Here is a 60,948-nt window from a genome sequence, read left to right as displayed (position 1 = left end):
CGAAGGTCTCTCTCTCTAAAGTGAATATTTCAGAGGTTTATTAAAACAGAAATATGCTTCACAGATCAACTGAAAATCAAAGTTTTGAGTGATGATTTAGTTGTGCCCGAACAAAATTTCATGTATGCAGTCCGAGAATTTCATGGCATAAAAGAAATAAATTTGTTTAAGCCTACTGGGTTCACACACACACACAAATACTTAACTACCATGAAGGGACAGCCGAAAATTTCATGAATGTCGAGAAGAGAAACAAGAAGATGTTGCATATGTAGTTATTTTAACGGAAATTACAGGCTCTACCAGGACCTGAATCAGGGCTCTGGCACACCATGCCATTGCTCTACCAACTGATCCACGAGCCACCCTTGACTTCGACTGAGCTTGCGCTAAAATGTATAGGCTACATAGTACATGTTCTGTGTATGTCAAATTGTAAGATGTTACCTGTTTTATTAACAAGCACAGAAAATAAAGGAGAAAGAAGAAAACTGATGGGCATTCCCACCGGTTGAGGAGACATTTTTCTTCGGTGGTCAACACGAGCTGCTGCTCGTGGCCTATTGATGGAGTTTTCACACTGTGTTGCCCGAGGATTTCACAAGTCGAACGTTGGTTTGTGAGGCCTTTTGTGTCGCTACGGTGTGAAACGTTTTGTTCATTGTCTCATTCCATACGTCATGTATCGCGTATCACTTCGGTCTGAAATCTACTTAAGTTTTGAAGATCCAAGTCACAAGGGTGGAAAATTAGGGCTTTGTTAAGGTTAGGTGCGAAGGCAGGCGAAAGCACTCTAAAGGATAAAATCCAAACCTGCAGGAAGACTTTACTTAAGTCTCGAATACGAAATGATAAAAACTTCTGGTGAGTTGATTTTTAAAAAAAATGTGTCCGAGATAAAGAATGGCGTTCCCAGGATTATCGGTAGGGAGAAGGGTTACGAATACTATTTTTGGTAGTCAGTCCTCATTTTGCCATCCTTTCCTGTCTTTGAAGTTTTTTTTTTGTTTTAAGGAATACTGGATCAAATGGAGTTATGACCCCACCAATGCTCCCTTCGGCACGTCAATAGAAATAAATAAGTAAGCATTTGATCATATTGGGAGACGAAACATTAGATGTGTTGGGAACGGAAGGTTTTTTAGAGGCCTGAATATGAACAATTTAGTGGGGTTCGGCTTTTATAAGAGCTGCAAACATGGGAGGACAAGACACAGTAGTGGTGTTCAGGCTCGAATCAGAGAGAAATGTTCGAGAACTGTCTGCGTCCAACTCGCAGCCCACAGTTTCAATCTTGCATTGTCGAGTGGATTGTCCATCCCGTGCATGTGTAACGGCTTCTTAAAAACACTCAGGCACCATAGATGTGTTGATGCCTGATGAGAAGAACTGGACAAACACACACACTCAGATGGTACTGGTACACAATGTTAATGCATGGAAAGAGGGGAGTCGAGTGATAAAAAACGTTCCGATTTCACGTTGATTAAAATGGCAGCCTTAAACAGTGGCAACAATTTACTTTATAGTTGCTCCCCATTTTTTTGCCTCTTATTCCTAGGCCTTGTCTACCAAGAGAAAGTAAACTTTCCTTGCACCCCCCCCCCCCTCCGTTTTGGAACCCAATCGCCACCACAGGCCTTAAACATACAATTGTGAGGTTCTATCTATATATCTTAAAGAGATGATGTTCAGCCCCCCCCCCCCCCCCCCCCCGAAAGGAATTCCTGGATACGTGCCTGCTGGTGGAGGCACATAGTGATTCGGATCCCACTTTAAACTATCGTTTGATTGACTTGTTATTGATTTTTAGTTTTGGTTATTATGTATAGTTTTTCTACCTACCTGTGGGTGATCGCGGCGATAGGGTTGAAATAAAACATTATCTCTTATGCCGTTAGAATCGGTTTGGATGGAAGGGGGAAGGGTGCGTGGTATTTGCATTAACACAAGGTTAGTCGAGCAACTGTGCAGAATAAGGTTGACTAACAATGGCAGTGAGCCTAAAGTATCCAAAGTAAACATATATTGCTTAAATATGTCTGCATTATACAGTGACTCAACTACAGGGGGGACAGGGGCTAATGCGAGCAATTACCCCTTCGATTTCAAATTTTATGCAAATAAAAATTCATTTTGTAAAATTGTCTTCCTTGTTTCGCTCGCAATATCTGCTATTCTTGTTTTCATCAAGTTCAGAGGGGCGGCGGGAGCCAGCCATTGGGCACGAATGATCTAAAAAAAGTTGTAAAAGAGAGAATGCCATGGCGTCCAGGGAAATTAATTGCGCACTAATAAATCAATATTGTTTTCAATTGCACAAATTGGATCTAAAAATTTTTGAGGTATCTATCTGCATTTTTACGGACCTTCTCATCGGACTAAAATGTATGATATAAAGTAATCCCCTCACATTAGCCTTCTAATACTAATAGTAACTAATGTATTCAACAATGTGCTCATTTCTGTTTTGGGGGTTGAACTGGACCTCTAGATTTCTAGTGTTAACCCAGCATCACAAGTTCAATTGAAATCTAGTAGAAGGAAATATGGCGGAACTCCAGCCTTGAAAGACGGGTAATAGGGCGGTGATGGGACTTCATTCACTGAAAATTCGTCACTCAATGAAAGTCGATCGGAAAGACTGAATTCCGAAAAGGATTTCAATTTTAATAATAGTGGACATTATTAATAATAATTTCAACAATAGCATTTCTTTTCGATATATTTCATGAAACAAGACCTTTTTATATTAATAATAGATCGTCAGTGCTGGAGTTGTGGGTGTGGAGAAGGAGTGCAGAGGGGTGCTTTTCCCCCAGTTATGTACATTTCCATTAACCATCGCCTCCTGCTAGGATAATTTGCATAAGCATCCCCCACTTCTTCATTGTCTCCATGCTGATCTACACAAAGACCCTCCTCGACCAAGAGGCCTCCCTGATGGCGCAGTGGTAGCGTCGTCGCCTTGTAATCAAGGGGTCCCGGGTTCGATACCAGGTGGAGGCACAAGTGGTTCGGATCCCACTTTAAACTGTAGGTCCACTCCCGATTAGCCTTACTGTGCATAAAGTGGACTTAAAACACCAAATCAATCCAATCCTCCTCGACCAAGCATACCAGCTATAGGAGTATCCACTTCGAGCACTGTAGATCATAAAATAAAAACACACTGGAAAGAAGGAAATGTCCACAGAATTTCAATATGGAAGAAAAATGAACTTCACAAAATGCCCCCAAATAATGGTAACATTTAACCCATACGCTGTGAACCCTTAGGGCAAAGGGATAATTCGACTCCACATCAAACTGAGTTTTGGGACCACTTTGAAGTAACATGGAACAGGTGTAAACTATTTTAGAGTTTTTTTCAGCTCTTATTTGAATATAAAAAGGCTTAGAGCCATCTTGAAAATATTTGATGTGAAGTTACATTCAAATACCACACGTAAAATTAAAATTAGTGATAAAACTTCATGATTTATCAAATTTAATTCTTTATATTGTGCAGCAACAAAGCAACGACTGGTTGAGTAACTGGATCTTTCTATACTGGATTCATGCAAGAAATAATAAGTTATGTCAGCGTTTCGTTAAAAAACGCAACAAAAGTTTTTTAGTGCCTAAAAACCTATTTTGCTTGTTAGAACCTATTTTAGGTTACACTGTGACCTGTGCAATACAAAGTGGTCTGATCTGTGTGGTCTTGCTCACTTTGGCGTCACTTCCATGCTTTGTGGCATTCACACCTTGCAAACTAACATTTCAGCATTGAAGTTTGTACCACTCACTATATTTTTGTTGTAAGATTTTCAGAATATAAGATGATCTTCACAGACAAAATTGCGGAGTTTTACTGTGGATAACATGAAAACAGATTGGTGCCTAACTATACGGCGATGAGTGGATTTTAATAGCAAATTTCCAATGTTGAGTTCTGCCATCGCCGTAGGGTTAGGCAACACACATAACGTTATGCAAGATAGTGCATATTTCAGGATATATGTGTCCCATTTTCATTGCCGGTGACTATACCTAATCAGCAGTATTCAGAAATTTTGAACTATTTTAAGTTGTTTTTTTAACCTACTTCAGGATTTTTCGAGTCTAACTTAAGATTTTTAGGACCTATTTCAGGATTTTTAGCAGTGACGTGCACTGAGGAGTAGCTAGTCTAGCAGAGATAGATCAATCAATCTCAAATCTCTAATTATTTTCAAATCACAATATTTATTGTTTTGTTGAAGCCACAGTTTATATGCAATACTTTTTTCACGCGCTTCTCGTCCCTCGGTGCGTTCAGCGGCCTAGCTCGCTCTTTTTCCGCCTCACAGTTCCAGGTAGAAACGGGTTTTCGAAAGGGAAGATTTCTGCCTCTACCTCCCTTGCCCCCTCGCCCCCGCTGCAATGGTTGAAAGCCTGTGCTTTCAGGTCCTCCAGTCTATCTCCTATAGGACAGATAGGGGATTGGTTTCCCTTCGATTTCTTTGAAATCCTCTAAAGAACTAAGGGGAATTTTTCCTGCAGTACTTCTGTCTTCTGTATTTACACTACTTTTTACACGTTGTACAATATGTATGTATACTATGGGATGTGCTTTTATCATTTATGCAATTGGAACGTCTTCTGTGCAGACAAAATTTTATGCTTTTTTTTAAAATATGGAATATATAATGGTTAAATAACAAATATGTGCTCACACTCTCTCTTGATCTCGTTTTAGTAGTGTTTTATTAAAATATACAAATCTCTTGGCCTCCAATAAAAAAATGGATAAGCTAAACAATCATAAATACGGATTTATTTATTTGGGAAAGTGAACGCTCGTTCTAATTCTTGTTGTTGGTTTATTTTACTTCGCTTTTCTGTCACATTTGGTTATAGCGAAAATGAGGATGAGTGATGATATAATGAAATTGATGAAGGGACCTCGCAAAGAACAATTCAGGCCGGGATTCGTGACGAGCGTGCATTCTTGTTCTTATGTGTTGTACTCTGCCTGCAGTGGATAATGAGAAAATTAGAAATGAAAAATGTATCCCAGAACTCAAAAAGCCAAATGAATATCATTGAAGAAAGTAGAAAAATGGTTTGTTTAAAGTTGTGTTTTGTTACCCATCACTTTTTATAGCTGTATAGATTTAATCGGAATAAGTAGCTAAGAGCTTGGAAAGTCGTGAGGGACAATCGTAAACAGAGAATTCTAGGCTCCTGATTTCACAGTACCCTGCAGATGCACTGGGAGGAAATTATTTGTATTTTCTTCTCTCTTCCATTGCTTTTCCTAATTTCTGCCATGACGATGAACGTTGATTAAATTAAACGGATGAAGAGTGGTTGCAAATAAACACTCATGCACAGGCCAGGGCTCGAGCCCGGATCCTTCAGTAACGAGATCGTGAGAAATTATGGAAATCAAGCAATGCAAAATTTTTTAAAAAACGAAAGATGGTATTTCAAACATTCAACTGAAAATTACTACTCAGGAAAAATGCAGTTTGCTTTACCGATACCCACGTATCCGAATGGTTAGCGCCTTCCTCACATGTTTGTTGTCGGCCGACCGGATCTGTACCCGATGGAGGCCTATAGTGGTTCGTATCCCACATTAAACTATAGGTCTAGTCCCGATTAGCCTTTCTGTGTGTAAAATGGACTTAAAACGTCAAATCAACCATCAAATCAACCAACCGTGGGGGAGTGGTTACCACAGCGCGCTACAACACCAGGAGTTCCTGGTTCGAACCCCTACCTGGACATGGGTGTCATTAATTTTGTCGCATCATCTTCGCGATTAAACAAATGTATAAAAAAGCGAATCAAATCAAATCATTGATTGATTGATTGTTTGATTTAGTTTATTTTACTTCGCTTTCCGCCATATTTGGCTAATCGCGAAGACGATATGATAAAATTGATGAAGGGCAAGGGACACGCAAAGATCACCCATTGCCAAGCCAAGATTCAAACCCGGCATCTCTGGCTCAGTAGTCAAATCAAATCGTTTTTGATTTTCGAAAGTGGGTGGAAGTTATGTGTACAATTTTTTGTAGTCATTCCTAACTTTGCAATTTTTCCTGTATTTGACGTTCTTCTTTTAGGAATACCGGGCCCTAAAAAAGGGGGGGGGGAGATTATGACCCGTTGGGCACGCCACTCATTGCTACCCCAAGTGTCGACGTCACTGCACGTCACTGATTTTTAGAACCTATTTTAGGGTTTTTCGAACCTATTTTAGGAATTTTCGAGTCTAACTTAAGATTTTTAGGACCTATTTCAGGATTTTTAGAATCTAAAAATCCGAGGTCTAGTTATGAGATATGGGATTTTTCCTATAGATGTCCACCTGCGAGCAAGGAAGTTAATTCTGCATTTCGGAGGAGGACATATGTTAAGTTAGCCGGGCCCCTTTGGCCGAACCAGAACGCCCCTGCTTATTATCGAAGATGTCGTATCATATGTTACTGGAAACCAGATTTCTGTCTTGTAAATTAAATTATTTCATAAGCGACACTTCCTGTTGAATTTCTAAGCTATATAAAATTTCAGAAGCAGAGAGAGAGAAAGAATATTGCGGGGCTGGTTCTACACCTCGCCACACCCTGCATTGCCGCTAATTATCATGATCAATTGAGCTTTCGTGGCTGCCTTCAGTAGCTGTTATGTCAATCTTCGCAGGTTTCAGATTCAAATCTTCTGTGGAAAAATAGCGACGCATTGGCTTCGAGGAGGAGAGGGGGGGGTAACCTTGAGTTAGGACTCACTCACTGTCGTAATGTTCCCAAGTTTACGACCGCAACCATTACCCCCCCGATGCCCAAACTGCTCGCGGATCTGATTCAGGTTTGGCCCGCTTTTGAAGGTCCTACAGGCATTTTCTTCCCCCAACTCTCGTGTTTACAATCCCGCCAGAGCCAGTTTCTCTGTGACGCAGGCCCGTAGCCAGGAATTTTTAGTAGGGGGGCGAAGTCAATCCTAGAGGGAGCAAATTTTTAATATATTGTGTTGCATTGGAAGATGCCCCCCTCCCCCTCCTCCAAAAGTGATAAGTAACAGGAAAGGGATGATATCTTGAAACTCCAACGAACAAAAAAAGTTCGAGCAACATCAAATAACAATATTTCGATAATGACATTTTCGGACTACCAAAGAATACAAAGATAAAGTTTAACATAAATAGGCTAATCGGGACTGTATCTACGTTACATTTACAGGTCAATAATGTTAATACACGATTAATATGTACCAACAGCTTTGGGCTTCTCTGCAGAACTGATTAAGGAAGACGTTTATAAATCGTGCTTCATAATGTTTTCCTCTAGTTTCCAGTATGCAAGATTTTTACGCTCATAGGAATCTAACGAGAATCCAAGAACACCATTGTGTTGTGTTAGGCAAGAAAAATAGAATTAATTAAATAATAATGGTTACATATTATCTACACTTTGATGAATTGTTTAAACATTTACATTTTTTTAAGGCCTACTTGCTAAAACATTAAAATGGGTCCCTTAGTCCACCATGGATTCTATTTGCTTCAAATGAAAGACTCTTGCATCACTTCAGACAATCTTTGCCTACGTTAACCATTTTGCAAAATATTGTGTTGACACCTGACAAACAAATAGGAATCCCTTGATTGATCAGCGACTTCTTGGATTACACTGTCATCATTAATATTTCATATTTTTATCAAGTTTTATCGAGGGAAATGCTGTATCCTCTTTACATTTTGAAAAATACCTTCCTTAATGACTATGGTACGAAACCGAAAGATATAAGGGGCCTCCTTCGCTTTACCCCATTTCCGCGGCACGAAGTCTCTGAGCAGCTTATCGTCACCACTTTTTGAGCAGAAGAGTACAAACCCCAAATATCAGGGATTTTTATTCTGATACTAATTTTTACCAGTCACACAATGTGTTGGAGATTTATCTATAAAAGTAACCATGTTTATTCTTTCTTTATATATTTTATATTGCATATAGCTTCAATTGTTTATTTGTGTATTTCAAATGCCTTAAGTAACCTGCACTCCCATTGGCTAATTCAATCTTAGCGCGGTGTCTAGTTGCCGCCATTTTAGCGCGGTAGTTACTTCCAGCCAGTGTGCGTAGAGAGGCCACTCGGGACACAGCCAGAAACCATCGCTGACAATTATGGACATCGTAAGCCCAACGTGGCTACGTTTCATTAGTGGCGCGTTGTTGTAACACCAGATGCAACTTCGTGTAAACAGTTTTCCCTAGACAGGAGTGCATGGGAAGTGTAATCAAGTGTTATGTGCATATACCTTATAATACATAGTTATAGTTATCAGTGTGTGTGCCTTTGTTTTCTTTACAACTCCCAAGAGGATCGCGGTGAACTTTGCCCTGTAGCGACACAATCCATACCAGAGAGATGTAAGTGGTACCTACAATTTCACTTACATTTAGATCCTACCGGTTTGGATCATCATTCATTTCTGGTCCTTCACAGCCGGACAGGTTCTACATTCAGTTTTGGTCCTGTACGGTCCGGAAAGCAAACATTTTTGGTCCTCCGCAGGCCGCGATCTCCTTTGTATTGAACATGAGGTACGTTATCATCAGTGATTTTAGTGACATTGTGTTGTGCAAACTTTATTTTCAAGTACAGTAACTGCAAGTTATTGCAAGCATTACGTCATTCGTTGTAGCGCGCGAGATATTTTCCACGTGGCTGAAGGACACGCCCGGGAATTCCCCGACCGAGAACGCTCTCGCTGTTCGCTTGTCAGTGACGTTTCACACTCCTCTCCCTTCTCCCCTCCCGCTGTGTGAGGAACAGTCGGCGACCAGTGACATGACGTCATACACCGCTGGTGTGTCGCTGAATTATTTTTAGACTGCAGTTTTCTGTTCCCCCGCGGGACTGGCTTTTTCGTTCGTTTCGTGCGGGAAACTCGTAGCGAGGAAAAACGTATCGCGGAGAGGTGCATAGCAGCCCACGCGTGCAGACGTGACATCACTATAGCAACCGTGCATCAGCTGTTCGAGTACCCGCAGTGTTGCAGCCTAACCAGGACTTCAGATGCCCAGATGGTCCAGTGAATGCCAGATCGGTGAGTACAACAGTGTTTGGTTCAATATTTCCTCATTTTTTCCTTTCATTTCAATACGCATTGCTTGTCCCTCCCACCTTGAGGCATGGCAGACTTAGCACATCTTCTAAAGCAACGTGCCGCCTACAGGGGGCAAATAACGAGATTGCAGTCGTATATTAGCAGTGTTGATCCAGAGGCGCCGAACGTTCAACAGATCAAGGTTCGGCTGGAGCAACTGAACACATTATGGCCCAAGATAGAAGAAATTCAGGATTGCATTGAATTTGAAGCCACAGACGATGAACACACGGCAGTTCGAGAGACAATCGAACTTTCATATTTCGATCTCAAGTCGCAGATGCTAACATTAATTGAGGGAAATCATTCAAATACAGACGGAGCGGAAAATGAACACAGGGCTTCGTGCAAGTCTCAAGTCAAGTTGCCGTTAATAGAGCTTCCACATTTCAGTGGAAATTACACCCAATGGGTATCATTCAAAGACACATTTTCTTCGCTCATACATGATAATTCGGATATTTCAGATATTCAGAAATTCCAGTATTTACGTGTCGCACTGAGGGGTGAGGCATTGCAAATTATTGAAAGCATACCAATTACAGCATCCAACTACGGTGTAGCGTGGAAACAACTCCAAGAGCGTTTTGACAACAAGCGTCTCATAGCTGCTTCACACGTCAATGATATTTTGCATATAAAACCAGTGTCGAAAGAAAACGCAGAGGAATTGCGATCGTTCACAAACACAGCTATTAGCTCCATCTCGGCGTTAAAATTATTAGCAGGAGATAGTTCACTATCAGATATAGTGTTAGTTCAACATCTTATCTCTCAGCTTGATGCCACCACACGAAAAGCTTTTGAATTAGAAGTGAATGATTCTGAATTCACCACTCTTGACAGTTTGTTTCAATTTCTAGAGCACAGAACCAAGGCTTTAGAGAAATTCAAACCAATTTCCAATGAAAGATCAACATTCAAACCACAGTTTAGTGGCAACACCAAACAACAAAGTCACAAACCTGCGCATCCTTCTCCTTCAAGATCGTATGTTTCTACTGTATCTCCTTCATGCCTGTATTGCAAGGATACTATGAAGAATAATAAGCATCCGCTGTTTGCGTGCAGTTCTTTCAAAGCAGCTACTATAGCTCAAAAGTACAAATTTCTTCGAGAAAACCAGATCTGTTTCAATTGTCTTGGACAGTCAGATCACCAGGGATTTAGGTCAGGATGCAAGGCAGGATCTTGCAAGTATTGCGGCGAGAAACATAATTCCCTTCTTCATGAAGATAAGAACAACAGAGAACGTCAAACACAGAAGCAGCCCAGTAAATCCAGAAGAAAATCGGCAGTAGGCGATGATACTCGTTTTCAGGATAATGATGCCCAGACTAAAGCAACATATTGTTCTGTCAAGAACAGAGAAACTTCGCAAGTTCTCCTAGCCACAGCAGTCATAAAAATCAAGAACGCATACGGCGAGTGGCTCCCATGTCGTGCACTTTTGGATGGAGCGTCGCAGAGTAATATTATGACAGAGCATCTTGCTCAGCAGCTACGCATCAAGAAACAAAAACGCCGAATTCCAATCCAAGGGATAAATGAAGCTACAGTGCAAGCCTTTCACACCGTGGAGACGCAGATTAAATCCAGCATAAGTGGATTCACCATGGATGTATCTTGTTCCATCTTGCCAAACATCACAGGTTCGATGCCAGCGCAGAGGCTCGAAACTTCCACATGGGGAATTCCGAGTGACATACATTTAGCAGATCCTAGCTTCCATACACCTGGCAACATTGACCTACTTTTGTCTGCAGATGTGTTCTACACGATTCTCAAGCCAGAAAAACTTTCAAGAACAGGAAACTATCCAGCGTTGCAAAACACTGAATTTGGGTGGATTGTAGCAGGAAGGATTCCCAATGCACCATCTACGAACGGACCTTCGAAGTCATTCTTTGTTCGCACAGAAGATACAGTCAATTTCCATTTACAGAGATTTTGGGAATTGGAGGACTTCCATGATAAGTTGCCTTCGCCAGAAGAAATCACCTGTGAAAAACATTTCCAGGAAACTACATCTCGTGATCGAGAAGGTCGATACACAGTCAAGCTACCCTTGAAGAAGGACAGATCCGTTCTTGGGGATTCTCTGCAAACAGCGATTTCACGATTTAACCAATTAGAAAGAAGACTTGATCGGAACATGGAATTGAAAAGAGAGTACACAGAATTCATGGTCGAGTACCAACAACTGAAACACATGCAACCAATTGGCACATTGGAAGATGTATCCAGAGACAAGGAGACAAGGTACTACATTCCACATCACTGTGTGATCAAGGAATCAAGCAAAACTACACGTTTAAGAGTGGTTTTTGATGGAAGCTCGCCCACAACTACGGGGGAATCGTTGAACAGTATACAAATGATTGGTCCCACGATACAAGAAGAATTGTTTTCAATCCTGCTCAGATTTCGTAGTCACAAAATCGCACTGACTGCAGACACGGCTAAAATGTATAGGCAAATTAACATGCATTCAGAAGACAGACCACTTCAATGCATCTTATGGAGAGCATCACGTGACGAACCGATCCATGTTTACAGTTTGAACACAGTCACTTATGGATTAACTTCAAGTTCATTCTTGGCCACAAGATGCCTCAAGCAGTTGGCAGAAGATGAATCATCAAATTTCACAGTAGCCACTCATGTCTTGACACATGACTTCTACGTTGACGATTTTCTGGGAGGAAATCATTGCATTGAAGGTGCAATAAAGCTGCGTGAAAGTCTCACAGAATTACTCCGGGAGGGAGGATTCAATCTACGTAAATGGTGCTCCAATAGCAAGGCAGTGTTGCAATCTATTCCAGAAGAATTGAAGGCAGTACAGGATCTAGTGCAATTCGACACAGAAGGCACAAAAACATTGGGAATTTCATGGCGCCCATCCACGGACGAATTTCTCATGGACAGCAAGGTCGCCACAACAGTGGATGTAGGCTCGTTGAAGATCTTCTCAAAGCGCCAAGTTGCCAGCATAATTGCACAAGTGTTCGATCCAATCGGACTAATATCGCCAGTGGTGATAACATACAAGTCGTTCCTGCAGCAGTTATGGCTCCACAATGTAGGATGGGATGATCCGCTTCCTATAGATTTGCAGAAAACATGGCGTCGTCTTCATTCGCAGCTCACATGTATTAACGAAGTAAAAGTACCACGATTCAGTTTGGCTCCAGGAGACATCCATAAAGTTCAAATTCACGGTTTCTCTGATGCATCAGAGAGAAACTATGGCAGTGTTCTCTTCGTAAGATCAATTGATTCAGAGGGTCACATAAGTGTGAACTTATTGTGTTCAAAGTCCAAGGTGGCTCCGGTGAAGAGAACCACTCTTCCGCGTTTGGAATTATGTGCGGCAGTTCTACTAGCCAAACTGGTACACAAAGCATTGCCCATACTGCGTCTATGTATAGACACCATTCACCTATGGACCGACTCAAAAATCGTCCTAGCTTGGCTGGCGTCATCAGCCAGTAAATGGAAACCTTTTGTTGCCAACCGAGTTGCTATTGTACAGGAATTCACACAGGTCAGTGATTGGAAGCACGTTCCGTCAAAAGACAATCCTGCAGATCTGATCTCACGAGGAGTTGATGCAAAAACTATCAGATCACTTCAGCTTTGGTGGCACGGACCCACCTGGCTTCAAGAAGACGAGACACAGTGGCCATCCTCGAGTTTAGCATTCAGTCCAGACGACAACACTATTCCAGAGCAGCGTAAGGTAGCAGCTACCACATTGATCACTCATGTAACAACTGAAGAAGAAATCATATCTAGATATTCAAGTTTATCCAAGCTACTGAGAGTAGTGTCACTCTGTAAAAGGTTCAGCAGCAATTGCAGAAACTCAAGAGACAAAAGTAGTGAAGACCTTACCACCTTTGAAATTCAAGGCGCCACACTTGCCTGCATCAAGATAACAGAACGCGCATTCTTCTCTCAGGAAATCAAAGATTTGTCTGACAAGCAGCAAGTACACAACAAAAGCATTTTGAGGAACCTTCATCCATTTCTCGACAATGAAAAAGTAATTCGTGTCGGAGGAAGATTGGAAAACAGTGAATTGGAGTTTCAAAGCAAACATCAAATTATTCTTCATCCGAAGAGTCATTTCGCGAAAATTCTGATAGCATCAGAACACAAGAGACTTATGCATGCTGGTCCACAGCTTCTCATATCATCACTTCGTGAGAAATACTGGATACCTCGCATACGACAGGTGGTCAAACAGATCATTCATCAGTGCAACATATGCTATCGTTTGAAGGCTTCGGCCGCCCAGCAGCTGATGGGGCAGTTACCCTCCAGTAGAGTGAGACCCAGCAAGGCATTCCATCACGTAGGCGTTGATTACGCAGGGCCATACCACATCAAGACGGGAGCCGCAAGAAGCAGATCCACAAGAAAATGCTACATTGCAGTTTTCACTTGTCTTGCCACGAGGGCAATTCATCTAGAGATTGTCTCAGAATTGACATCACAAGCCTTCATCGCAGCTCTACTACGCTTCACCGCGAGAAGAGGAAAGTGTGCAAGTATTTTTAGCGACAATGCTACAACGTTCCATGGTGCTAAAAATGAATTGCAGGAATTACGTAAACTCTTTCAATCACAAGAGTTCAACAAGGACATCAACAGATTTGCAGCAGAAGAGAATTTCCAATGGAAGTATTCTCCACCACGCAGTCCATCATTCGGCGGGATTTTTGAAAGTGCAGTGAAGTCTATGAAATACCATCTCCGCAGAGTAACAGGAAACGCCGTGCTAACATACGAAGAACTAGTAACTCTGCTATGCCAAATAGAGGCCTGCCTCAACTCCCGTCCTCTTTCCACACTCCCTGATTCTCATGATGAATTCAGCTACATTACCCCTGGTCATTTTCTTATTGGAGGTCCTCTAACCTCATTTCCTGAACCAAACATTACAGATCTGGCTGCCAACAGATTATCCAGATGGCAGCGCATACAGCAGTTCCAGCAGCGAGTGTGGAGGAAGTGGTCTCAGGACTATCTGCATAGTCTGCAGCAGCGACAGAAATGGACAGCCGTTCAGTCGAATTTGAAGCCTGGCACACCAGTGCTATTGAAGGAGGACAATCTTCCTCCACTCTCGTGGAGAGTCGGCGTCATCCAAGAAGTGTTTCCGGGAAGGGATAACCTAGTGCGCGTAGTCACCGTTCGTACTAGAGACGGAGTCTACAAGAGAGCATTAAGCAAAATTGTGCCTTTACCACATTGGGAAGAAGACGCTCCATGAGCTAAAACATTGACAATGTATCCCCTAGTGTTAGGTTGGATGTGAACATTCCAACGGGGGGGAGTATGTTGGAGATTTATCTATAAAAGTAACCATGTTTATTCTTTCTTTATATATTTTATATTGCATATAGCTTCAATTGTTTATTTGTGTATTTCAAATGCCTTAAGTAACCTGCACTCCCATTGGCTAATTCAATCTTAGCGCGGTGTCTAGTTGCCGCCATTTTAGCGCGGTAGTTACTTCCAGCCAGTGTGCGTAGAGAGGCCACTCGGGACACAGCCAGAAACCATCGCTGACAATTATGGACATCGTAAGCCCAACGTGGCTACGTTTCATTAGTGGCGCGTTGTTGTAACACCAGATGCAACTTCGTGTAAACAGTTTTCCCTAGACAGGAGTGCATGGGAAGTGTAATCAAGTGTTATGTGCATATACCTTATAATACATAGTTATAGTTATCAGTGTGTGTGCCTTTGTTTTCTTTACAACTCCCAAGAGGATCGCGGTGAACTTTGCCCTGTAGCGACACAATCCATACCAGAGAGATGTAAGTGGTACCTACAATTTCACTTACATTTAGATCCTACCGGTTTGGATCATCATTCATTTCTGGTCCTTCACAGCCGGACAGGTTCTACATTCAGTTTTGGTCCTGTACGGTCCGGAAAGCAAACACAATGGCTTAAGATATATGAATAAAATTAGGAGAATCCACTACATAGCAGAAGAGTTGACATAATTATTTGTCAAAAAATTAGGTTGTGCCTGAGGTAGGTTTAACAGACAACTTCTGCTACAGACACAATTTATTATTATAAATATAAGAAAATAAATAGAATGTAATTTGAGAGATTTTCAATCGTATTTATTTCACTGCAGCTTTTTTCTACTTGTCATTTTCTTGAACCTATATTCATAAGGTGCCGCCTGATAACATCGACAACTTTCACAGTGTGTGCAGGACATCAATGCAAGCAACTTTTCTCAGTCACTATTTGCGCCTCTAATTCAACTTTCGATGTTACAAGGAATCAAAATAGGCATCTTCTGTCCTTAATGAATGCAATCCCATTGTAAGCTTCGTAGTTGCAAATGTCATTTATTTTTACTGCCGTTTAAAATTCTGAGAGCAATATATAACATGCTATTGAAACGATATCATGCAAACAGTCAGGGTTAAAACTTAACTTTTCCTTTATAAAATGGATATCATAACACACACCTATGTTGCTTACCATATTTGATGCGTTTGCATAGAGAAATGATTCATAAGATTTGAAATTGATATTTACACTCCATAAGATGCTTAGTGTAACCCTATCGAACTACAAATTTTATCGCTTTCTAACCGAAATAATAATTGTGAAACACTATCACATTTTCATCGTGTTTGATAATAATTTGAGCCAGTAAGCTGTCCTACATCTTTCACTAGCCGACCTACATGGTAGGATGGTTACATAACACACTGCGAAGCCAGGGGTTCCAGGTTCGAGCCTGGGCATGAGTCTTCTTTGTGAGCAGAGGCGAAACCACAATTTTTTATCTGGAGAGGGGGGGGTCAAGTACCAGGACAAACGTGCTAATAATAATAATAGTAATATAGTGGTGGTAATGGTAGTAATAATAGTAGCATTACAAGACGTTATTATCGTCGTAAATCATGCAAAAGGGGATAGAAGTCGGTGTTAAAGCATTTGTGTTTGAACAAATTATTTGAAATATTTTTCCAACACGTTCAATTTCATATTAGCTAATAATGGAAAACAAGCACACAAACCGTATTTTTCAAGGACAGAATAATTACGAACATTATTATTTTGTACATATGACAAGTATAACTTTCATGTATACAACATATATTTTAAACATATGTAACATAGAGCGACATAAAATAAGAAAACACATATGCAACATGTTAACGCTAAATTGTGTACGTATTCAAAGTTTCCTTAATATATATATATATATATATATATATATATATATATAAAATTTAAATACATTACATTGTCAATTCATCCGCCAAATTGTCTCTCAAATGTGAACGCTCCATTTCCTCAAAAGAATTGTTCATGCATTTAAGCAGCAACAGTCTGAAGTATATATATCTGGCCTTACCTCTCTCTCGGGTAATTTAGAATGCATTACAGAAAATAATCATATTGGGATCGAAGCGAGCAGGAAAATCTTTAGTATCAAATATTTGCAAACTGAAAACAATATTTATTTAATAGGGCGCAACAAATTTCACGGCGAACATGGCATTCTCTTTAACATTTTTTTATTTAGATCGTTTTGGCTCCCAGGGCTGACTCCCGCCGTCCCCTAGCTATAGCTCTGAACGTGGGACTATAAGAATAGTAGATATCGAAAATTTTACGAAATGTACTTTTATTTGTAAACAAAAATTGAAATCGAGGGAGCAATTGCCCCTCTTTGTCCCCTGCAAGTGCCCTTGGCCGTCTGGAGGAAAATAGCAAGAAACACTTGAAAACTAATTCCAACTTGAGTATCCATTTTGTTCTACTATACTTAGATTCTGCTAGTCATGTTTCTTTACTTCAATGTTTGCCCCCTCCCAGATTGGACTTCCGTTCAAGATTGGGGGGGGGGACAATGCCCCTACCCCCTGTGGTTGCAGCACTGTTTGTGAGTGTCTCTTCATCAATTTCACGTCACTCCCTCTCTCTATCACATGAATCGCTATTACCAAAAGGTAGACTTGGGAAACAAAAAATTATGCTGTTCAAACTTCTTAGCAACACATCCAAGAAAAACTTCCAAATACATTAGGCACTTTTAATACAAGACTACTCAAAATATCACAACTGTTCTACATACAGAAAATTGATAAATCATTTCCCGAAGTTTGAATCTGGAAGAGATTTTATTCCCCAAATCCTGATCCGACATTATACGGAATCCCACACACCTTCATAAATCACAAAATCAATAAATGTCTTTGTTATGTTGCTAGAGTAATACAGGATCAAATTGTAAAGATTGGTGAGAATTCCAGGTAGATATGTATTCTGTATTTTTACAGGGGGGGCAGTTGCCCCTCTGCTCCGTATAGCTACAGGCCTGCTGTGACGTCACCTACGTAGGTGAAACTTCTTCCGAGGGTCGCCATTTCAGCAACGAAAACATGTTGATTTGAAGAAGATTTATGTCAGGCTCACACAAAGCATTTGTGGGGGGGGGGGGGGGGGCAGATTCGAAAGTGTTGAATGCTCAATTGATTGAATTAGGTTATTTACGTCGTTTTCTGCCACTTTGGCTAATCACGGCGATGAGGATGAGTGATGATATGATGAAATTCATATGAGAAAGCTTATGAAAAGTCTGTATTGCGAAAGCGGGAACGGCTATGATCAAGGGCATTATTGCTAAAGCACGGCGTGCTATGTGTTTATTTATTCTTGCAAAATTAAATTTAAAAAGTAAAATACAAAAAAGTAAAACTATTTGCCTCCGATTTGTGTTAGCATTTATGTAAATAATTAAATAAAACTGTTAAATATTGTAAATATTCGCTATTTTTATGGGTACGTCAACACTAAGGTTCTTTGCACCCGTCACATGTCCTTTCTTTACAAGTCTGTTGCGGACATTAAAACACACCCATGCCCTCGCCGGGACTCGAATCCGACACCTCCGGATCAAAGCGAGTTGAGCCGACCACCCAACACGCTCGGCTACCGAGGCCGGCATAAAACTGTTATGTTGGCCTCTTAATTTAAATACATAGCCTACTTTTAAATAAAAATGTTAACTGTTATCTAAAAAACAAATGAGCAGACACACATTTTTCATGTTACATTTCATTTGCATGAGGAATATAATAGCTGCTTAAATCTGCTATACGAAGACGTAATTTTTATTTTTAAAAAAGGGAGGGAGTGAGTCATTCATTCATTTATTTCAGTGATCAGAGCCACCCCAATAATTTTGACAAGTCGGCGCCCCTGGGCACCCAGGGCACGGTGTTATATGCACGGAAAAATTTACATTACCTCTACCTATGGAACTCACCAGAATACATGTTGCTAAATTCCACTGAGTCTATTTTTGCGTTCAAAAGTAAATTTTAAAAAATTGCAACGCATTAATCACTTCTAGGCTATTCAGAAAGCACTTCATCAACATTATTTACTGATGTAGATGTAGATTCAGTACCACTTGAGAGTTCACAAGGGGATACGTAATCAATACCGGGAAGAACGTTCGCAATAACGACGACCCAATGCGACGAGGCAAGGAATTTTCACAATTCTGGCAAGAGTCACCGCGTGACTTTTTTGGGGGGGCGGGGAGCGGGAATGCAAAATTGAATTTTGCGGTGGCGGTAGCTTACATGGTTTAGACATATCAAAAGTTCTCAAACGACACTGTAAAGATTTGTGATAAACCTCCAATACCGCTCTCCAAATTTTCCATTATATAATCAAAGCTCAAGAATGGGTTTAAACTAGGGATGGCCAAACGGATCCGGATCCGAAAAATCCGGATCCATTCGGATCCGGATCCAAAAGTTACGGATCTGAATCCGGATCTGAAAATTCCGGATCCGGGTCTGAAAGTTTCGGATCTGGATCCGGATCCGAGGGTTTCGTATCTCAATCCCATTATAATATTACCACACCTTAAAAGGTATTATGATCTTCGATTACAAAGAAATTTTTCATTAGTCCTACAAGAATTTTTTTCAAGTGTTGTTCCTAAAATACTTTGCTACGCATCGGCTAACACACTCGTGCAGAAAAATAATCTTACTTGTTTAACATAAAATGTCAGAGGTGATTTTGTAAATGCCATTGAAAAGAATATGTATTCATTCGAATGTATTGGAAATGAAAACACACATAAATGTGAGACATTCCATTCCAGGATGAAACCTTTAACACATATAACAAGATAGAAATGTTATACAAAAATTATACAATTGTTCTACAGTTACAGTTTTACAAATTAAAATAAAACATTATAATATCTACAGTGTTATATAATTACGAAGTGTAAGACTAACAAGGGAGGTTATCTAAGTGTCCCCCTCCGATTTCCATGAAACTAGGCAGGCGTATAGTGGGGCCCAAATGAAGAAATACGTGTTTTTTTGTATCGGCTAAAAATCTGTTCTAGGGGGCAACCTCACCTCAAATGTCAAGATGAGGACAAATTGAAGTGGGGATATGACCCCTGTGTTCCCCTCCGATTTCCATGAAACGTGGTAGGTGTATAGAGGTTCCCAAAGGAAGAAATACGTGTTTTTTTTGTTTCAGCTAAAAACTGTTTTAGGGGGCAAAATCCCCTCAAATGTCAATTGATTGATTTATTTTTTTATTTTACTTCAAGTTTTGTGCCTCTTGGCGTTTTTGCGAAGATGGGGATGAGTGATGATATGATGAAAGTGATGAATGGACATTCACAAACAACCGTGCCCGAGCGGGATTCGAACCCGGGGCGCCTGAGGTTGCAGCGCGATTTGCTAACCACTCAGCCACAGGGTCCGGCCCTCAAATGTCAAGATGAGGACAAATTGACGTGGGGATCATCTGACCCGTGTGTTCCCCTCCGATTTCCATGAAATTTGGCAGGTGTATAGAGAGGCCCTATGCACCCTGTTTCTTCCTATGTCATATTTACGTGGTTTCAGGGTCAGATCCCCACTTCAATTTCTCCTCATCTTGACATTTGAGGGTGGGTGCCTCTATACACCTGCCAAGTTTCATGGAAATCGGAGGGAGATACTTAGACCTCCCTTGTAAGTGTATTAATTAATTACAAATCGCGCACGCGCGCACACACACTATATATATGTGTATGTATGTATATTATATATATATGTATATTAGCAGGTAACAATATGTTATAAGCACATTCTTACTTTCCAAAGAAGCGCATGTGGGATGGCAAAACGGATCCGGATCCGAAAAATTTTAAGATCCGGATCCTAAGGATCCGGAACCAACCGGATCCGGATTTCGGATCCGCCAGGATCCGGATCTGGCCATCCCTAGTTTAAACTCGGTACACTCAGTACACTCCACTGATGTTTTTATTTCTATACGCTTCCACGTGAACACATCACAGGAAGGCAAGTTCTTCAAGCCGATGTGACGATGACGTCACAGAATTTTCAGACCGCGAGGGTTGACAAAATCCCATTCATTCTCTTTGCAAAAGGGGATGAGGCCTTGCTCGAAAAAGGTTTTATATCCCTGCAAAAGGAGACCTTCAGGCAGTTTGCAGAGAACACAACGTAACTTGACTGCGGGACAGAAGGGATGCCTTCTTGCGAGGCATAGAGGACCAGTCGTCCTTGAGCGAGGGAAGGTTGGGGGAGAGACGGATCCATTGACCATAGTTTGATGTCGTGCGTCAACGATTTCTTTAAAAACAACCCGCAAACTCCGTGCTGTGACTTCCTGCGTGATGTAGGCTTTGTCTTGGTTGGGACCAGAGGCGCAAACACGAATTTTTGTCTGGGGGGGAGGCAAGTACCAGGATAATCGTACCAATAATAATAATAATAATGTTAATAAAATAATGTTAATAATAATGTTGCTAATAATGTTATTGTAACATTATTATTATTATTATTATTGATTTACTTTATTTTACTTCTCTTCTTGTGCCGATCACCACTACTAGTTAGCAGTCTTAAAAATATTCCCGAATCAAACGATAGTATTATATATATTGTAATATTGGGCAATGTTTGTTAGAAGTTTTAATTTAAATTTTAGATTAACTGAATACTTAAGAAGAAATGATGCCTCTCGCTCAGGGTTGGCAAATTTTTTTTTTTTGTAAAGAACAAAACAAACTGTTTTTTTTGTTTAAAATATGTTTTTTTTGTTTTAAACATAGTTTTAAACATGAGTTTTAAAAAACAAGTTTTAAACATGTGTTTTAAACAAAAGAAAGTCAACTTTTTCCAGTAAATTATAGTTAAAGTCGTTAAAGAAAAAATAGGGGTGTGCGGAATCCCGAAGAGTCGGGACCAGGATCTGGAAAAAAATTTCCCGACTTTTCGGGTTCCCGAGCAGTTAGTTTTTGTACCAGAAGTGCAAAACAAGTACTTAAGATGAAAATTACGTGTAGAATTCGAGATTTTTAGAGCTTCGGGAAATTTCGATCATTTCCCGTCCCGAAAATTTCCTGACTTTGTCGGGAAATGGCAAATATTTCCCGTCCCGAATGTCGGGATTTAAAAAAAATTTCCTGTCCCGATCCCGTCCCGACCAAAAACATTCTGTCTCGCACACCTATAGAAAAAATACTCATTTTTATGAATCTATATTACTGAAGTACAGTGGCTGCAAGGACAGTTTATATCCCTTTGCAGATAAGGTTTACCATACTGTAGGATAGGGGTGTGCGGGACAGAATTTTTAGGTCGGGACGGGAAATTCTTTAAATCCCGACATTCGGGACGGGATATGTTCGAAATTTCCCGAAGCTCTTGTAATCGCGAATTCTACACGTAATTTTCATCTTAAGTGTTTGTTTTTGCACTTCTGGAACAAAAACTAACAATTTCCGATACGTTCCAGACATACATTTACATTGAAGAAAATGTTCAGAATTGGCGACTTTTTAAAATGACCATTCTGTATTTCTCTACTGCTTGGAACCTCAAAAAGTGGGGATTCGGACGGGAATTTCTTTTCCCGATCCCGGTGCCGACTCTTCGGGATCACGCACACCTCTACTGAGGGACAAAAGTAGGGAGTAATACCCCCATTTTCCGCCACTGCTGAAGTAGATTAGGATTCATATTCATCTAAATCTCAAGAAACTAAATATTATAGAATTACTATCTTCGTCGTGGAAAAATCAGTGTGAAATAGTTCCTGCTGCCTGAACAGTTTATATAGGAGAAAACAACCTGCAGTGTCATAATAGATTCTCCAGGTCAATTTATCTATCCAAAGTACAAAATTGTGTTACCAAAAGTAAGCGTCTGCGCTTTATTCAGTTATACAAACGAATGAATCCTATCGCAAGAGAAAAAAGTCACATCATCATCAAAATCACGCATTGTGTATTCAGATACTTCCACCAGTCTCAAACTTACAGGACGGTACGAAACAAAGAACTGAGAAGTTTCCATTTCTACAGTAAAGTACGGGCCCTTCTTGTCGCAAAACAGTTTTTCTACCTTGTGCATACATAGCTAGCCTGCCTAACCAACGTAGCCCGTGATGTCAGAACATGAGGTTGGTCAAGTGTTGTGCGATAAGTGAGACCCGTAAAGCACGGATTAATTGACACTGATTCAATGAAAAGACAGGGTTGCCAAACAAAAAAATTATCACAGACTATAAAATATCAAGTACCAAAATGTGTTTTAAACACTTCTAAAAAAACATGTTTAAAACACATTGTTTTAAACGTTTAAAACATTTGTAAAAAACAAAGCCGTGTGTTTTAAACGTTTAAAACAAAGTGTTTTAAACACTTTTGTTTTAAACATGCCAACCCTGCTCTCGCTCGAGCGCGTTCGTCTCCCGAGTTTTCCCCGTTTACTTCTGAAAGAAGTAATCAATTCCACTTCTCCGTAACTATTGGACTTATGACCTTCAAATTTTTATGGGACACTTTTCAAAGGTTTATTTCATAATCCATTCATTCAAATTTTCATTCTCACAAATGGTTTGATATTTGGTTTTATTTACATTAAATTTGGCAATGTTCATTCCAAATGCCATAAACAGGCGAAGTCAAAATCGACCCTTTACACGGAACGGGGTCTTTCCCGGCGGTTGGAGTTTTTTCCCCCTCATTTCGGCAGGACCGCGAAGGAAGGGAGGGGTGCTGCTAATGAGTGCCAAACCTTCGTTGGAAGAGTAAACCTTCAAGAAATAGAAGATCGAAGAGAGAAAAGGCGCAGAATACCACATTCAAAGGTTCCAAAGAAGAAATCTCGGCAGGGTGCTCTTCTTCGGAATTAATGGAAAAATCACAATTAATCTCTTTTCATTTAGATCGTTCGGCGCCCAAGGCCGACTCTCGCCACCCCCAGCTACGGTTCGGAACTTGATAATACTAAGAAAATCAGGTACTGCTAGCGAAGCGAGGAAGAAAATTTTACGAAAAGTATTTTGATTTACATAAAATTTCACAATATTTTTTATTAGCTTTATTTTTACTTCAACTTTTGTTCACTTTTTGGCTAATTTGCGAAGACGGGGATGAGTGATTATATGACGAAATTGATGAATGGACACTCACAAATATCCATGCCCAGGCCGGGAACCCGAGACCCCTGGCGTTGGAATGCAATGTGCTAACCACTCCGCCACGGGAGCCGGCTGAGTTCACAATGAAAATTGTTTGCATGTCCGGGTAAAAACAAATATTTAATTTCGATTTTGTGGTTTGATTGAATTGGTTTATTTTATTTGCTTTTCTGCCACTTTTAGCTAATCGTGAAGATGAGGATGATTGATGTTCTGATGAACCGACACTCACAAAGAACAACCATGCAAAGCCCTGGCTTCGAACCTTGAATCCCTGGCATTGTTGCGCACAGTGCTAACCACAGCGTCACGTAGGTCGGCGATTTGGTGTATTAAAAATAAACAGAGAATCCTTGTGTATTAAATCATTCTTAAGCGAAGTGATAGCAAGGGACACCAGATCACCAAAAATAAAAAAAAAATAAAGACAAAATGAAATAAAAATAAAGAATACTGCTTCGGTAGTCTACTCGGTAGGGCGTCTGACTGCCACGTGGGAGACACAGTTTCGATTCTGGAGGTGGGCCTTGTCCCCTCATAAAGCGGCTCTGAGGCTCACCTAGCCTCTAATCAATGTGTATCTGGGGGCAACCCTTGGGATAAAGGCGGCCGGATCGTGGTGCTGATCACATGACCGAGACCGAGAATGTGTGGGGCCCTACCTCACATCCCCTAAATGTGTGTTATGGCACGGTGAACTTTGCTTTACCTTACCTGTGAAAATAATGACGTCCTATACAGAAATTTATCCACGCACCCCTAACGACTACAAAATTTCTCAACTCTCACCAAAAATTTTTCACTGAAGTCAAATTTATGATTATTTCGGCTCTAAATTTACCCTTACACTTCTGTAAAATTCTAGGTTGACCCCTGGTCATATAAAATCAGTATCGTTCGGCTTGCAATTGCAAAACAGTGAATGACTTTTTGCTAGCTTCCTAGTAATACAAACTTTCTAGTAGAACCATATCAAATTCTTACTTATTATACTTGGAAAATATTTCTACTTAGTAACAACTTTTCTCCCGAAAATTTTGGCCAGGGTATGAGGCCGGAGGGCACTCACCATCATGAGCAAATTGGGGAGCTACGAACGATTAGTGTAATCAGGTCGTGGAAACCTATAACAACAACTGAGGGTTCGTCGTGCTAATCACACGTCATCCCGTAACTGGTAGCATGACAGAGGCGGAACCACGAATTTTTTAAATTTTTGTCTTGGGGCGGGGCAAGTACCATAATAAACGTACCAATAATAATAATAATAATGTTATTATTATTATTGATTTTCTTTATTTTACTTTGCTTCTTGTGCCACTTTTGACTTATTTGCGAAGATGGGGATGAATGATATGATGAAATTGATGAATTGACACTCAAGCCGGGATTCGAACCCGGGACCAACATTATTATTATTATTATTATTGGTAGTAGTAGTAGTAGCGGTAGTAGTAGTAGTATCAAAGACGTTATTACCCTCGTAAATTATGCAAAAAGGGGTAGAAGTTGGTGCTAAAGTATTTGTTTTCGAACAAACGATCTAAATTATTTTTCAAGACGTTCAATTTCACATTAATAACGGAAAACAAGTACTCAAACTATTTTTGAAAGATAGTAATGCTTGATAAATGCATTCCAAATATAATTCCCTTTTACATTAACATGTATAACTCATGCACGATATATGTTTCGCACATATGCAACACTAAATTGTGTACGTATTCAAAGTTTCTTTAATGCATATTATATACAATATAATATATTATTTAAATACATTACACAATAAATTCATCCATCTCACAATAAACCAACAGCAAAAATTACATAAATTGTGCACGCTCCTTTTCCTCAACAATTGCTCATACATTTAAAACAAAATCAATTAATAAAAGTGTTACTCTCTCTCTGGTAATTTACAATGCATTACAGAAAACAACCTGCGAGCAAGAATATTTTTAGATCCATTTTTTTTTAAATTTAATAGGGGGCAAATAATTTCACGGGACGCCAACGCATTCTCTCTTTTACAACTTTTTAGCTTCCCCGATGGCGTAGTGGTAACGTCGTCACCTTTTGATGGAGTCCCGGGCTCGATACCCGGCGGAGGCACATGACAGTGCTTCGGATCCCACTTTAAACTGTATGTCCAGTCCCTATTAGCCTTTCTGTGCATAAAGTGGACTTAAAACCACAATTCATCTCTTTTCATTCAGATCGTTCGGCGCCCAAGGCCGACTTTCGCCATTCCCAGATATGTTTCGGGACTTGATAATACTAAGAAAAGCAGGTACTGCAAGCGAACCGAGGAAGAAAATTTTACGAAAAGCATTTTTATTTACATAAAATTTGAAGTTGTGGGCGGTAATTGCCCCTTGCAGATGCACTTGGCCGTCAATGTTCCCCCCCCCCAGAACTCATTTCCGTCCAAGGTTGGGGTGGGGGGCAATGCCCCCCTGTAGTTGCGCCACTGTTGCATGATCTCCCTCTGCTGAGGCATGTGGGAGTGATGCCGGCAGTATCTTGACCTGCTTGGACCTTTGCGCCATGGGTTATAATTATAATTATTGTTTACACGGAGAGAGAAATTGTATTGTATACGCTTCATCATCCTCATACTCGCGATTAAGCTAAGAATTATAAAAGCAACGAAAATAATAAATACAGTCAGTTTATGTGAATTATAAGACTGTGTTTTCCATAAAGACCTCGTATGCTTTCTTTCAATTTTCTTTATCTTGAAACTTTTTCCCATCAAAGTTGATCTAACGGTGAGGTGAATATAAGTGTAATAAACTTAAATATATTGCTCTTTATATCATTAGATTAAGAAAGACGAGATGGAGGAATAAAAATATGAAACTGGGAGGAAGAGCCTCCATTATGGTTGCATCTTAGAATTTATCCGGAGTGATTAAGTACAAACTGATACACGTACCTATATTTTCTACATTTAATGGACAGCCTCAGTGGCCAAATGATTTGAGTTATCGACTCAAAATCTCACCGCCGAAGATTCCAGGTTCGAACTTCGCCCTGGGTAATGTACACGTTTTCTTGAAAATTCTATTAATGTTTGAATTAGTAAGATTTTCGGACAGATTTCATTAGTGTATATCCCACGACATATATTGATCGCTGATCATATAAATTAGAAACTATCTGTTGAAAATATAAATTACAAATTTGCGCTGTCTGGATGTCGTTCAATTTGTCTTTCGAACATGGATTCGTATAAAGTGTACGCAATTGAGGCTTTTCAAATCTCATTTCACAGTGGATGTTTTTTATGTGGAAGCAATTCTGTGAAGACTGAACTAAATATAATCTAAAAACTAATTTCTGACATAAGCACAGAAATAAGCATAATATTTCTAATGACGCCTTCTTTGACGAGATCCCAAGAGAAGAAATGGAGGACCTCTTCAACCTGGACATTAACGATAGGTTAATTATCATCTCTTAAACATGTAATTCAATTTCTGTAACAGTGCATTAATTATTATAATAGGCCCGAACCCGAAGTGACATTGGAACATGCTCTTCACAGGAATATTAGAAAATGGAATCCAAGAAGTTAAATGAAGATAGAAGTGTTTTAGTGTTCCAAGGTAAAAACCTGCAATTTTGTGACTGTCTTCGTTTGGATATCACTTTAATTCATTCCTGAATTAACAAACTTACGGACAGAAAACGGCAGCAAAAGTTTCACTAGAATAACTTACAAAAAAAGAAGCTCAGTTGTAATAAAATAAGCCAACTATTTTTTCAGCGAGTTTGCAGATTCAAAATAAAATACCAGGCTGTTCCAGAAGACCTGCACCATACTAGAACGAAAACGAAACACAGAATATCAGAAACAAAGACAGACTTTATTCAGCAAAGTACAGGCCTCCATGTTCAGTTACCTTCACCCACCTCTGCGACAACAGTTCAATCTGATGGCGATACCAGGTGGCAGGTTTAGAATTGAAAACCTCACGACAGGCAGAATTTACCTCATCATATGAACTGAAGTGCCGACCACACAGGAAATGAGAGAGAGCGAAACAAACCGTAATCCGATGGTGCAACTTCCAGACTATAGGCGGGATGAGGTAACAACTCAAATCCGTCAAGCTCAGCTAGTGTGTTGGTCACTCTTCGAGACCGGTGACTGGGAGCATTGTCATTTTGCAGCAGTAACCTCTTCCTCCTCGTTAATGCCGGGTATTTCCCGTCCAGAATGGCATACGCTCGGCGTAATTGTTCAGAATACATTTCACCTGTTACAGCATGGTCTTCTGGAACAAACTCATAATGGACAATCCCGTCAATATTCCACCACACACTCAGCATGAGCTTTTTCCCAAATCTGTCCTGTTTCACATGGGCGATGGCCTCCTGCCTTCTTTTCACCCACTGTTTACGTGTATCGGGGTTTTCAGAAACACATACTTCTCGTCTCCTGTCACAATTCTCCTCCTAAAACGAAGATCATGCGGGTTTTGTAGCAATGTCTGGCAAATTGCAACTCTGCGCTGGGCCTGCACCTCTGTCAGCTCGTATGGACTTTGTCGAGACTGTGTATTGGTGTAATCCATGTCATGCAAGCGAAGTTTTACTGTCGATTTGGATGCCCCAACCACTCTGGCTAACACGTGTGCTGGATTGTGGTGTAGCATGCACAGCATCCTGCAGAGACTCGTTAATGTCCATCGGAGGTCACCCCGTGCGGGCCTTGTCCGCGAGGCGTACTTCACCCGAAGCGAATTTTTTAAACCAACGGGAAGCTGTCCATCGATTCACCACTTCTTCGTTCTCCACAATACAAATTTCCTCCGCTGCCGCTTTTGCTGTTAGACATTTTTTCCATAAAAAAAAAGCTAGCACTGCACGAAGTGCAATTTGGTCCTCACTCATCGTGCCCACTTTAATTTCAAAGGAACACTCGCTACACATGCTGCGCGTGCCTTCACTTGATCCCACGAACCTGTCCTCTATGCCTGCCAACAGCCTTTCACCGGTGGCGCCACCCACCCTCGCAAACTTTATCTCTTAGGGCTCAGTGTGCTGATGGTGCAGGACTTCTGGGACAGCCTGGTATTAGTGTTGAACTAGTGTTTATTGACTAAATTATATATTTTACGCATGTACATATTTGTTGTGTGTATATGATAGGACAGGGTTTCGCCGATAAGCTGTCATTCTTCTGCTGGCTTCCTGCTTAATTGACTTCTATAGTGAGTACAGTTTTAATTAAAATTATTGATTTGATTTGCTTTCTTTTACTTCGCTTTTTGTGCCATTTTTGTCTAATTTGCGAGGATGGTGATGAGGAATGATATGATGAAATTGATGAATGGACAATCACAAACATCCATGCCCAGGCCGGAATTCGAGCCCAGGACCCCTGTCGTCGTAGCGCGATGTGCTAAGCACTCCGCCACGGGGGCCGGCAGTTTTAATTACACAATTAAAATCAATCAATTTAATAAAACAATAATCAATTTTATACGGAATATTATTATATATTTTTTATCAGAAAGGGGTTTGTCAATAATAATGAACAGAAATTAATTTAATGATGATGGCTTGAGGAACTTATATGCTATAATATTGCTTTGCTCCAGTGATTGGTAACTAATTTAAATTTATATTTGTCAGTCTTTATGATTATACCACACTTTCCAATTGTTAGTATAAACTATAAAAAAAATGAAAAGTATTTACGAATAAATTTGTTGGGATTGGGCATCGTCCTATAAAATAAAAAAAATACTAGGCCGAGGTCTCGAAAAGGTTGAGAACCACTGGGATAGAGTAACCAACCTACCATCTGCTCTGTGTTCCTATGGACACAAGCAAGTGGAGAATAGAAGCTGCTGCGAATTTTGTCACGCTGCCCCTGCCCATGGCTATAGTAAAAGACCGAGGCTATTTATTCTGGAGGAGGCAGTTCACTCCCTCCCCCCCCTCTCTCAATCCCTCCCATCGGGCGAAACACTAGAAACCACTGCCCGCTCGGTCCCGTCGATTCTCGAAACCTGTTTTGTTTACCCTCGGAATCGGAAAGTGAGAAGCCGACCATTTAGTGAGGCAATGGACATTTCCACTTTGACATGAAAAACGTTTTAAATCCATTCATTTTACAGATAATGACACAAAAATGAGATGTGCAAAATATCTCGGCGATATTTGTTTCGGTTCTCGAGAAACACGCCTTCAAACACCGCTGAAATTCACCTCCTACGTCACAGATTTGAAAACGTTCTCTCCACAGACAGGAGGTCCTCTGACGTCATCACTTAGAAATGCGTGGAGGCGGGGCTTCTGCTCGTCCCGTCAACTTAGCTTGAGCCGCGGAAGCGACAGAAAATTCACTTGTTACTGTGTAAAACAAGTATCTTACAACTTCCAGTGCAAAAATCTGTGCTCCATTTCTTAGAGATGAATTATGCCCTAGCAGTATAGTAGTATTTACTATAATTCAGAGACTCGGTAGAGGGTTTTTCCATTAGGGTGACAAAGCAAACCTTTCAACAGTCAATGGCTGAACACGTGAACAGCCTTGTTCATTGCGAATTCATAGGTTAGTTCTGACTGGCAAGAACTTAATGTTATAGGAATGCCTTTTCTGGAATTACAATTATTTACGTCATAATATTTTCTTCACAAATTTTAAGATAATACTTTTAGAACACGCTGGTTTACACGCCAATTTCTGCAATATAAGAGGTGATACGGTATAAAAAGGTACGGTGAGTTTTTAAATTCCCTGCAGTAAATGACAGTTTTCTTCAGTTAATATATATTGCAAATTTTTGTATTTAGCCTACTTTTACGTCGCTTTTCCGTTCACTTTGTTTAACCGCAACGACGAGAACGCATGGTTAATTTATTATGTATCATCTCTAACATCACATTTCTTCCCACTTTTGGCTAATCGCTACAATGAAGATGAATAACTACAAGCAGTATTCGAAGTCGGAGTGCAGGAGTACACCCCCCCCCCAACACACACACACACTACCACCAACTGCACAATCTAAGTATCACCCAACCTGCCACGATAAGAGACGAACTTTTTCTTCTGTCCCATCTCATTTCGAAATCGTTCACTTGTCCCATCTCCTTTTACGAGACGAGACAGAACTTGCCTCGTCTCGTGAGCAACACTAACATTGACAATAGAAGCATCCCCCTAGCTGTCCCCAAAGTCTCGAGCAAACATCCTCCATGTAACAATTTCCAGTTCAATGAAATGTCACTCACAAGGAAACAGTCATGCCCAGGTCGAGTCAAACCTGGAACATGCGACTTCCACAGATAGCCATGAATTTTGTGTATAATAATTACAGCGCCAGTTCATTCCTGGTAATTCTGAATCTGCAGTTTGGTTTGCATATATGAGCTGTACCGTCGAAACGAGGAGTCAAAAAAAAATATATATGAAAGGTTTTTTTTTTGTATTTATAATGATAAGCCTTTGCATACGTTGTTAATTCTATATTTTTCTAGACTTGAGACGAGAACGAGAATTGCTCTCCCAAACCGAGACGGATGTTTATAAATTGAGACGAGACTGTCAATGAGACATTTACAAATAAACACGAGACAGACATTTACAACTCTCAACGAGAACGAGACCAAGGCTGCCATGTCTCGTCTCGATAGGATCCTTAGTGGTGAACTTGTGAACCAACCAATTAATGCGTTAGACGTAACGAGATGAGGCGGCTTTTTTCGCAGTACAAAATTCAAAATAATTATATCGTACCATTTCAGTATGGGATATTATTATACACATGGGCGTATATATAGTTCACGGGAGGGAGGGATGGATCAACTTTTGGTATGATTAGGGTTGCTTTATTTCGTAAGTGAAAATCCAGGACACTGCTGGCCGGAAGCTTGTCGGGGAGCAGGGGGGGGGGGGGGGGTGCTGGACCAGACAAAGTTGTGTGTTTGTAGTCACACTACTTATTAGTATTGATACTTTTCTGTTCATCTTGTGTCACTACGTTTTTAAGAACCAAATTTATTTAATATGATTCGAGGGGTTAAAATAACTGATTTGACAGTCTCAATGTAGTTTCTTATCGCAGAAATTCCGAAACTATCAGGAAATTGTAGATATTGGTCTGCAGTCCCATCTGGTGTGTGGAATTACGAAATTTCCTTCCCATCCGTATCCCGTCCTATACGTCTCTAATTTAAGAGAATGAAATAAGTCCGAAGGAATTTTTCATGAACAAGCGGATAGAACAAGGAAACTGGTAATTTTAGTGAACCAAAAAAAGAGGGGGGTCGGACCCGTTGAATCCCCCTTAAATACGCCCATGGTTATACACATTATTTCCTTGTAATAATTATACATAAACTAAGTATAGATATGTACTGTGCAACTAATGTAATCTTCTCAGTGTATTTTCTCTTATCTGCACAAACATATTTGATCATAATTTGCGCAACAGAAATTGCCTTATGGAAAAGAAAGCTAAATAGGCTTTATAAATAAAGTGAAGAATGTGAAAATTCCTATTTTGCACTACATAGGTTACGGTAAATATAGATAAATATAAGTTTAAAAAATATTTTTAAGTGTCTGGTCAGCAACCAATTTTATAAGCAATATTTTTCGCATGGCCTGAGAACACACACGCAGCTTAACCCTTTCATTTATCTTGCACGTGAGTAGCACGGATATTTCATAGAATAATTATCATTAAAAAGCATAGCTTTCCTTTCTCCTATCGCTCCTTCTTCCATTATTTAAATCGGTACAGATTTGTAAAACTGCTGCACGTGTTCGCTCACCGTGGGCTACCCATCCGGAACTGGACGCTCGAAGCAGACGACAAACGAGCTCTCCCTAAGGAGTGACGTAGTAACATGGCGGCGGCGTGTTTTCAGCGCAACGCTAGCCTCGCAACTTTGGAAGTCTCGTTTCTGCCTTAAACTGGACGCAGAGAAACGCGAGAACTTGCAGGGGTCATTTTTCCAGGGTGTAGTTTTTAAAATTGTTGTAAAAAAAATTGAGTGGAAATGTCCATTGTACGCTGTTACCAAACTCAATATAATTAAAATCAAGTATGAAATCATTATTGCTACAGAGAATTTGAGTGAATAGATTATGAAATAAACCTTTAAAAAGTGTCCCATAAAATATGAAGGTCGTAAGTCCAATAGTTACGGAGGAGTGGAATTGATTACTTCTTTTACAAATAAACGGGGAAAACTCGTCTTTCTAGGAAAGGGAGGGGGAGACGGTCGCGCTCGGGCAAGGGGCATGATTTCCTCTTAAAATACTATTTTTATATTTATAAAGTTACTGGACAAATGACAGTTATACAAAATTTTATTGCTTGAGACCTCAATTCGAGATGTTGGAATGAGCTCTAATTTATATGACTGAAAATGTAAGAACATAACCATCAACAAAATTTTCAATATGCAGTTATTCTCACAAAATACTTTAAAAATGAGTATTTCACAAAATAATCGTTTATTTTTTAAAAATAGATTTATTGATTTAGTGTGAAAGTTTATACTATTTGGAGCACTTCTGAGAAAACCAGACATTCATAGGCGTCACCGTTCCCGAGAAATATCAAACCAAAATAAATCTAATACGGTGGACTATTTTGAACATGGGAGGCATCGGCACGCACATAGCGATTGGCTCCTCGACTGAAAATTCCTTAAATGGCATAACAATTATACTACCAAGTCTCTTGCTTTTATCAAAAAGTGTAACAATTCGTCAATCATTAGGGACTTAGCCGCTGGACAGTGATCAAGATGGTGGGTACGAGTCCTCTATTTGGAGACACATCTTATGGCGATTCTTTGATTAAATACATTAAAAGTTATATCAGTTTAACGCTTATAAATTAGGCTATAATTTTTATTCCAAATAATATTCTGTCGCATAATTTATCTGATAGTTACAATCGAGAAAATTCTAAAAGTACAGGAAGACTTGTCTCTATTTTACAGGGGAAGACAAGACTTGTCTTTATTTTAAAAGATGATTTCTTACATAACGTGAAAACCACTTACATTCGTATCATTGCCTATCCTTCCAATTTTCATTTATTTCGAATTGAAATAAATGAATATCCCACATCTATCACCACGTGGGATCGTACTACGGGTAATGTAGCTCATTCATCATTCATCACCCCCAACTATTGGCATACTCGCTGTTCATGGCAAACCTGATGGTAAGGTGCAAGTGGTACTGACTAAACACATACGTGTGGCTAGGGTTAGCACTTAGCAGATCGCTGTAAGGGAAATGTAGGACATGCTATCCAAAATGTAGGTAGGACACAAAACATTCTCAATAAATAATAGATATTTCTATAGAACACTTTAGAAAGTAGTTGAAAAGTGACACTTTTCAGTTTTTAAAAAAATAATTCTTAATGAATTTTTAAATGCAAAATTTCAAAACTTGCAATCATACTAATCAATGCACCTCTCACTACATGATTTAAGCGGTACTTCTCAGAGGAGACAATCTTTATCAAAATTTCAGGTTTAGCCAAACTATATTTATGTTAGAGTGGACAGTCAAACTCTTTGAAATTATAGGGACCAGTACCAAACAAACATTTTACAGACTTCATGAAAAAATAATTTCTCTCGTGAGTCTGTTGTGCTGATGGTAATGAAAGTACTCTCTCAACATTTGAATTATGACCTGTAATGGCAAACAAATATTCAGCAGTTACCGTAATTGAAAATGGTTCGAGAAGTTTCATCTTGAGTAGTGTCCAGGGTGTCTACCAAAATAACACATCCAGAATTCTTGACTTTTTGTGGACTTTTCTATACCTTTTTCCGTTTTTCTTAATGTCTATTTATTCGACCGCTACTTAGGTAAAGTTGAAAATTAGTAATTAAGAAAATAAATATTTATTTAATGAAAAACCCTACTAAAGGGCCTGAACTGTGTTTGGCAGATAAGCGAGGCTTTGGCGTCTACTCATGTGGGGCTTGTGTCGGTTGTCCCTATATGTTTGTGACTGTCTCTTCATCCATCTTATCTTACCACCATTCATCCTCATCTTCGCGATTAGCCAAAGGGACAGAAAAAAGTGAAGTAAAATAAACTAAATCAACCAATCAGTCATTATGATAGCAAAACTTCTTGACAACAAGAATAATTTATTGCCTTTTTATTGACTTCTTGACCTACTTGTTAATATATTTACTTTTTCTTGACTACCATGACTTTCTTGACTGGCAGACACCATGAATAATTTTGTTATCTATACCCCTGCTTTACAATCAAATTGTATTGAATATTGAATCAGAATGGGCAAGACCTTGTTCCATCAGTATAAACCCTAAGCCAAGAAATTCTGCTCAGGCATTGAACAGTGACGTTATCAGAAAGTGGTCCCAAAACTTTGTTCATTAAGTGCTTCCGTTTTCCTGTTTGTTTAATAGCAGGACAAACTTTTTTTTGGGGGGGGGGGGCAATGACTCATGGCCGCGTTCACCAACTCCGATTATTTCGAAGTTCAGATGAACGAGATCAATTTTAATCCACAATAAATGAACTTGGTTTAAGGATTTGCATTGCACCAACGAAAAACGACGTTCAGGAGGTTCCGTTCAACTGATCCGAGATTAATTTGTAAGGCTATACCTGATTGGTTGGCTAACACAAATCACAACCAAGAACTCCATAGAGTAATGTGATGTGGTAAAGTATCAACATGTAGGAGAAGAAGATAATTCGGGCTGCAAACTTCTCTGAATTTGAGAGATGTACTAATCAACCTTGTCAATATGTACAAGGATGTAGTGGAGCGTAAAGAAATAATGATATTAAAAAAGAACTGACGGCACAACACAAAAGGAGGAGAAAGCATGGAACCTTCTTCTACGGGACTTTAATGCCTTACGAAATACATTCGATTTTGAGAGAACAGTGTACGCTGAACCTCGCCCGCAATAAAGATATATTATTATTATTATTTCTATTATTACTGTACTGTGGTAACTATTTGAATTTTTCATTTCTTAATTCTTATATATTTATATTGTCGTGTCGTGTAAATAGCCAGTAACATGTATTTTCGTAAATTTATACAATCATATTTCCAACACCATGTAGCAATATCGTAAACATTGCTGTGTTCTAATTTACCTTGCGCGTAATATATGACATTTATATATGTTTTGTGTTCTGGGATAGAAAGTACAGTATTTATAAATATTACAACTTTGCACCACAGAACCACAAATTATTATTATTATTTTAACAGTTTTTAGTTTACATAGTTCTCGAATTATTAGCATTGTACATCCAACATCTCTAGCGTTTGCACGCCCTCGATATCACTTTCCGCTCTTTTTATATTAAAAAACAACTGCCTGCAGTCGAAGCGTCAGTATCGTGAACCAGGATCACACACCAAAACGGTCGCGAATGGCCGATCAGAAGGCAAACAAGTGTTGAACCGTCTTCGTGCAATGGAATTTTCCAGTGATCCTTTCCCGATCCGAGTTTAAAATTTGATCTTCGTTCGTGCACACGGACATCAATGACTGAAGCAAAATAAATTTCACTATTGAGTTTGGAAGCGTAGTCCATAGACTTGTAACTAGCATGATTTCTTTCTGTTACCTATTTTCCTAATTAATATTTTGTGACGCTCAAAATGTAGGACTTTTATGATATTTTTCAAATTCCTCCCGGACGCCGGACATAAGGCTAAAATGTAGGACATGTCCGGGAAAAACCGGACGTCTGGTAACCCTACGTGTGGCAAGACACACCACTTGAGTTTTAAACCCCCAAAGACTGGATCAACATGGCTTATTGGAAAGGGTATACTTGTCTCTGCACTACTGAAGATATGCGATGAGAGGTTACGCTCGAGACTATACAAAGAGTCTGACTTGCGACTCGTCTCGACACGGTCTTCCCAAGGCGTCCTCTTATCTCTCTTCGTAATCCTCGTACTCGCTCCTCGATTGACTGACTTAGAACTGACCACTGACCTCTCTCCTTCCAGACATTTATTCCAATCGAATTTACTAAGTAATGCCGACTCAGTTATCTGTAGACTCTTCCTTGATTGCGATCGTTTACACCTGTTTGCAACGATGGCGATCAAGGAAGCTCGGCAATGTCTGACAAAACATTCATTCCTTAGATGGTTCTAGCAATTTCCTGATTGGAAAGATGATGGCTAAATGTCTGGGATTTTAGAGTTTGTTGTACGTTACATTTAAAAGATTCTACAGATCGTTACGATGCCCCTCTCCGGAAAATAATTCCTTTGAATTCGTCTTTATATGTGATCCAATCTTATAGGGGCATCGTTCATTACCAAAACATAAAATCCTACAGATCGTTACGCATTATTGAACAACGAGACATTACCTTTTCTTCAGTCTATCTAATGAGGATCAAAAGTTTAATAGAAAAATAACTGCTTAGATATAAGCCAGTAACTAAGAGTCTGTGAATCCGATGCTTGAGGGGAAGCACAGGGGAGAAGGACGTGAACTTTTGAGATTTTTTTCTTCTAGTAGAGGTCTAACAACTGACCAAAATCCATCTTTTACGGAATCATTCCCAACATTCGTCGTTTTCAACTTAATTTTTTTTTTTTTGGCTAACACAGAAGTTTTCACAACACTCCCACATCTCGTCCCCATGAACGCGGCTAAAAATATGAAAACAGTAACGTATAAATTAGCAATAACAGCACAAAATAAAGGCTATTATCAAGAGGAATATCATCTGTCCCTGAACAGTACGTATGTATATCCTCTAGCGCGACACAAATGAAAAGTCTCATTATAGCTCAGTTCATTGCTGATGCAGGACAAATTTCAAATTCATTTTTCTCTCTTATATAAAAAAAAACCTTCATAAAACTTTATTAGTATGAAGAGGAAGGATGGTAGTTAAAAATATTCAAAAATGAGAAAAATCGATGAGGGGATGTTTTGAGCTGTTCAAACTTGAAATTTGAACATTTGAACAGTGTGTTCAAATTTTACAAAGTTTCAACATTTTATCATCTCATAATATGCAACCGTTTTTCCCCTTTACAACGAGCTCAAGAACGCTTTTGTATCTTCGTTCGTTCCCGAGATATACTTAATTGAAAAGAGCATGATGCTCAAAACTGACATTTTGAACAACCCTCATATAATTCGTAATAATCATATTTCAGCAAAATCCTTTCACAGGTTTTGGAGCAAAGCAAAGCTGTGTCCGAAATATCATCAACATCGTGACTATGAGGGTCAACTCCTGCCTGATTTGACATGGAATGAATGACCCGACCCATATTTATATATATAATGTCATTAAATGTCTCAAATTATTTTATAATATATACAATATATTATATCGACTGTCTTTCAATCAAAATGTATAATTGCAAATAGATGAACAATGATGTGCATAAGGGAGGAGGGATAAAAAATAAGATATATTAAGATGATATAGTTTCATGTATAAAATTCACATATAAATGCTATTACGTGTTTTATTAATATATCTATGTACTTCGTGGTTGCTAACGAAAGACGATGAGAAATGGAGAAGAAGTAACAAGTCGGTCCAATTTCTGTGTTCTGGGGATTGCTGGGTTTAGTGTCCTTAGAGGTGAGGCTCTTTGTTGTCCGTTCTTTTTGTATGTTCTCGATATTATTCCAGTCATGTATATTCGAATCTCAAACTAATTGTTTATATTTGTTGTTAAAACAAAAACTCTTCCCCCCTTGGAAGAATTTTTGTGGGGGGAGGGGGGAATTTCAAGACAAGATCGTTGGTGGGAGGAATTCCCCCGTCCCCCCGGGATTCCGCACCTTGGTTTGGAACATTTATGTTACATATTATGCTGTTCATTAAATCACATTTTTGTAATCTGTAATTTTAAGGCAGTATATTGTTTGAAATAAAATATGCCAAACCATTTCAAAGGTAGAATTACAAGTATTGTCAACTGACCCCGAACATATCGTCAACTCACTCCACATACAGGTTGAATTGACAATTGTCACTCTTCAAAAAAAAAAAAATAACAAAATAAAAAAGCAATAATTTTACAAGTTTTTTGGAGCATGGTGAATTAAAAATTTGTAGTGGTTGAGGAAAATACAAATATTGCTCGTAGGATTTCATCAATAGTATATCTTAATTTTTAAAAGCTGCAAAAATTTAAACATAAAAACATGGTCAAGTACGATTTGATGTTGCTCTTAAAGTAGGGTGACCATAATATTTTGACCCAAAGGTCACTTTACTCCCTCCTGAAAAATTGGTTAGGCCTAATTAGCTATAAAATTATTGTCATTAACGTATTATTATTATTATTTATAGTAACCGCTGTAGCTCAGTCGGTGGTCGGCCTCCGTGGAGGAGTGGTTAGCATAGTGGTCCCGGGTTCGAATCCCGGCTAGGACTTGGATGTTTGTGTTGTCCGTAAATTTAGAAAACCGAGAATATAGAGAAAAACTGATATGTACGAATGTTGAGAAAATGTGTGTGAATGACGGGGGATACCACCGAATAGGGGAATTTCTTTATTTTATATATAAAAAAGTCGGTATTGCGTCTGACTACCATGCGAGAGGCCCGGGTTCGATCCCCGGCTGAGAGAACCGGGACTTTTTCCACCTGTTTATGCGGCTCCGGCGCTCGCCCAGTGTTGTATAAAGTGGATACCTGGAGGAAACTCTGGGAGGTAAATGCGGCCAGGGGCGTGGTGCTGATCACATCACTCCAAGCTTCGGCCGAGATACGCCTTCATGGCGTGGTGCAAAGCACTTTACCTTTTTTATTATTTATTATAGTATGGATCACATAAATGATACATCATGAACAATATCTATGTAAAATATGATCTCTCGTTGTCAAGGGCTATTAATTTTTATAATCTCGGTATGACTACTATGCCAGAAGTATTTTGCAGAAGGACCAATCTTCTTGAGAACAACTTTATTCTTTACTAACCGTTAATAAAGCTCCCCGAAAAAGTTGCATCACATATTAATATCTAACACAAAACGCGGGATTTGACATTTGAATTTCCGCCAAGACACAGAAAGTCATTCTTTTTAAGAATCTCTCAAATTTAGACTTGGTTTTCAAGCTAATTCCTAGACTTTTAAAAAACGGGACAAATAGTGTTTCTTGTATAATATCGACGGGACAACTGGGACACGCCTATGAAACGGGACTCTCCCGGTCAAAACGAGACGAATGGTCACCCTATCTTAAAGAAACGATTTTATTTCGAGCAAAGTGAAACAAAAATTATTTGAATTTCACGCTATTCAGTTCATTTTCATTTCTTGTGCGGCAAGGCCGAGTAAAGATTGTTGCAGTCAAGAAATGATTGTTGCGCCGGTGCATGGAATTCGCCGCCCCCCGTTTGTACTTCAGTTATGAGCTATTATTTTTTTCTTTTTGCTCAGGCCAATCGGGACTAGACCTACAGTTTAAAGTGGGATCCGAACCACTTGTAGCTCCACCGAGTATCGAACCCGGAACCCCTTGATTACAAGGCGACGACGCTACCACTGAGCCATCGGGGAGGCCCACACACTGTACTCGTTGTTTCAAAAGTGGTAATGAAAATTTCCACAAGCGAAGTTGAAATATTTTTTAAAAAAAGTTTTTTGAGAACTGAATTTGAAAATTCAGGCGCCAGTTGAAAATGCCTACATTTTACATTCCCAATTCCGCCTTCAAATAAACACTCAAAGAATCTGTTAATTGCATAGGAAAGGCAACCTTACTTTCGAGTAAAAGATTCCGAAGAACTTTGCGGTGGCGGAAACGCATCACCCATCCCATCTCTTCACCCCACCCCTAACAGCGGTGCTTGGAAGGGAACCAGCGAAAAAGGAAGCCCTTGCCATTGGTAACAGCCTTGATGGCATACAAGAGATCTGACCAATAAGGACGTTTGAAACCCACGTGACTGTCACCGAAAGAGCTCTCCCCCCAATTTGTGCTGGAAACAGCAAAAGAAGACGGCCGCGCCATCTACTGGCCACCGATGGCAATTTCAAAGCGCAGCGAGGTTTAAATGTGGGATAATCCTCTACTCCCTAACTCCTCTATGGTGATATCATTCTGATATTTAGTAGAGGAATGACCATTATAAAGCATAGCTTTCCCTTCCATTATTTAACTCTACACAGATTTGTAAAACTGCTGCACATGTTCGCTCACCGTGGGCTACCCGCAGTAAACTGGACGCTCGAAGCAGACGACAAACGAGCTTTCTCTGAGTAGTGACGTATTAACATGGCGGGGCGTGTTTTTCAGCGCAACGCTAGCCTCACAACTTTGGAAGTCTGGTTTTCCCCTTAAACTGAATGCAGAGAAACGCGAAAAATTGCAGGGATCATTTTCCCAGGGTGTAGTTTTTAAAATTGCTTTTAAAGAAAAAATTGAGTGGAAATCAGGGTTGGCATGTTTAAAACAAAAGTGTTTAAAACACTTTGTTTTAAACGTTTAAAACACAAGGCTTTGTTTTTTTTACAAATGTTTTAAACGTTTAAAACAATGTGTTTTAAACATGTTTTTTTTACAAGTGTTTAAAACACATTTCGGAGGTAGATATTTTATAGTCTGTGATAATTTTTTTGTTTTGCAACCCTGTTCTTTTCATTGAATCTGTGTCAATTAATCCGTGCATTACAGGTCTCACTTATCGCACAACACTTGAGCACCTTATGTTCTGACGTCACGGGAGAAAGCTTTTAAATTAAGGCTAAATGCCTATGTAGTTAGGTTAGGCAGCCTAGCTATGTATGCACAAGGTAGCAAAACTGTTGTGCGACAAGAAAGACCCGTGCTATACTGTAGAAATCGAAACTTCTCAGTTCTTTGTTTCCTACCGTCCTGTAAGTTTCAGACTGGTGGAAGCTGGAAACTAATATCTGAATACACAATGCGTGATTTTGATCATGACGTGATTTTTATTTCTCTTGCGATACGATTCATTGGTTTGTATAACTGAATGAAGCGCAGATGGTTACTTTTGGTAACATAATTTTGTACTTGGACAGATAAATTGATCTGGAGAATCTATTATGACACTGCAGGTTGTTTTCTGCTATATAAACTGTTCAGGCAGCAGGAAATATTTCACCCTGATTTTTCCAGGGCGAGGATAGTAATTCTATAATATTTATTTTACTTGAAATTTAGATGAATATAAATCCTAACCTACTTCAGTAGAGGCGGAAAAAGGGGGGCTATTACCCACAACTTTTGTCCCTGCAGTAGAGGTATGCGGGATCCCGAAAATTCGGGACCGGGATCGGGAAAGAAAATTTCCGTCCCGATCCCGACTTCCCGACTTTTCGGAATTCCAAGCAGTCTGGAAATTCCGAATGGTCATTTTAAAACGTCGTCAATTCTAGAAGTTGTCTGCATTGTAAATGTCTGGAACTTATCGGAAATTGTTAGGTTTTGTACCAGAATGCAAAAAACAAGCACTTAAGATGGAAATTACGTGTAGAATTCGAGATTTCAAGAGCTTTGTGAAATTTCGAACACATCCCGTCCCGAAAATTTTCCGACTTTTTCGGGAAATTGAGAATTTTCCCCGTCCGGAATGTCGGGATTTAAAGAATTTCCCGTCCCGACCCAAAAAATTCTGTCCCGCACACCCCTACCCTCCAGTATGGTAAACCTTATCTCCAAAGGGAAATAAACTGTCCTTGTCGCCACGGTACTCATAAAAAATAGTATTTTCTTTATTTAACGACTTTAACTATAATTTACTGGGAAAAGGTTGACTTTGTTTTGTTTAAAACATGTTTAAAACATGTTTTTTTAACTCATGTTTAAAACTATGTTTAAAACAAAAAAAACATGTTTTAAACAAAAAAAACAGTTTGTTTTGTTCTTTTAAAAAAAACACAAATTTTGCCAACCCTGGTGGAAATGTCCATTCTTAGGTTCAGGAGAATGTAATTTTTGGAAACTTATAACTTGCTACATAATCTTAAAGGTTTGCTAAACACATTTTTGTTGAGAAATTGTCACCTCCGGTAGGGACACAATAGGTGTGACGCCTCCAGCGGAAAAGTTTGGCAGTGAACATCCCGATTTGGAAACCAAACCATAAAGATGTCCATGGTTAAACTCGTGCGACTTTCGGAACGCGCCTGCCATTTTCTAATCTGTGGTTTAGTGTTTATGTAGTATATAATCTGTGGTAAACTTGTTTTTTTTTTTAGGTCTACCGTCTGTAAGGTGTTAAGTTGCTTGTTATGTATTGTATTTTTTCTACAGTATATAACCGCAAAGTGTGTTACCAGTTACGTATCAGCAAATGTTTTCTACTGCACAGCGTGAATTTATTTATGATTCATATGTATTATCACAGTCGGCACGTGAAGTTCAAAGGCGATTTGAAACAAGATTCCCGGGAGTAAAAGTTCCATGTCGTCAGACAGTCCACACACTGTACACTAAATTTCAGAAGACTGGGAGTGTTCAACCTAAGAAACGAAACAGGCAGCGTAGAGTTCTCACAGAAGAAGCACTGGAAGACATTGGCCGTGGATTGGAACAATCTCCTGCTATATCTATTCGGCGTCTTGCACAACAGACTGGCATTTCGTACGGCTCTGTACAAAGAGGTGTGGATCTGTTAAAGTTAAACCCGTGTAAAATTACTGTGACACATGGTCTTCAGCCGGGTGATTCTGCACGCAGGTGCTCAGGTAATCATGTACAACCAGGTACGTCAGTAGTGTAGGACATGCCAATGTGATAACCATAAAATACATATGGTTATCCACGACAATTTTCACCAGGTGCTGAGAACAGCGTATGTGGCTATTTTAACGAGCAAAATTATTACCTGATTCATACAGTAACCAGGCGTGTCGCCTCATTATGTTCGCATGAGCACGTGAACACTCATGTATATGTTTTAAATTACCTACATATTAAATAAACACACACATATGTTTATTCCAGAAAAATACTTTGTTTGATGTTCGAGTATATACACAATTTACTCTGACGCGACTTCTAATGATTGGTAACATTGTCTCCCACGGTGTTCAACGGAAGGCTTTGAACACAATGGACATTTCCACTCAATTTTTTTACAACAATTTTAAAAGCTACACCCTGGAAAAAATGACCCCTGCAAGTTCTCGCGTTTCTCTGCATCCAGTTTAAGGCAGAAACGAGACTTCCAAAGTTGCGAGGCTAGCGTTGTGCTGAAAATACGCCGCCGCAATGTTACTACGTCACTACTTAGGGAGAGCTCGTTTGTCGTCTGCTTCGAGCATCCAGTTCCGGATGGGTAGCCCACAGTGACCGAACACGTGCAGCAGTTTTACAAATCTGTACCGATTTAAATAATGGAAGAAGGAACGATAGGAGAGAGGAAAGCTATGCTTTTTAATGATCATTCTTCTAAAAATATCCATGCTGCTCAAGTGCAAGATAAATGAAAGGCTTCAGCTGCGTGTGTGTTCTCAGGCCATGCGAAAAATATTGCTTATAAAATTGGTTGCTGACCAGACACTTAAAAATATTTTTGAAACTTACATTTATCGAAATTTACCATAACCTATGTAGTGCAAAATAAGAATTTTCACTTTATTTATAAAGCCTATTTAACTTTCTTTTCCATAAAGCAATTTCAGTTTGTGTTCCATTTCTGTTGCGCAAATTATGATCAAATATTTTTGTGCAGACAAGAGAAAATACACTGAGAAGATTACATTAGTTGCACAGTACATATCTATACTTAGTTTATGTATAATTATTACAAGGAAATAATATGTATAACCATGGGCGTATTTAAGAGGGATTCAACAGGTCCAACCCCCCTCCTTTTTTGGTTCAGTAAAATTACCAGAGTTACCTGTTCTATCCGCTTGTTCATAAAAATTTCTTCGGACTTATTTCATTCTCTTAAATTAGAGACGAATAGGACGTGATACGGATGGGAAGGAAATTTCGTAATTCCACACACCAGATGGGACTGCAGGCCAATGTCTGCAATTTCCTGATAGTTTCGGAATTTCTGGGATAAGGAACTGCATTGAGACTGTCAAATCAGTAATTTGTTCCCCCTCGAGTCATCTTAAAGATATTTGGTTTTTAAAAATGCAGTGACACAAGATGAAGAGAAAAGTATCAATACTAGTGTGACATCCTGTCTACATACACACAACTTTGTCGGGTCCAGCACCCCCTGCTCCGCAACAAGCTTCCGACCAGCAGTGTCCTGGATTTTCACTTACGAAATAAAGCAACCCTAATCATACCAAAAGTTGATCCATATCCCTCCCCCGCCCATGTGTATAACAATATCCCATACTGAAATGGTACGATATATTTTCAATTTTTATACTGCGAAAAAAGCCACCTCATCTTGTTACCCTGAACGCATTAATTGGTTGGTTCACAACTTCACCACTAAGGATCCTATCGAGATGAGACATGTCAGCCTTGGTCTCGTTCTCGTTGAGAGTTGTAAATGTCTGTCTCGTGTTTATTTGTAAATGTCTCATTGACAGTCTCGTCTCAATTTATAAACATCCGTCTCGGTTTGGGAGGGCAATTCTCGTTCTCCTCTCAAGTCTCGAAAAATATAGAATTAACAACGTATGCAAAGACTTATCATTATAAATACAAAAAAAAAAAAACTTTCTCAATATTTATTTTTTCTTTGACTCCTCATTTCGACGGTACAGCCCTCGAAAACTGAATATTATCCTGCTTATATATGCAAACCAAATTGCAGATTCAGAATTACCAGGAATGAACTGGCGTTGTAATTATTATACACAAAATTCATGATTTATCTGAGGAAGTCGCATGTTCCAGGTTTGACTCTCGACCTGGGCATGACGGTTTCCTTGTGAGTGACATTTCATTGAACTGGAAATTGTTACATGGGAGGATGTTTGCTCGAGACTTTGGGGACAGCCAAGGGGATGCTTCTATTGTTAAAGTTAGTGTTGCTCACGAGACGAGACATTTTCCGTCTCGTCTCATAAAAGGAGATGGGACAGAAGAAACATTTCGTCTCGTATCGTGGCAGGTTGGGTGATACTTAGATTGTGCAGTAGGTGGTGGTGTGTGTGTGTGGGGAGGGGGGGGGGGGCGTGTACTCCTGCACCCTGACTTTGAATACTGCTTGTAGTCATTCATCTTCATTGTAGCGATTAGCCAAAAGTGGGAAGAAATGTGATGTTAGAGAAGATACATACTGCATTAACCATGCGTTCTCATTGTTGCGGTTAAACAAAGTGAATGGAAAAGCGACGTAATAGTAGGCTAAATACAAAAATTTGCAATATGTATATTAACTGAAGAAAACTGTCATTTACTGCAGGAAATTTAAAAACTCCCCGTACCTTTTTATACCATATCACCTCTTATATTGCAGAAATTGGCATGTAAGCCAGTATTCTAAATGAATTATCTTAAAATTTGCGAAGAAAATATTATGACGAAAATAATTGTAATTCGAGAAAAGGCATTCCTATAACATTAAGTTCTTTCCAGTCAGAACCATCCTATGTATTCGCAATGAACAAGGCTGTTCACGTGTTCAGCCATTGACTGTTACAAGGTTTGCTTTGTCACCCTAATGGGAAAACCCTCTACCGAGTGGCTGAATTATAGTAAATACTACTAGGGCATAATTCATCTCCAAGAAATGGAGCACAGATTTTTGCATAAGTGACTTTGCTGTCGCTTCCGTGGCTCATGCTAAGTTGAAGGGACAAGCAGAAGCCCTGCCTGCACGCATTTCAAAGTGATGACGTCAGAGGACCTCGTGTTTGTGGAGAGAACGTTTTCAAATGCGTGACGTAGGAGGTAAATTTCAGCTGTGTTTGAAGGTGTGTTTCTCAAGAACCAAAACAAATATCGCCGAGATATTTTGCACATCTCATGTTTGTGTCATTATCTGTAAAATGAATGGATTTAAAACGTTTTTCATGTCAAAGTGGAAATGTCCATTGCTGTGTGTGTTGCATAAAAGGGAGCTGTTTTCCACTATACCCTGAAAATGTTCACATCGCTCTGCGAACAGTAATCCAAGTGGCACATCAAATGAAAGCGCATGTCTAGTGTGTGATCTTGAGGTACTTATTCGGGCAAATCTGCAAGTAGTCTTGTTCGCAATGGATACATTTAAAAATATATATAAGTAGGCTATATGTAAAAGAGTATTGTTACGAATGGACAAAGGACACATCCTGAACATTTGTTACCATTTGAACATATACAAGCGATTCGCTTCCTCTGGAATAATTAGTTTCGTACAATGCATAAGATGGTTGACATCGATGAATATATGTTACTGTATGCTTTAAATCAATGGTTCCCGAAGTGTGAGCCTCGGGATGAAGGTGTATGAGCAATGTCATATTGACTGATACTTCAATCATAAGCCTCCCTGATGGCAAAGTGGTAACGTCGTTGCCTTGAAATAAAGGCGACCCAGGTTTGATACCCGGTGAAGGCACATGGGTTTGCTTCACACTGTACGACCAGTTCCGATTAGCCTTTGTATGCATAAAGTGGACTTAAAGCAACAATTCAATTCAATTCGAACTTCAATCATAAGCATCACAGCCAAGTTATTGTGGGCGGGGTGAATTTTGTATAATTCTCAAATATCTTGCACATAATACATTTTTTCTGTACCTTTTGGAGGACACATTCTCCTCTCTGTCTCGCTAATGATGCACGTGCTCTCAATGCAGAATGAATGTTGTTGGTTAACATATGGTCAGTGTAACAAAAAGTAGATTGCGAAGTATGGTAGTCTTGCGTTGTACATACCTGAGATTGCATGTTATTGGTAGTGTCGTGAGGGATTTTGACAGGTCATCAAATTCTGAATTTTCTACAGGTCACGAAAGAGACCAAACAACACAACTTCTCTCGTGATCGATTAAAGAGATCACTTAGGTATTTTGAATTTGTAATAAACCTTATTTTTATACACAGGGCTCAAAAAATCCCAGTCGCCATGGCGACTAACAGTTTTAGCCTAATGACTGTGATCTTTTGCTGTAATATGTACGAAATTTTGATGATTCTAAGTTCAAATTGCAGTTCAGCGTAAGTTAGTAAATAATTATTATTTTTTATCAATGTTGTTAAAATTCCATAGAGTCCGTAACAATTTCTTACCCTTTGTCCCCCAACACCCCATTTCCTGCTTTCTCAAATGATTTAGCGATGTTTTGAATACCGTGATGCTCAGCATCTTATACAGAGTGTTTCAAAAGTCGCACAACCCAAACTTTGGAAATTTATATCATGAAAAGCATAAGAGATATTTACACCGGGTTTTCTGCATTATGAAGCTTCATCCATTGAGATATTTTTCAATGCTTAAACTTATCAGTTCACTCCGTACAGAAAATTATATAAATTAATAACTGACTGAAAGTAGCATTCAAATTTTTCCAGAAATGAACTTCTGAATAAGAAAAATATGTAAGAAATTATCGAAGGGTCATAATAAGACATTTGATGACTGATGCCATGTCAGTCTGTCATTTGCGACAATCTATCCCATCTTGTTAATATTTTTATCTTTTGTTATCTTTGTTTCTACTTTATGTTGTTTCAGTGTAAAATGGCCAAATAACGCTGTATCTGAAACTCTGAGTACATAAATAGATATTGGTCATGTGCAACATTTGATGAATTTTTGACTGGCGATTTTATGGGTTGAATGAAAAGTGCCGTTTTTGGGACATATCTCCATATATGACAACACTAGCAGGTCGAAATATTGCCAACAGTCGCATGCAAGATTTGTCTAAGTATTGGCTATACATTTACGTGAAAAATCGTAAATAAAGATTTTGTGCCGAAATTGGACTCTTGAGAGAATCCTAGGCTGTCCCTGGTTACATTGAATTCTCTTCGCTTACTTTCACTGCTACTGTGCCTGTTTTTTTTTTTTTTTAATTGATTCAGCATGGCGTATTCATTGGAGCAGTGCGTGTGCTTTGCTGAAGAGTATTTTACTACTCATTCTTACACTCATGTGCAAGAGGTTTTTTTTTTAATAAAAATGCCCTGCTTCTGCTGTACCTCACAAAGCAAATGTTTTACAACCAGTCAAACACCAACAAATGATCCCACAAATTGTTTAAGAGTTGGTATTTATTGTTAAAAATCAGTTCTCAGGTGTTTTCAGCAAATTAACAATGTTTTTTAAAATAATGTAATTGTTTTTATTTAGATAAATGTTACCATAAATTTATGAACCCAGTGATAGCCTACAAGATTAGTGTAGTGCAGAAAACCTGGTGTAAATATCTCTTACGATTTTCATGATATATATTTTCGAACTTTGGATTGCACGACTTTTGAAACATACTGAGGATGCACAATTGCTAGTAGGTCGTTTCCTGGCGCCTAGCTTTGAAGACAATTTTTCGAGCACTGTTTATATATTTTCATGATATATAACCCTGCTATTGTTTCATTATCAGGGAAAGGTGCGTCATAACTTGGATTGCCAATACGATTAGCAGAAACTGGCAGGAATAATTAGGTGGGAGTAACAACACTTCTTCTGGACGCGAGGCCAAGGTGCACACCCATAGACCCTGATCACCAGCCACCACTGCCCAGAAGCAGAGCATTAATGGCACCATCTGCAACCGGTAATGTCTTCCCATATTTATTATATGCTTGAAATTTTCTTGTGTCAGTGGCACCAGAGTACCGGCATAGAGAATGCTTTTATGGCAGTCACCCACCGATGCTGCCTTTACGTAAAGAACTTGCATTCAAACAGCCAATTAGGCCTACTGCTGCCCCCCCCCCCCCCCATGTTTGTGCTACAAGCGGCAACTTTAGAATACCTCTTCCCCAAAGTAGCCAACAGGAAAACAGGATTTTGTCAAAATAACGATTCTGCACTGTGAATGGGAGCCGGTTGTTAGGGTGGCCTTAGTATATTTGTGGACACCAATATCCTGTTACTTCATCCTTCTCCTTGCTTACCACTAGTCGACCACACCACGAGTAGAGCAACGCCTTCTCGAAACATGTAGCCAATCACATACTTCCTCTGCATGATATTGAGGCACTTGCTTTGAGTATAGCTACTTTCCTAGAGTAATTCCTGGGCTTCGTGACTCAAATGGTCTGACATGCCTTTCAGATGGTGTAATGGATGATCCTAACTGAAGAGTTACTCTAACTCGTAGTTTTTCAAGCCTTTGAGTTTGCACAGTATTGGTGCAACAGGCATGTTTTAGGTTTTGGTACCTAATCGTTTTGCAGATGCAGGAAAATGTTAATTCAGCTAATGTTGAAGTTGTGTTAAGCACTTGCTCAGGGTGGCTACTCACTGGGAAAAATTACAACTTGTATTAATCGGAATCCTATTCACATTTTATGCAAATAAAAATTATTTTCGTAAAATTTTCTTAGTCTTATCAAGTTTATAACCATAGCTAGGGGGCGGTGGAAGTCGGCCCTGGGCGCCGAACTATCTAAATGAAAAGAAAAGTTGTAAAAGTGATTGATTGATTTGTGGTTTTAAGTCCACTTTATGCACATAAAGGCTAATCGGGACTGGATCTGCAGTTTAAAGTTAGATCTGAACTACTGTGCCATGTGCCTCCACAGGGTATCGAACCCGGGACCCTTTGATCACAAGGCCACGATGTTACCACTACACCATCGGGGAGGCACAAAAGTTGTAAAAGAGAGAATGCATTGGCGTCCCGTGAAATTATTTGCACCCTATTAAATCAATATTGATATCAGCCTGCAAAAAATTAGATCAAAAAATTTTCTTGTTCATTACCAGATGGAGAAATAACACTTGTCTTAATTGGTTTTAAATGCACAAACAATTGTTTTGAGGAAAGGGGGCATGCACATTTGAGATACATTTTATGTAATTTTTGCTGTTGGTTTATTGTGAGATGGATGAATTGGTTGTGTAATGTATTTAAATAATATATGTTGTGTGTAATATGTATTAAAGAAACTTTGAATACATACACAATTTAGTGTCCACGTTGCTCCATGTTGCATATGTGTGAAACATATATCGTGCATGAAAGTTATACATGTTAATGTAAAATAGAATTATATTTGGAATGCATTTATCAAGCATTTTCTGTCTCAAAAATAGTTTGTGTGCTTCTTTTCCATTATGAAATTGAACGTGTTGAAAAAATAATTGAAATCGTTTGTTCGAACACAAATGCTTTAGCACCAACTTCTACCCCCTTTTTGTATAATTTACGAGGATAATAACGTCTTTGATACTACTGCTGCTGCTACTACTACTACCAATAATAATAATAATAACAATAACAATGTTGGTCCCAGCGGGGTCGAATCCCGGCTTGGGCATGGATGTTTGTGACTGTCCATTCATCAATTTCATCTTATCACTCATCGCCATCTTCGCAAATTAGCCAAACGTGGCACAAGAAGCGAAGTAAAATAAAACAAATCAATAATAATTATAATGAAAATTTTATTAACACTATTATTATTATTATTAGTATGTTTATCCTGGCACTTTCTCCCCGCCTGCCCAGACAAAAATTCGTGGTTGCACCTTTGATTGTAAATGGATACTCAGCACCTTAAATTAAATATTTTAATTATATTAGGTATACCGTTTAATTGAATTATAATTTTTGGATGTTGGGATCACATAGTCCCTTTATATTATTAAGCTATTTTTGTGTGGATGTTGAGAGGCGGTAATACGTAAAGTTGAAATAGAGAAAATATCTGCTTGAATTTTTGGATAGTTGGCCTTGAAAACTGGGAATTATACTTGAATTTTATCATGGTCCTAGAGTAGCCACCCTGTTTCTGCTTATTCTAATGATTACACATGCCTTTGCTTGATTTATAAAACTTTAAAATGCTGACCATGGCAAATTTTATTGTATAAAAAATATACACTAAAAACGTAACATTTCCACCCTCTAACACGGTCTTCTTCAGACGAAGATTCACAATAAATTCAGAATTCTGAAGAAGACCCTGCTAGAGGGTGGAAAACGTTAACATTTTTAGTGTATATTTTTTATACAATAAATTTTGCCTTGTCAGCATTTTAATGTTTTATTAACATGGAAACAAGGCTTACCAGTGTTAATATTGATTTAGTATAAAGACTGCTTAGTTCTGCTATTTAGAACGCAGTTTGCTTAAAGAAAATGATGCTGCTTGGAAAAAGGAAAGAAAGATATGCATGTATATCATAAAAGTAGTATTCCATTACATGGACGTCCGCAGGATTTTTTCCAGGGAGGGGCAAGCAAGGCAATTTTTTTCCAGGGAGGGGAAGGACACATATTTTCCTCCAAAATAGTGATGCCCTCTAAAAAAAACACTATTTCAGTCTGAAATTATCATGTTCCTTAAACGAATTTATAATAATTAACATAAAATACTGTGATTGAAATGAAACTATGTGTGAAATATATAATTTTTAGGTACACATTCATTTTCCAGGGGGGGGGGGGCATGGCCCCGCCTTGCCCCCCTTCCGCATGCCCATGATTCCATATATCCAGTTTACTGCTATTTTTTATTTTATTCCCATCAAAATTTAATATTAAAATGGGATGAATTTGACGTAATTTCTAGAATTTTGAAGATTTAACAATATGAGGCCAACTTTTCTGACAATGTAAAAATATATGCACCCTCAAGATAAATTTTCATCAATCCATGCATCTAAAAATTTGAAATTCAATGATTTTTCATGTGTAGTAAGTTGAAAATTAAAATTGTATGATTATTGGAGACGTTATCATCATTTTTATGTCAGGCAATATAGTAATGCCTGATAATATTTATGTTACAGATGCTGAGGCTAAACCAGAAAAACGGAAGTTGCTACAAGTTTCTGAGTTTCCAGAGAGTAAATTACCGGATATTGCATGTGAGGACACGGTATGTATTTTATATAATTTGCAAAATTATTACTTATTCTTTTCATGAAAAATGAGGTAAACTTATTTTTTTCATCACCTTTACATAACTGTTTGTAGCTTGATGTTTTCTATTTATTTATTAGAAATTTCCAAATACAGTATTAGCAATTTTACATGTGGCTAAGATATATACAAGGTGGTTATAATTAAAGTGACGGTGTTCAGAGTCTTACAGCACGGGCTGTAATGAGAGTAGCAGTCTGAAACTTCGTAGATATGCTAACGAAGCAATGCGCTCGCGAATTATGCCCAAAAAAAAAAAAAAAAAAAAAAGTTACAATTCTCGCCACCAGGGTAAAAAATGGCGCTGTAAGCAGTCAAAACGTGGTATAGTTACAGGAAAAAGGCAGGAAAGATCAAACACATGAGAACAATGGCTCTGGCATGTTTATTAGGAACTATGGTTACAAGAACTGTTCAATATGGCCTCCCAATTCAGCAACATGCTGCATTCGTAACACGGCATGGTCGACGGTTGCTCGCAGCATGTCTGGTGAAGTCTGAGCGACATGTCGTTGTATGCTAGCCTTCAGATCAGGCAGAGACCGGACATGTCCCTGATAGACACGATCTTTTAAATATCCCCACAGCCAGAAGTCACATGGATTAAGGTCGGGGGATCTGGAAGGCCAATCATCTGGAAACTGCCTAGAGATGATGCGGTCATTAGTGAAGGTTTCTCGCAGCAAATCTTTCACGTGGCGAGCGACATGTGGTGTTGCCCCATCTTGCATGAAAATGGTGGTGTGTTCACAGTTCCGTTCTTGCAAAGCTGGAATCACGTGTTGCACAAGGAGGTCCCTATAACGTGCAGATGTCACTGTACACCTAACAGGCCCTCGAGGTGTCATCTCCTCAAAGAAAAACGGACCAAGAATGAAGGAGCTAGTGAACCCACACCATGCAGTCACGTAAACTGAGTGCAATGGTTGTTCCTGCACAACATGTGGACGAGTGGAACCCCATATGCGACAGTTCTGAGTATTCACTGTACCGACCAGAGTAAAATGCGCCTCGTCAGTCCACAGAATATTCCCCGGCCACATGTCATCCACTTCCATGCATGCCAAAAACCGATGGGCAAACTCACGGCGTTGTGGAATATCTTGGGGTTTCAATTGGTGCACAATTTGAATCTTGTAGGGATACCAGTGTAAAATGCACCGCAATACCTTGCGAACTGTTGACCAGGGGAGTGACAATTCACGTGCCACAGCTCTAGCACTGGTTGCAGAAGTTGAGGCATGTGCTGCACGGTCAGCTACAGCTACAGCAACTTCGTCCACAACTTCCACGGGGATGGGCCGCCTTCCTCTCCCTGGTGCAACACCCAATTCACCTGTTTCCTCGAATTTCTTCATCATCTTCTTCAGCCCATTAATTGACATGGGCCCTCTTCTCAGCCCTTTCTGTTGGCGATATTTCCGCAGTGCAGCGTTACTATTGCTCCCATTCTGGTAAAACAACTTCACTAGCAGTGCACGGTCTTTCTTCGCAATAGCCATTGCTTTTTACACGGGAAAAATCAAACTTTTAATGTTCGGCGAACATTCACATCACTAAAGGAAAAAAAAAAGCAACAAGCGTCACCAACAACAACCAGGGAGCTCACACAATGGTTAGGCAATGTCACCGACTTTGACGTCAGAGTTACGGAAAATTCCACGTTTTGACTGCTTACAGCGCCATTTTTTACCCTGGTGACGAGAATTGGAACTATTTTTTTTTTTTTGCATAATTCGCGAGCGCATTGCTTCATTATCATATCTACGAAGTTTCAGACTGCTACTCTCATTACAGCCCGTGCTGTACCACTCTGAACACCGTCACTTTAATTATAACCACCTGGTACATACTTTTAGTCAACAGTCTTCTAAAACGTGTCAGATTACCAAAAATGTCTATTTCCCTTGTCAGATCATTAATTTGGCTGGGCAGGCACAATCTTAGCTTCTGAGAAGTGAAAAGTTGAGTGCTTCTTGTTGAGCAGGGTGGCAAGGGTTATCGAAACAAGCCATGCATGTTTGGTCCTACGGAACGGAACCAAACTTTGAAAATGGTTTTTTAAACTTTCACTCCAGCGACTTTTTGCTCGACCAGTATATTTTGCAATTGTGAGCGAACAAGAAAAGGTTTTTGCATGAGTCTGGGAGATATTGTAAAAGGTCATCAAGGTACTGCCTTGGGGTACTCCAGAAGATATAATCCAGTCCCTGGCCATAAGACCCGCAGAAATTTTGAGGTGGACGAGTTTTCTTTTTTGATTCTGTTAGGGCATGCCTAAAGAAAGGAAAAAATCTTGAGTAGACATCTGGCATACCGGGCCCAAATTTTCTAGGGGCCGTTAAATTCAAGATGGCTGCCGCTTCACGTGCCAACAAAGGAAATTGATCATAGCTCCTTTAAAATTGTTTTTTGACAATTTTGCATAGATACATATTTTGTTAATCTCACACACTAAGCACAAGTTGAAGAGCGTAAATGGAAATGATGTGGCAGTTCATTATCATGGCACTACATTGTTGCTCACTGTTACAGCCACACATTGTTATTAATGGTCGGCAAATGTTATTTCCCTTTTTTTTTTTCAAAGAATAAAGTTCTTTTTACCTCATGTTTCATATTTGTACATTTTCAACGCTCTGAGATATTTACATTTTTCGGAGTTTTGAAGTGAAAGAATCACCCTGTATTGTCTTCAAAAAAGTACTTCTTCTTATTCATATGCATAATGTATTTTCAGGCTTCACCTCCACACATGGAACCAGATGTTGGTGAATCTAATCTCTCCCCATCGAAAGAACCAGCCCCTGAGTTTGTGAGTTGCTCAATCAAAACTGAACCCCCGGATGTTTTCATCCCCAGTTTTTCTCCTCACGACGAGACAGTCACTGACAACACTTTGGACACAAGTGCATCAAGAACCATTAAATCTGAACCAATAGACGAATGCATGGATGTTAATTCCCTCCCTACTCTTGGTGGTAGCTCCTCTCAACAGAACTTCCACACCGAGACTGTGACGAATGCATTAGAACAGCAGGAAAGTAAAGTGGACACACGTGATGAGAGTACGCAGTTTGTTCTTGTTAGTGTTCTTGAAAATGGTCGTGTGGATGTTAAAATAGAACCTGATATTGTGATAAAGACTGAACTGGAGATTGAAAATGATGGCTCACCTACTGATAGAGAAAGGTAAGTGTACAAATTTAATTTTGCAATGGTGAACCTGAGTTAGAAAGTAGATGGTATTTTATGTATCATTCGTTTATTTTAACTTTTTGATTTACTTGTGTTTTCTATTGTGTCCCATCCGTTACACTAAAATACAATTAATTTCTCCTTTAACTGTTACATTTCCCCCTCAACTCCCACTAGAATATTCAACGGTCAATTATCTTCTCTCTGTCTTACATAATTTATTTTTTTCATCATTTGACAATTCACAGAAATAAAAATAAACTTCTTATTAAGTGTACGGTTTCGTCTGCCCCACCCGTGAAAACCAATTGTTCATTTATAGCTACAAATGTGGGAAAGAATTTTAGGGTAGTTATTTGTAATCAACAGTGTTAAGTTTTATATTTAAATGCACAAAAACTGTAAGAGAAATGTTGCTTAACTATCAGTAGACTAGCAATTTTAATATAAAAAAATAGTCTGTGTGTCCCACCCATGAGAATGGAATGCCCCATATCAGACCCGTACCCAGGATTTTTTTTGAGGGGATACCTTGGATATATATATATATATATATATATATATATATATATATATATATATATATATAGTAGAGCGTCGATTATCCGAAGTAATTGGGGGACATGGGTGTTCGGAAAACTGGTTTGTTCGGATAATCGAACTGTACATGTTTATTTGCCAAAAAGAAGTACTGTACAGTAAATTTATTCATAAAAACAGGCATCTCTTTAAGTATGTATTACAAAGTAACGTACAAAGGCAACTTTAGTAGGAATATATAGTATGTGGTACAGTTTATTAAACAAAAATATGTACATATTACATACGCATTTTGCATGAACAATACACACAGTACACAAAATTAACGTTTAAAAAAATCCTTTATTTTGGTCTGTCTAAGCAAGCCTACACGCTTACGAGCAGCTAAGTCACGTACTTTTTTCATTACAGATATCTGAAAGTGAGCGAGTACACAGTTCGGTTAAGCGGTCGTTCGGTTGACCGACGTTCGGATAATCGACGCTCTACTGTATATATATCTGTGTGTGTGTGTGTGTGTGTGTGTGTGTGTGTGTGTGTGTGTGTGTGTGTGTGAGTGTGAGAGAGAGAGAGAGAGAGAGAGAGAGAGATGAAATATGTTAATTATTAAATAACTAATTAATATCATTAATTAATTAATGAATATATATTTATAAACATATATAAACAAATTAATTTGCTACATTTATAAACTTGTAAATTAATTCCTTTAACGACTGGTTCAAAATGTCAAGAAATTATAAGATAAGTGAAATGTTTTTAATAAGTGTTAGATATTACTTAATTATTGCTTTTTATTAAAAATGATAATTAAATTTTCCTACTTTTATTGTATTATGTTTTTATATGGTGTTAATCTATTAATGGTCTCTCGAAACGAAATATTTCCTTATCAGAGTTGTAGCTAGAGATTTCAGCTCCAAGGACGAGAATGATTTTCGCACCTCCGAGCCTACCTAGACTTAGACATTGTTGAAATTTTATGTGCTTACACTTTTCTGCTGAATCCGATGATTAGAAAACTTAGGATTCAAGAAATGTGGCTAATAAAAGGACAGTCGGTTGTGCATCCCACATCATCTTCATTGAAGCGGTGTGTGTTATTGTTCACATCTGCAAAATTGATTCCAAATTAAAGATAACAAGGTGGATGGTCAAAAAATGAGAAACTTTAAGATGATATTAGTTTCCTATTAAATTAACATGTAAATGCTATGTTTTATTCCCGACGAAAGGAGGTGAGAAATGGGGGAGAAATGACAGGTTGGTCTAATTTCTATGTTCCAGGGGTTAGAGTGACAATGACAAACCTTTGCAGCTACGGCTCCATTTCTTACTAGTCCAATTTAATATAATATTAAAATCTTACGTTTTTGCCCCATGCTGTTACCAGCCCTAAAGGGGGAGAGAGAGACAACAACAGGTGTATGCAACATACATTCACACACAGGCTGACATCATTCTTTGCATGTGTTTATGATGTTATTCTTAGTAAAGTACATTTTCAGGGCACTTGTTACCTTACTTTTTGATTCTACCTTGTATGTTTGACGTCCAAACTAATTTGCTCATCTTTGTTGTTATAACACAAACTCTTACCCTTGGGAAAATTTTAATGGGGGAACATTTTTAATAGAAAAAGATCCTTGGTGGGAATGTGGGAGATCCCCCTTCCGCCATGGGACTTCGTACCTTGAATGTGAATTAACCACAAAAAGAGGACATTTTCTCATCAAGACTGCAGTTCAAAGAAAGTCAAAACGGGGAGTAAATATGGTGAACTGTCTCGACCAAAATGGAACATTTAGTAGCTTCACATAAATGGTTATAAAACTAAAATTACTAAATATAGTAGAGTGCAGACTTCTGGAGTCTGCCTCTCTCCAAACAACCCATTGATTTATACAAGAAGAAAATCTAAATTCTTGCAAAATCTTAAAAATTATCCATGTTATTTTTCTAGGTTTGCATCAAAATATTTCATGGCTCAAGGGGGGGGGGGCATGGCCTCCCCCATAGGTACGGACCTGCCCCATGTATATTTTCTTTTTAGGAATGAAAAGTTGCAGATTCTTTCTCTGGCAAAATGTTTGTCATTATATACAAGTGCATTATTGATTAAAAAGAGCCATCCTTCAATTTTTTGCGTGGAATTGTTCAGATATTCTTCAACTAACCAACCTTATGAAATGTGCTACTTTATGTGGACAGGACTACATTATGTTATCTTGAAGCTATTCCAACTACAAATAGGGCATTTTGGAGACTTGAAAGAAGTCTGAATTCTTGATCAACCCTTTCCTTTGTCTCTTCTAGTGATCAACCAATATCTATTGATTGATTACTCAGAAACTAATTCATTTAGTGGATGGAAAGATCTATCTGGTTGTGAGCTATCTGTTTCATGTAATCGCACAAGTATGTTTATATTTTTTGTGTGTTCTATTTTCAATTTTTGTTCCCATTATTCCTCTTATCTCAAGACATAACTACTATCCTTCATCTCCTTTTGATAATTAATCGATGATCATTTCTTGCTATTGAAATTTCAGTGAAAAATACCTGCTTCATGAGGAATTGAGCAAACATCTGTGGCATGCAGTGCTAGTGGTCTGCCAACTGAGTCCTGGTCGGGTCTGTGTTTTTTGCTGATATTTCTACACAGTACATCTCCCGTGTGTGTACCCAATTGTCAAGAAAGATTTTTCATTAGAAATACAATACTCAATATGGAAGTGAAAATATCCATTTTCTCTATATTCAGAATATGGATTCAAGTCTCAGTTTATGGCCATTATAAGCAATCAAGAATTTATTTAGAAGGCTCAGATTTTATAAGCTGAGGCATTATCACATAATATAATTTCTTATAAATACGGAGCAACTAGTACTCACTTTATCCTCGGAACTGTGGTGGCAGCGGCTATTGAAATTAATAGAACAAAGAAGAAAAAACAGTTTCACGGATAAAGTGAGTACTAGTTTCTCCATATTTATATACTACTGCATCTCTTTTCCCAATTATGAATAATTTCTTAGTTCTGTATGTTTTTAAAATTTCAAGAAATCACGCATATGAATCCACAGCTTACATCGGCAGGACATTGTGCAGGAATATTTTTTAGCATTTATTTTTCCATAACAAAATTTACATTAATGAAACTAGGGAAATGTACTGTGGAAGAAAAATCAACTGTTGTGAAAAAATGTTCAAAATCATTGAAACTTTCGATTTCCCAAGAGTTTCAAAATTAACATGTTTCCAATGTCTGGAACCTATTTAGTAGCAGAAATGGTGGTTGAACTATATGAGTTTATTAAAAGAAAACTGAATTTTTCAAAATGCTATAACTCTGGATTTTTTTTCATATGCTTAAGGTACTTTAGGAAACAAATGCAAAGTTGTAGATGGGCTTGCCAGTGGACACAGAATGTTCTCATTGCAAAACTTTTTAATTACCTAATTTGACTTGCAGGTACTCATTGCAAAGCTGTGATATAGGAAGAGAATATCAAGGACATGAGGATACGGATGATAATTCACAGTTCCAAGAAAATTCTTCAAACAAAACGTGTTATCAGGGTAAATTGTCAGAAGTTGAGCCTACACAATGGTGCTTGGAGGAATCTACAACTGATGGCTCGGTGTTGGAAAATGGACCTAACGAACAATTAGATGTTAGAGAAGGGCTTCTTCTTCCATCTTTAACACCCAAGAATGTATTTTCGTGTTCAGAATGCTGCAAAGTGTTTGGTCGCAGAGATCACTTAGAAACTCACATGAGAATTCATACAGGAGAGAAACCATTTTTGTGTTCAATTTGTAATAAATCCTTCGCAAGGAAGAGTGATGTTAAAAAACATTCACAAATTCACAGTGGTGAGAAAACATTTGTGTGTTCAACATGCAACAAAGCTTTTTTAAGGAGTGATGATCTAAAAAAACATTCAGCATCCCACACTGGAAAGAAAACTTATGCCTGTGCAACATGCAACAAAGCATTTACAAGGAAGGATTATATGAGGAAGCATTTAAGAATTCACACTGGGCAAAAGCCATTTGAATGTTCGACATGCTACAGGTCATTTGCACGGAAAGGGGATCTTAAAACTCATTCTAGAATTCATAGTGGAGAGAAAGCCTTTTTTTGTCCTGCGTGCAACAAAGGTTTTACCAGAAAGAGAAGTCTTTATAAGCATTTAAGAAAGGGTCCTGCCCAGGCAAAAAATTCAGTAGATGTTTTACCAGGATCATAATAATCATAAACTGTGTGTATGTTTGTGTGCAGAGATGTAATTCAGGCACATGTATCACATCTTGAATTCTACAGTGCCTCTCACAGTCTAGTTGTCTGTCGAGTGGTGGCCAGTGTGCTGGGAAGTGGGAGCACACCTTCCAGCATTCAAACCCACAGCTTTACGCTGACTCTGGCACTGGACACGCAGAGCTTCTTCATGACCCTGCCCTTCTGGGTGAAGTTTGCATGTGCACACAGCACTCATTTCGTGACCTACTGATCTCCCACCTGGCATGCTTGTTGCCA

At 39.0% G+C, this 60,948-nt stretch overlaps 2 protein-coding genes across 6 annotated transcripts in view; both read left to right on the top strand.

The window, feature by feature from the left end:
• Positions 1–12,068: 12,068 nt before the first annotated feature.
• On the top strand, positions 12,069–14,429 carry LOC145990080 (uncharacterized). Its single transcript, XM_083125732.1, has 2 exons — positions 12,069–13,138; positions 13,916–14,429. The coding sequence occupies exons 1-2, from the start codon at positions 12,069–12,071 to the stop codon at positions 14,427–14,429; spliced, it is 1,584 nt and encodes a 527-aa protein (XP_082981858.1).
• Positions 14,430–42,900: 28,471 nt separating this feature from the next.
• Positions 42,901–60,948, top strand: part of LOC145989709 (uncharacterized) — a 50,008-nt gene continuing 31,960 nt past the window's right edge. Inside the window, exons 1-5 of one of the 5 annotated variants that reach the window (XM_083124953.1) lie at positions 43,272–43,399; positions 49,172–49,345; positions 52,534–52,622; positions 55,407–55,858; positions 59,881–60,948. The exon at positions 59,881–60,948 is cut by the window's right edge and continues 1,065 nt beyond it. In XM_083124953.1, coding sequence (XP_082981079.1) covers positions 49,327–49,345; positions 52,534–52,622; positions 55,407–55,858; positions 59,881–60,661 — 1,341 coding nt within the window. In that variant the 5' untranslated portion in view covers positions 43,272–43,399; positions 49,172–49,326 and the 3' untranslated portion in view covers positions 60,662–60,948. Of the gene's footprint in view, positions 43,418–49,171; positions 49,346–52,533; positions 52,623–55,406; positions 55,859–59,880 lie in introns of all 5 variants that reach the window. The other 4 variants (XM_083124954.1, XM_083124952.1, XM_083124951.1 and 1 more) reach the window with 4 other exon arrangements.

Source organism: Lepisma saccharinum, chromosome 7 (assembly GCF_977018435.1).
Source record: "Lepisma saccharinum chromosome 7, izLepSacc3.1, whole genome shotgun sequence".
Classification (NCBI taxonomy): domain Eukaryota; kingdom Metazoa; phylum Arthropoda; class Insecta; order Zygentoma; family Lepismatidae; genus Lepisma; species Lepisma saccharinum.
Note: the sequence above shows the minus strand (reverse complement) of the source record. Positions and strands in the feature narration are given on the sequence as shown.

What these genes read in the sequence shown, in the direction of transcription:
- LOC145990080 (XM_083125732.1), top strand. Translation starts at nt 12,069, where the DNA reads ATGGACAGCAAGGTCGCCACAACAGTGGATGTAGGCTCGTTGAAGATC. An exon ending in AAAGATTTGTCTGACAAGCA is followed by an intron (nt 13,139 to 13,915) that starts GCAAGTACACAA and finishes CCATCTCCGCAG; the next exon opens with AGTAACAGGAAACGCCGTGC.